General features: G+C 41.2%; 1 protein-coding gene across 1 annotated transcript; it reads left to right on the forward strand.

Moving 5' to 3' along the window:
• The first annotated feature begins 16,485 nt into the window (after nt 1-16,485).
• On the forward strand, nt 16,486-49,560 carry AMIGO2 (adhesion molecule with Ig like domain 2). Its single transcript, XM_048500877.1, has 2 exons — nt 16,486-16,852; nt 45,600-49,560. The coding sequence occupies exon 2, from the start codon at nt 45,670-45,672 to the stop codon at nt 47,233-47,235; it is 1,566 nt and encodes a 521-aa protein (XP_048356834.1). The 5' UTR covers nt 16,486-16,852; nt 45,600-45,669; the 3' UTR covers nt 47,236-49,560.
• The last annotated feature ends 22,529 nt before the right edge of the window (nt 49,561-72,089 follow it).

A 72,089-nucleotide genomic window follows, 5' to 3' on the forward strand; every position in this document is an offset into this window, starting at 1 on the left:
TCTGGGTTGTCAAGTCCTATCACAGCATTCTAATCACTACAGTATACTGACTCAACCTGACATACTTTCCACAAACCACACACAAACTCAAGACAATTGAAAGGCCTTTAGGCTTCACTACGCACTGAAGCCCCCACCACCGACAAAGACTAAAATGTGAAATAGGTATACTTCACAAGAAAAAACCCCACATTATTTTAAAATAAATGAATCATTTCAAATCATTTGGCATCTTCTTCTCCAGACAGCAAGAAGCCAATGCAGGCAGGCAGTAAACCAAGGGATGCAGGAGTCAAAGCACAGGCAGAAACTCAGAGGGAAGAGCAGAAGCTAAAGTCAAGCTTTGCACTGAACTCTCTTAAATCTTGAATAGAATAGTGTCTGCTGGAATCAGACCTCCTTTTCATGTTCTTTGACCATGCACAGAAACATTTTTTTAAGTTAGGTTTCAAAAACACCTGTGATTGGCCAGAAGAGCAGTGCTGTCCCTAACCTGAAATTGTATTGTCCACTCTAACTTCCTGCCCCACTTCCACCCTCCTCTCTCTATAGGCTGCTACAATCTACATTAGGACTGTGGCAACCTAGCAACAACGCAATGCAAAATGCATTACAGTTATTATTCAAACAGGAAAGTTTCAGAGAGCTTTCTTTTTTGTCTTTCAATATACCTCTCCCCACTCCTCCTGTTGTTCTGGAAACCAGCCAAAGGACAGGAAAAGGACAAGAGGAGTTTGCTACTTCCAGAGCAATTGAAGAGCTTTTAGCCAAATTACTAGCAGTTACTGGTCGTTTCCCCACTTACCATGACCACCCTTTGCTGCGCGCTACTCTCAGCGCGCGTCATTTCTGGTGCGCTCCCGGGCTTCCCTATGACCCCGTGCAGTCCTCAAAAGGCGCTGTTTTGAGGAGCGCCAGGAATGACGCACGCTGAGGGGGCAGGAGAGCGGCAGCATCAGGGTGGCTGCGTTGTCGCCACCCCTGTAGTGGGGAGTGCCGGGGGACCCCACGCTACTATGGTAGAGTAGTGCGCAGCAGACGGTAAGTGGGAAAATGACCACTGATCCAAATATGACTTGCTTGGGGAAGTCAAGGATCTCAGTGGTACAATGCCATAGAGTCCACCTTCCAAAGCATCCATTTTCTCCAGGTGCAGTGATCTCTGTCGTCTGGAGATGAGGTTTAGTTCCAGGGGATCCCCAGATCTCATGTAGAGGCTGGCATCTCTACTCATAAGTAAAAGGCAGTTCATGGTCGAATCCCCACTTGAAATTTGCACGCAGATCCAAACCTGTTTGTTGTGAAACTGTGTCCTCTTCATTGGAGTTTCTCCCTCCCCACTGCAGCCAGCACACAGCAGACACACCCGGTTGCAGAACTCTTAGCAATCCCCACTACCAGGCGAACTCGCTTCGTCGATCTCCCCTGATTTGTTGGCGTGCCTTGATGGGGCGGGACCTTTTCCCACTGCAGAAACGTACATTGTAGGGGTGTGATCAAAAAACCAGCGTGTAAAAGTTTAATGTTTAACTGTTTAACTATGCAAACAGTTAATCTTTACCTGTGCATCAAAGTTACACGTTTGACTTAATTTTTGCGTTCCCTTCTGCTGGCCGATTGCAAAAGTGAAAACGAAACCAAGGAAAGGCTACGCACACATCGCAGCGCTGATTGGTTGCCCGAATTCTGCATCACACTCCAGGGCGGGAAACAAGTCAGGATTTCAACCCTTATCCCTCCCCTCGGATCAGCTCTGAACTGTGTTAATGGGGTCTATGCCACTTGCAACCAGGTCCTGCCGGAACGCGACTTAATGGGGAGAACGAGCACCAGAAACGGAATCTGCCACACAAGCCATGGGGAGGTCGTCCCTCAAACCTGGTTAGTTTGTGTTCTGAAACCTGGCTAAGATGGTAGTAGGGATTTGACCCATGAAGCAGGCATGAAGTGGGTGTGGCTGAAAATATACAGATAAAGAGAAAAGGAAGGCAAACTGTCTGTCCAGCTGGATCAAAACTGATTCAGTACAGCCTAAAGTAAAGCATATACTATACTAATATGCTTATTAGATGACAGATGACTAATAAGACAAATAATAAATATAGGATTGTTTATTTATTTGAAAATATTATGTGCTGCTATTCCAGAGAACCTGCCAAAATCTGCCTAGAAAATAAAACATATGAGAATATAAAATAAAACATATGAGAATATGAGAACATGTGAGAATATAAAAGTTACAAAAACTCAGCATTCAACAATACAATAGAAAACATGGAGCAGTTTAAAATGGATCTTAAACATTACTCAGGCTAAAAAACAGGCAACAAAGTGATGTTTTTAAGATCAGCCCTTAATTAAAATATCTGACTTGGCATCTAGAAGAAAGTAGTGCAGGCCCCAGGTGAAGGGCCACCACTGAAAAAGCCAGTGGGTTGTATCGGTTATATATACCGTATATACTTGTCTATAAGTGACCCATGTATAAGCCGAGGCACCTATAATTTACCACCAAAACCTGGGGAAACTTATTGACTCGCATAAAAGCCGAGGGTGGAAAATGCAGCAGCTGAGTTAGTTTAGTTTATTGGATTTGGATACTGCCCTCCCCCCCCCCCACACACACACACACACAAGGGCTCAAGGCATGGCTTGGGCTCCTCTCTTGCACGGAGGTTGCTGGGATGGCTGGGGAAGAGGGGAAGAGGGGAGATCCAGCTGGGCAGCCTCCGTGACTTGCGTATAAGCCGAGGGGGGCATTTTTCAGCCCGGAAAATGGGCTGAAAAACTCGGCTTATGCGCGAGTATATACGGTACATAGATTAAGCCAGAAACCTCTGTGGTTTAAGATCTGTGCAAATGTAATGCTGCCTGGTCTAGCATAAGTGACACAAACTATGTCCTATTCTGTACTTCTGTAACTTTCTTTGGCTGCTCTGCCCCTGCCAAGTTAAAAATAAAAGCATGTCAACTAAACAGGCATATAGAAAAAGCAGCACATGGGAAAGACCCACATTGATTTTCAAGATTACATAACTGTGCTTCCTTCTGACACAGACTTCCTTTCATTGATGCAAAATACTGCAGGAAGGGACCCATGTGATCCAGATCACTGGAACAGCAGCAGATACAAAACAAATTTAAGAAGGTGCACACAATAGGTGTTGTGCTACAGAATGTTAATTCAGTCCATAGGAAGTCACAGACTACAAAGTGTTACCAATACCAATTAAGTATTTTATTAAAAGGTATTACTGCATAATATGCAACTAAAACAAATTGCCAACTTCAAACTGAGTAAGACACACCACATTTGAATACATGCGAAAAATGTATGTGGAATATATACTTTGGAATACATAAGTATGAACAGATAAAACATGAGTTTGCAGCATAACATGAGTTTACAGCATTCTAAACCAATTCCTAGTACAGGATACATGCACAAACTGCTATGTTACCTGAAATGATGGGAGTCTATCCCTTTTAGGTTGGGAAATTATCAACAGCAGACTTTTGGCTTAGGGGGGTGGGGGGCTGAGAAAGTTCATACTCTTTGTTGCCCGTGTATACAGAAGGCTGCTTTTTAAAGAAATCCACAGGAGAGTGAGGTAAAGTTTTACAATTTTAGTAAGGGAAAAATAATAAAGATACAAGCACACAATAATCAAAGCAGCAGAACACACACAGTCCTAGGATGTTTCAAGAGTTGAGGGGATAGGTTGGGAATAGCAGAGGAGTTGGAGAATATAGGCTATAGTCATCGGATCTTGGAGCGGAATGGCCCGATGAACAGAGCTGAGCAACCTGTGCGAGCTCTGGCAGGAGAAGAAACAACCAATTGGGGACAATATCTACAGACAGAGAGATGCCCAGATTTATTGAACACTGAGTGTTGGGCAAGGGGGTTTCTTACAAAGAGAGAGGGGCCCTCAGGGTTATGCAGAGCAACCCTTAACTGCCAAAAACAAAAGGGAAGCTTGCATTTCCAGGGAAAGAGAAGGGAGAATTGATCAGCATGAGTAGTGATGTTCAAGTTGATGGGTAAAGTACTTGAAATTAATGTTTGGTGTTTAGCACCAATAGGCTAAATCAGGGAGTGCCCACAGCTGTCTCAATCAAAGTGGGAAATGCAAAGAAGGTGGTCTTCAAAGAGAAATTTAGTCTGTCAGGAGGCATTCTTGTTTACAACCAGAAAGAGACCTAGGAACAAAGAAGCCACCTGATTGGCTGAGGCAACTCTGCTCTCTGGTTGGGTAAAATACCTTATGAAACTGAGTGGGAGGAGGATTGTCCCTGATTGTTTACTTCAGCATTCAGGAAACTGAAAAGCCCCATACCCATAGCATCTTCTCAGTAACTCAAAGCAATATGGTGGTGCAATTTCTCCTCATTTTGTTCATCAGAGTTGCAGGTGTTTGTCAGGTTTGTGTTTGTCAGTATTTATGCTTGGTCAGTATTTATGCTTGGTCAGCAAGTGTACTCTTGTATAGCATGATTGTGCATGCTAATGATAGGGAATTCTGTTCACACTAATATGTGGAACCTTGTCCTGCATAACCAGATTCTCATGGCATTTCAACAGTTGTGTATTTTAATGCAGTTGACCAACTTAATATTGAAATATGCATTCCAGTTTCTGGACTCCTTGAGCATAATCCATAAATTTTCCTAAAGCTATTAGAACATTCCCTTAAATTAGGATCAAAATTTTCCAAAAGCCATTAGAGCAATCCCCTAAATTAGGATCAAAAGTCATAATTTCTGATGGAAAACTACACAGATTCAGAGTCTGAAATCCATTTTGTTCAAACATGGTGACTGTTAACTAGGCCAATTCAAGGTGAAGGCACCAATTCAACACAATATGTTGCCAGTGTGTCCTGTCCTAATTACTGTGAACACACTAGGTTATATTTAACCTCCTGAAGCAGTTACTGAGGCATCAGGGTGGTTAACTGGGTTGCCAAAGGACCTTTTTCAGAACTTTCATTTATGGTCTCTAGCATCTTTGTATTCAATAACAGCTGCTGTTCTCAATGTCCAGGAATTAGCTTGTCAGACAAAAACAAGTCTAGTGGGATATAGCAGGATCATTACCGCGGCTTAGTTCTGAGCCTCTTATAAGAAGTTCATTCAATGTAGAAGTGTGCTCCAAAAACTGTTCATCAGTAAAGGCACAGAGAGGTTGTGAAGGTAATAAAATCAGCTTTGCAATAAACATTCTACTTTCATGTGCACAAGAATAAAACCAATCAAACTTTTCATATCACCCCAAGCCACTTGCTCACTGAATTTCTTCTGCAGTGCTTTACCCCAAGTCATTGAAACTATCTACTCTCTCAGAGCCAGTTTAGTGTATACATTTCAACCCCATTTATAGCAGCCCAATGTCCATTACATCCAGAAGGTCAACTACTACACTAACTACACTAAACTAAAATGCGTTAATATCCTGCCAAAGCTTAATGAAAACACCAAAAATATTAACACCACCAGCCTCCAAAGCAAAGCCCCAAACAATGCCAACCCCCACTTAACTTCTTGGGGCAATGGCCCTCAACCTGTTGCAGTTTGTGAGGCCGATGTTCCTGCCCAAGGCCGCCACTGTGTTCTCAGTCTTGCAGGGAGCCACCGCCGCCACCATGTTCGTATTGGAAATGCCCACTTCCCCTCATGTATGTTTTGAGTGGGAAACACTCAAACGTTTCTTTGGGCAGGTGAGCTTTCTAACCGTCTTTGGGGTTCTCGGATGTTCACCAATGTCCTCTGGGTTCTTCTCTCACCAGCCTTCGTCCTCACCTCAGGCTCCCAGCCATGGCCACAGTCAAACGCCATCAAACGCTGTTGAGGCATTGCTGCCACCGACCCCCATCCCAATCTGCAGGTCCAGGGGCTCCTGCATCAGTCCCCTCTCCAAACCACTCAGGTTTCTCAGTTCGCCGTTTGGAGCCGACTGCAACTGGAGCAGGGACCGACCAACACCACTCTCCGTGCAAGTGGGATGATTGATTGCCATTCTAATTCTGCCAAGATACACTGCGAGTGCCAAGATACATTGCGATGTAATATGAGGGTAGTGGAAAGTAGCAATAAGTTCCTCCTCTGCCCCCACAAGTTCTAAGTCCTAGAGTTTTCTAGTTGTCAGAGACCCAAACCACTACGTCTGCTCCGGGTGCCATCTTTGCTGCACCGAGGCCAATCATAGGACCAATACTCTTCTAGATCAGGTAATCACCTTTATTCCCCCCAATTCCCTCACTTTTCCAAACCTATTCTCTAAACACTATCTGTAGTCCTAGATCTGTGTGAATTCTCTGTGTGCTTGGACCATTAGTATGTTTGAATTTTTATTATTTTACTTTTTCTAATAAAATTTTTAAATTTTTACTCCCTTCTCCTGCAGATTATTTGTGAAAGCCAATCTCTGTAGACATTTGCACTAAGACTTCAAGCTGATGCATCTTCTCATTATGCTAGGTCTGCCCATCACTAATTTCCCACTATAATAGGGGTAGACCCCACCATTTTGGGTAACAGTTTTGTGGTAGAGTCTGAGGAGAGCTGGGTTTGGGGATGGGAGAGGCATCAGCTGAATGTAATGCCATAGAGGTGGGCAGTATTGGAATTCAAGAATATTGGCCCCTCAAGAATCAGTTAGAGTCTATCTTGGATAATTTAGCAGAGTGCACAAGGCATTTAGTGTGTGCAGCAGAGCAGCAGTGGCATAGTGGTTAACAGCAGGTGCATTCTAATCTGGAGGAACCAGATTTGATTCCCCACTCTGCCGCTTGAGTTGTGGAGGCTTATCTGGGGAATTCAGGGGAATTCAGATTAACCTGTGCACTCCAACACATGGCAGCTGGGTGACCTTGGACTAGTCACAGCTTTTCGGAGCTCTCTCAGCCTCACCCACCTCACAGGGTGTTTGTTGTGAGAGGGAAAGGGAAAGGAGATTGTAAACCCCTTTGAGTCTCCTACAGGAGAAAAAGTGGGGATATAAATCCAAAACTCTTCTTCTAATCTCCTTATGTGAAAAATAACTCATACCCTTTGTCTATTCAAACAAATATTCTATGGTTATTGTAGAAGTTCTATTTCTTGATAGGGTAAATATAGTTTCCTCATCTAACTAACTATGATGGAGGGAGATACAAAACCTGCAACCTGCCCTTATGGTTTTAAAATGGAGAAGTGTGCATGAGAGGGGAAGCGTGAAAAGAAACAGGAAGGAAAGAAGTATCCCTGAGAGCATCAGTCTACACATCAAAGGGATAGTATCAGAGCAGTTGAGAAAGGATGTCCAGTTCCTTGATTCTTCTATCCCTCTGCCTCTCTACTCAAGTCTGAAGTCTAAGGTTAAGAGATAGCACACAGTCCTTCACTTCCAACTGTTTGGGCTAAGAGAGCTCTCAGCAGACTTTGACATGCCCAAGGTCACCTGGCAAGTTTACAAACACTTTCCCTTCTCCCCACAACAGACACCTTGTGAGGTTGGTGAGACTGAGAGAGTTCTGAGAGAACTGTAACTAGCCCAAGGTCACCCAGCAGGCTTCATGTGTAGGAATGGTGTACAAACCTGGTTTACCAGATTAGAGTCCACTGCTCATGTGGAAAGAAATCAAATCTGGTTCTCCAGATTAATGTCTTCCACTCTTAGTCAGTACATCACACTGGCCAGTCACTTACTTTCAGCCTAACCTAACTCACAGAGTAGTTGTGTGGATAAAAAGGTGGAGAGGAGAATAATATAAGCTGCTTTGGTCCCTGTTGTGGATAAAGGTGGTGTATAAAAGGAAGTAAATAAATAATAAATATACCTGAAGATGGGAGGAAGATAAAAGTTAGGCTAATGTTCCTAATGTTTAGGAGGAATCTCTTTTCCTTCACCTTGAACCCGTTACTCCTGGTCCTAGTCTCTGGATCAGCAGAAAACAAGCTTGCTCCCTCACCAACATGACATCCCTTCAAATATCTAAACATGGCTATCATGTCACCTCTTAACCTCCTTTTCACCAAACAAAACATACCCAGTTCCCAAAGTGTCTACTTGTAGGGCATGGACTCCAGACCTTTTACCATTTTGGTTGCCCTCTTCTGGACCCATTCCAGCTTTAAATATCCTTCTTGAATTGGGTTCCCCCTAACTGTACACCATAACTGTACACAATATTCCAGGTGAGGTCTAACCAATGCATAATAGAGAGGTACAATTACATGCCTCGATCTAGACACTATACTCCTATTGATATAGCCCAAAATTGCATTGGCTTTCTTGGCATACATTGAAAATGTTTGGGGGAAGAATAAGGACTAATAAAAGGAAACATTTTTTTCACGCAATGTGTGATTGGTGTTTGGAATATGCTGCCACAGGAGGTGGTGATGGCCACCACCTGGATAGCTTTAAAAAGGGCTTGGACAGTTTTATGGAGAAGTCAACCTATGGCTACCAATCTTGATCCTCCTTGATCTCAGATTGCAAATGCTTTAGCAGACCAGGTGCTCAGGAGCAGCAGCAGCAGAAGGCCACTGCTTTCACATCCTGCATGTGAGATCCCAAAGGCACCTGGTGGACCACTGCGAGTAGCAAAGAGCTGGACTAGATAGACTCTGGTCTGATCCAGCTGGCTTGTTACTATGTTCCTATGTTCAGATCGCTATCACATGTAATGTTGTCAGGCCAGGTGTCACCCATCCTATATCTGTGCATTTCATTTTTTTCTGCCGAAGCATAGTATCTTGCATTTATCTCTGCTGAAATTCATTTTGTTTGTTTTAGCCCAGCTCTCTAATCATTTTGAAGCCTGCCCCTGTTCTCCGGAGTATATCTAGATCTCCTATTGTGGTGTCATCTGCAAATCTGATTAGCATGCCCCCTGGTTCTAGTATTGTGAGAAAGAGAGAAAAATTTCTCTCTGCCAACATTTTCTACCCCATGCATAATTTTATAGACTTCAATCATATCCCCCCTCAGACGTCTCCTCTCCAAACTAAAGAGTTCTAAACGCTTCAGCCTCTCTTCATAAGGAAGGTGCTCCAATCCCTCAATCATCCTCGTTGCCCTTCTCTGCACTTTTTCTATCTCTTCAATATCCTTTTTGAGACGTGGCAACCAGAACTGAACACAATACTCCAAGTGCGGTCGCACCACTGCTTTCTATAAGGGCATAACAATCTTTGCAGTTTTATTATCAATTCCTTTCCTAATTATCCCCAGCATAGAGTTTGCCTTTTCCACAGCTGCCATGCACTGAGTTGACATTCCCATGGAACTATCAACTAAGACACCCAAATCCCTTTCCTGGTCTGTGACTGATAGCACTGACCCCTGAAACGTGCATGGGAAGTTTGGATTTTTTGCCCCTATGTGCATCAAACTCAGTGCTGGAGAAGGTGTTTGCATTACACAGAGACTGTGCAAAAATTAACAACAAATTTTTCTAGGTGTGGTTTATTCAAATTGTCAACTTGGTAGGGGACAAGGTTTCTAGTATTACTATCTGGCGACTGAAGCAATAGCTAATTCAGCATTCCTTCTTTTTCTCCTTAAAAAATGATAATAGCTACCATGAGGTTGTCCATATTTGCAACAAAATATTTTAAGTAGAAATTCCATCAGAAAAAGCAAACACTTTGTAGAGTGTCAGTAAGAGAAACATAACACATGCGATCTTTTTATTTAACCGTAATTGTCTAAAAATATCAATGCACTGTAAATGTTACTTTTAAAAAACCTCAAGAGCCTTTCTTAGACTTGACATTCACCCTCATGTGATGCTTCCTGCTATGCAACTGTCATTAAAGAAGATTGAGAAGTTGTCAACCACAAGCTGACAGTAGTTTTAAGAACTAATTAGTGACTGTCATTGTCAGACTTTGTAGTCCAGGAGCCAAAGAGTTACTTCAAGCATAAAAGTGACAACTTTTTTTAAAAAAAATTGCTTTTAATAGTACTTTTCAATGCTATACTCCATACTGCTTTTGAAAGTCACCTTGGTATTAAAAGTAGTTTGCAATGTGACTTGTGGATTTGCTGTGGAAGAGTTAAAAGACTGATTGCTCTTTGGACGTGCTGAAGGAGTTCAGTGACTTTTTATATCTTGACCATTGTGTTTTGCTTCTTTGGTCTACAAGGATCTGGCTGTACAATTCATTTTGTGCTTTCTTCATTTTTCTTCTGTATAAAAGCTTCTATGCATGTTTTTTATTGCTTGAGATGAAATTAGAAGAAAGGAAAATCCAGTATAGGAAGTATTATCTAAGACAGTCCAGTAGTGAAACACCTCCTACATTTAATCTCTGGCAACTCCAGTTAGGTTCTAGTTGATGCGAAAGACCCCTATCTGAAACCATGGGGAGCCACTGCCAGTCAGCATTGACAATGCTGGCTTTAAAAGACCAGTGATCTTGTTCAGTATAAGGAACATAATGCAAATTAAGGACAGTGATTCATTTGACAGTCAATTATATTTACCATTACAGTTAGTTCAAAATAGTAATCTTTTCCTTTACACACACATATGCATCATCTGTGCTTTGATACCCCTTCTGTGTCATTTGATACCCCTATATATTCTATTAAACTGACAATCATAAGGTCAACTAGTGGCAGTGAATTAGTTCCAAAATTTGTTTAACTTGTAAAAGTCAATTGTGTAAAGTGTGAGAATTCATTCTCTGGTTCAAAGAATTTGCATTTAGGAAACCAGACCCCAAAACTAGCTGCTCTAATTATGTACACATTTTTTTAAAATTAATGCCTAAATCAAAAATAAAAGAATTCCTTGCACATGCCAGTAGCTAGACCAAAGGGAAATGCGCAAGCGGAGAGCCTGATATGTGGGCATCTGAGAGCTCCCCAGCTCCACTGCTGCAAAAGCTGGAAGTCCCAGCTGCAGCATGGCTGCAATGGTGGCCAAAACAGACACTAGGGAGGATGAGTAGCCAAGTAACCATGATTTGCCTTAGGAAAGAAATCTTGATCCATAGTCGTTTCCCTACAAAAGCTTACTAGCCAAGAGTTATTCTAGAAATAGTGTGCCAAATTAGCTATAAATTCAGTGCCTCTACTTTGTGTTGAAGTGTTTGCTGTTTGATCTCCTCATCTTGAATATAATTAGCTGGAATTGCCCAACTGTTTTCAATGGCAAGTTTCTAAAATCAGCCTATGCAACCAGTAAAAGAGCAAAGAACACATTGCAAATATTACTGTGAATTATTGAAGGTGAAAATGAAACATTTAAACCAGCTATAGCTAAGCTTCAGTCTGATGATATGTTACTATTTTGAGCTACATTCTCACAAAATAATAGCTTTGCAAGGCAATGAAAGTTCATGGCAATTAATTTTAAATATATCTTTGTATCATTTGATGGATTCTTTTGTTCTGATCAAAGTCCAAGTTTTTAAAAACTTCATTCCTGTTGATTTTCATCATTTAATTAATTGAAGGTAATTCTTTCCTAAATTAAGACCAAGTATCTTTTGTACCTGCCTATTTTATCTCTGTATTTATTCATGCCCTCTAGGCTTTGACTTTACCAAAGCAAGCTTGGGAGGAAAGAATCTGTACTATGACGTTAGATCATCGATTTCTACAATATTTCCTGGATTAGAACCTACCCTATCAGTGCCAGGGATTTAGGAAGCTTGAAAGCTTGTTTGGAGTTGAGGATTATTGCTACACACTGAGGCAAATTTATCCTTGCAGTAATTCATATTATTTCACTGGCTTTACCATAGGAATCGTATTGTCTCAAACAATTTATTTCAATGCGCTCTTGGGGCTTAGTTTGTCTGCAGTATTTCAGTCACAGCTTGTTTCAACATATTGCCTGAACTCCAAGAGCCTTTGCTCCTTTTTAAGTAACACAAGTGAGGCCAAAGATTACTGTATTGTGTTTAGCACAAGTTGTAAATACACTGTGTATAGCACATTGCATAAGAACCAGTACAAGCAAATGTCTTACCAAAATATCAAGTTTTGTATGGGAGGTGGGTGGGTGGTGCCACAATTTGAGACAGGAGAAAGGATCTGCACTTTCAATGCTTATGTCTGATGATAAATCTTCATTTTCAGACTGTTCTCTTTCTACTGAAATAGACAGTGGTTCTCAGTGGGACAGAAGATTCTCTGCAAGCTCTCAGAGAGTCAGTGTGGAATAGACTGGTGGACTAGGCTCTGGGGATGTGGGTTCAAAACCCCACATTGTTATGTTTCTGGGTAACCTTGGGCCAATCATACTTCCTCAACCTAACACCCTTTCCAGGATTGTTAAAGACAAAAATGGGGTATGCATGTCACCCTGAACTCCTCAGAAGACTAGCAGAATAAAAATGTACTATATAAGCATCTTGGTTGGGACAAAACACCAAGCATCAACATATTAGTGTGACATGTTTGACATTGTCTAGTGCAGGGGTCTGCAACCCGTGGCTCCGGAGCTGCATGCAGCTCTTTCAGCTTTATACTGTGGCTCCGCGTGGCCTGGAGGTCAGAGGGTAGCATGGACATGTCCCTCCAGAGCAGCCACCAACCCCCCTTTGCCATCCCCACACTGTCATCCCCCCTCTGCCCGGCGCCTCTGCCTCCCAGTACTGGAAGGAAAAGTGAGCGGAGGGCCCAAACCGGAGGCAGCTCCGTATGGAGCCACCTCTCCGACTCGGTAGATCTTCAGGGCTGTGGAAAATGGGTCCCAGTGGCTCTTTGGGTGGTAAAGGTTGCCAATCCCTGGTCTAGTGCCATTAATTATCAGTATGGGTATTCAGAAAGCTATCTTCTATATTCCATATACTTTATTGAATTTTGTAACAAATAATTCCAAATTTTCTGCCAAGAAAGGCTAAACTTGGCAACCTGGATAATTAATTAATTTATTTATGGGGAGAAAGGAGGTTTGTAGACCACTGAAGCTTTCTTTTGCCTCCTGCTAGAAATCCAAAACATAAGCACATATAAAAGACATAAAGTTACATTACATTAAGTTATACCTTTGATCTATCAAGGTCAGCATTGTCTACTGGCAGCTCTTGGGTTTTTCATATCACCTTTTCAGTGGGCAATGTGCTAGGACTTGAACCAACAATCTTCGGCATCCAAAGCAGATGCTCTACCACCAAGCCGCACCTTTCCCCACAAAGTTTCTGAAACCATTATCCATATGTTTTCAAACTATAAAACCTACACAATATGTAGGGATAGAATATTACTTTTTAAAAAAAGAAATTGGGATCTGTAGAGGCCAACTCATGGGGGCTGCAGATCAGGTTGCAGGGCCCAATTGGTCTCCCACCTTCTTCAGTGTCTCTAATTACCATCTGATCATTTTTGTATTGTTGATACCAGGAATTAAGTATAAAAACACTGAAATGTTTGCCAGCTTTACATTGAAGATTTATGAAATGTGAATGTTTGCATACTTCTACCAAAGCAGGAAGAGTCTGTATTTCTTTTTGTTGTTGGGTTCATTAGGGATACGGCTTAAAAAATTAGGCCACATCACCACTTAATTCTAAGGAATATGGGAAAGCCCCTATTTGTACAGAAGGCACAGCTGAAGTGAATAATTGGGGGGAAATCAACATGGAAGACAAACAGCCCACAAGACAGATGGTAACAAAAATACAGTAGCAGCAGCACTGAAGTTTCCTGCATAACTGAGAAGGAAACCTTCCTGGCTTGGCTTCTTTCTAGGAAGTCTCTGGCATGAATGGAAGGTCCCAGCTGTCCCTTATTTGAAAGGCTTGTAGCTTCTTGTAGAACAATCACAGTCCTGGAAACATAACATGTAGACTTTGTTTTCATTCACGTACAATTTGTGGAAAGAATGAAAAAAAAAGTTTAATACAGTACTGCAATTCTCTACCTTCTTATTAGAGATAAGTCCCAGTAGTGAGATGTACTTTTTGGTAAACATGCATAGGATCAGAATGCACAGAGGGAAAACAGAAATTGATTTGAGTCAGGCTGTAAAACATGAAATAATAATATAGTGCTTCTGAGCCTGGGCTAAGTACTTCTCCATTCATCATCTAAGTGCTTCTCCATTCATCATCAACACTACCAAAATTCACACAAGAAGAATTAGGCAGCAGGGTTTTCTTTTCTTTTCTTAAACCATTAAGAAATTCTAGATTGTGGTCTTGATAGCGCAGAAGCTTATAGGTTTCTTTCCTCCCAACAATAGTACAGCAACTGTTATGAAGAGTTGTTGCTCTGATTGATGCACAAACATGCACTGGAACCACCAGCCTTGAACTAAGAAGTCATCAAGGGAAGATCTCACTACCAGCGCCATTCAAAAGGAAGCTTGATGATGATGCATTGAAAAAAACTGGTGATGCATTGAAGAAAACTGAAGAAAACTGGCAGACTAATAAAATATGTATACTATGAAATCTCATGCTTAAGTAAACATTCCTCAGGGTATGGTTGCCATTAACAATTTCTTCGGGTGGATACAATTTGGGGTTTAATGGAAAGAAGATTCACATGTCCTTGCAGTTGTGTGGAGGAGTTGTGTGGAAGTGAGATTGGTGGCAATCCTCCCCCCCCCCCCCCGGTGTATAAAAATCTACTTTTGTACTTACCTTTCGGTGTATCAGCTGACGTATCATCCTTGATTCTTTTTTGCACAGTTTCTAATTTCTGTAATGCTAGTCCCATTGCTTTGCTTATTAGATTTCTCACACTATGTGATTCCATTGTTTAACATCACATAATCTTTGAGTCTCAGTGAGAAAGGCAGACTAATAAAATATGTATACTTGTGAAGTGTCATCAAGTTATGAGTACTACATAGGGTTTTCAAAGCTAGAAAATAATGAGAATGGTTTGCCATTGCCTTCTTCTCCATAGTGACCCTATTAGTCCTTGGTGGTCTCCCATCAAAATACTAACTGAAGCCAACCTTCCATAGCTTCCAAGATTTGATGAGACCAGACTAGTCTGGGTCATCTAGATCAGGATAAATAAATTTGTGTGCCTAATGGCACACAAATACAATAGCAGTCTTTGTGCATTTTTTTACACACATATAAAATGGAACTTGCCTATGAATTGCTCTTTCTCCTGGTCATTTGTAATGCAAGTGAACATTCTATTTAGTATAGGTTTTGCATTCATGTTACAAACTTGCTTGAAACAAGAACTTGCTGTAAACCCTTATGAGAGAAATTCTCTTTGGCTGACTTCACCTTAGGTTTCTTTGGGGTTTCTCCCTTCTTGCATAGTGATCACTAGCATTCAGAGATTCATCTGCTTTAACATTACCAAAATTTCTGGAATTTATTTTAATAGATATCCTTCATATTAAAGGACTGTGCTTCCTGTGTAACAACATGGAAAAAAGAACCCTTAGTGCACAATGGAAAAATTAGGGGATATGATAACTAATAGTAACACTTTGAATGTAAACAGAATAAATTACAAAATTTGCATACACTATCAGGAAATAAAATTTCTAAATATACAGCATAATTCCATGCATGTTGATTGAGAAGTTAATCCCATTGAGTTCAACAGAACATATGTTTGGCTGTTGTGGGTTTTCCAGGCTGTGTGGTTTTAGCTCCTAGCATTTTCCCTGCACCTGTGGGTGGTACCTCCAGAGGTATGGCACAGTAAAATGTGTTTCTTTCCATAGCACAGTGTAAAGAGATTTGTATAATTGGGTGTCTATTTTGTCATGTGGGAGGGAGTTGAGGTGCAAAAGGAACTAAAATCACCAGGCAATGGTAACACAGCCCTGAAAACTAACAACAGCCAGTTGCTTCCGGCTGTGAAAGCTTTCCACAGGACACAGAATATAAATTTTTGGGTCAAACATCCCAATGAAATCTGTGTCATTTGATGAATGTCCCTTATATAAATCCCTTGACACAGGATAGCAGATATTCTAGCTGCAAAAGAATCTTTCAGCTCCTTAAAATTTCATATTACCAAAGCTCCGAAGTACCCCTTACTACCTGATCCAATACCCGTTCATGCCAGTGCATCCAACTAAAGTGTGCAGAAGCTTATCAATTTCCAGTCCAATCCTGCATGTTGTTCAGAAGAAAATCTGGAGTGGAGTCAGTGGAAGTTACGCCTAAAACCTGCGTGCATAAAATTGCAACCTAAATTTTGATATTTTGATAATCAGTATTCTACGAGTCCCCAACTTCCTTGTGAGAACTTAAAATGTCATTTTGCGGGCAAAATCAGAGATGGACCCTTCTCCGGATTCTTTCCGAGCAACTTTTATCTGGTCCCCCTTCCCGCGGAAACGACCCCTGAATCTTCATTTGTCCTCGCGCTTCTTTTCTCCCCGCACGTGCAAAAACCCCTGCAGTAGAGGCGGGCTAAATACACGACCCTCTTCTTGAAAAGCCAGGCTCGATGTTGCGGCAGCTGAAGTACCATCGCCATTTGGAGGGAGGGGCGGGAGAGACCGGAATAAGAAAACGCTGTCGCTAACCAGCCCCAATTCATCCCAGCCCCATCAGTCGCCGTCAGACTGCCCGAACCGATTGAAGCGCGGTTCGGTCTTCTGGTTCCCTTCCAATCTAAACAGCTTCCGATCTAGGCTCGGTCCCTGCTTGTCGTTGTGAGCCAATCCGGCTTCCAGGGGTGGGAGGAGGCGGAGGAGCAGATGCCCGGAGAGCGTCGAGTGCGCGCCCAGTAAGCTGATCTGCTGCTACCGCTGCTGCTGGCAGTCGAGCTCCCGCAAACTTCCAGCGCAGCCAGGGCACGGGAGCATGCCCGGCGGCGAGACGAGGCAGAGGCTCCAACTCCACGCATCTGCTCAGGCACCAGATCTTCCCCTTCTCCTGCCATGAACCACTGGCCGCAGCACCTTCCACATCAGAGGTGAGCTTTCGAGAAAGAGCGATCGGTTGCGGGGAGGAGAGAGCGGATCGCCCAAAGCGGTCTTGCCCCTTGTAGTAAAACTGCACATTCTGCTTTATGGTAGAATTTGCAATCTCGTTAGGAGGTCTGGAAGTATGTTGAGATCCTCAGCATGAGGTGAACCCCCACCCTACGCATACACAGACATACATACTAGCGGAACCCCCTATCTATGCGAATGAGATTGTATTCCAGGAGAAGGGAAGTGAGGTGTTCGGAAAGGAGCGCGCAGGTATCATTGTAGCAAATTCCGGAGTTTAAGAACGTTTACGATTTTAAGAAATGTTGATCAAGATGTAGTCCCTAACACCTGGTAGCCCCCTAGAACGCCTCTGAGAACGTCAAGACGCCGCAATTCGACAGGATCTAATTGTTTTTGAAACTTTGACCATCCAAGCTTTCTGGCAACAATGATAGCCTCTGGTACCAAATCTTTTCTGAGAAGGGATAATAAGGAAAGTGCAGGTGTAAAAATGAAAGGGCAAAGTGGTAAGGAAAGGAACCAGAGGAGCAAAAATCCAACGGAGAGTATTATACCAGAAAAAAAATATATACCTACCATGGGCAAAAAAATATGTCCATGGGCTCAGTTCAGACATTATACAAAACTGTAGTTTAATTAAACTGAATGAAGTTTAATTTATCTGAATGCAGGCCACTCCACTCACTGTGGTTAGGTCAGGCATATCAAACCAAGATCTGATGATGGTTTATTAAGAGGTTCAAGAAGACTATTAACTTCCCCTTTCCCCACTCATGTAGGGCTTAACAGTGACCTGGGATTCCTCACTCTATGTAAGTTCCAACATTTGGCATCTCCCTCCATTTACAGAGATCAGTTAATTCTGCTGTGACTCTGTAATGGCCTGTTGCATCTCCTTATCTTCCATAAGATTTTATATTAATCCTGCTTTTTTCCTGTCTAATAACAGCTCAACCAGTCTGAGTGAACTGAGTACTCTTTTGATGTGATCTTACTGTAAACCAACCTTCTTTTTGTAATATCTCTTCTAGCTTTCTCTTGTGAATATAAAAGCATCCATCTAATGAATGTACATTTCAGTGCATCTGATAAAGTGAGTCCTGACTCATGAAAACTTATACTGAAATAAATTCTGTTGGTCTTTAAAGTCCACTGAACTCGTGTTTTATTTTATAAACCAGAATAAGTGCTAATTATGGTTCTGCATACCTGAAGGTGAGCATCCTGGGTTAACCATGCCTTGTTCTTTGCTGTTGCCCTACCAGGCAACAGAGGTAAGAAAATGATATTTGCATTTGTCAAGGCAAGCTAGGATTTGAATGGTTGTCTGTGAGTTGAATCTTGGGTTCAGAAACTAAACATACCCAAAATATACTATGGTTTAATGTTCCATCTTAATTGAAATGTCAGTGTGATTTTCTTAAGCTGCACTAGTAAAGGCAAAAAAGTGGGCTTGAAATTCAAGTGAAAATAAATCTTGAAAGAAAACAGCATGAATCAGATAGAATTCTAGATACTTAGGAAGTGGTTCATTGGCTATAGAGCTTTACTACAGGAAGTGAAATGCCAGAAACACATGCAGACATGGTATCTTCCCTTGGGAGCTGGTAAAATACTACTTGGAAACTGAGATGAAGTTTAGATAGTTGTAGCTTGCACAGAGGATGTAGTAGAATGATACCACTGACCTAGGGCAAACTACAGACACATTGTCAGCAATTTATGAGAGTAAATGTCACAATTGGAACATGCTGTATGTAGTTATGTTCCTTTTGTTCACGTAGAATACGTATGTTGTCTTTAGCGGGAAAATATCATGGTATATAAGTAGAATAAACTTACAGTGAAAAAGGTGCAAATATTTTATGCATATCTCCAGAGCACTCTCTGTGCAAATAAATCAAAATTATTCTGAAAGATGATATAGTAAATACAAAGTTCTGTGAAATCTCTGAAACATGCAGTTGATTTTCCACTTTTTTGGTAGTATGTGTGAAAACACAAATAAAAATAAAAAATACTCTTGTACTTAATGCAAACATTTTTTTTCAGTTCATGGAATTAATTAATTAATAGTCCAGTCCATCTGCTTCGATATGCTAATATTTTTGTAGCCTAGAGCTTTAATCACAGATTAGAATTTGTCCCTTAGTTAATTGATAGGGCTGATACTTAAGGGCATATCTCATGGATTTATCCACTTTCTCCTCCCTGTGCCACATTTAATAGACAAGAACCATAAAGATAGCTTTTCTTCTGCTTAGCAAATAAGCCTTTTTCTCCTTGGTAAAAGCAGCTGAAACAAACAGTGTTCAGTAGCAATACGTTACTTGTATTGAGGATTTTGCACACCATTTTGATAAGCACTCTGTATTCCTCATCCCTGAATGATGGGGGTGGGGAAAACACTAAAGATGCCATTTCTTTCTAACAAAGAGTGGCAGCTGATTGATTATTAAATTGTAAGTTATCTGACACTTGAGTAACTGTAGCATTCTTTATAGATGTTCATGATATGCAACTATCTTTAAATGCAACAGTTTAATTAATTAAACAATTAGATGACTGATCAATGCATAAATTTGTTATTGGTTGACTAACCCAACAGTAGATAGATATTACAATTCCAGAACTATGAAATATATATGTATCTCAAATTTGCATCAATTTGCTATGTGTCTTGGCAACCAGACACCTGGGATGTTTCCATCTCAGATCATCACCTCAAAATTCAGTCTCTATATCAAGTGTAAATTGATGTTGGCATCTTGAGAATTGCCAAGGTTATTTTTCTCTCTATTAACGTGCATAGGTTCTAACTGCATGGTTCTTCTCTTGTACCTACCTAAAGAAACTGGGATTTGTTACATCTGTGCTGCTCAGTTGAACATATTTACTGGTCTAGAGCCGTGATGTTAGTTGCCTGTGCAAACAAATCCACAGGCACCTTTGCTGATAAGGGCTATAGGTTACATTAAGTCAGATCATCAGCTGACTGAGTAGCAGAAGTTCTCTCTGATTTCAGACACAACAAGGACTACAGGAGATTTTTCAGTGGAAGGGGCAGAATACTGGGACTTCTGCATATAAAATATGAACTAGTCTAAAAACCAAGCCATCTCCCTACGTAAAGATTCAGTTCCTCATTCAGTTCCTTGAAGAGGTATTTCATGTCACATTCTGTAACATTACTCAGTGGAGGCAATGGTACAGTTGAAGTTTCCAGTACATGCAGATACCTACTTCATGAATTTGTTGCAATTTCTAGGATGGCTTTTGAAATACCTTTGAAAGTTCTCAGGGATTGGACAGTGATATATAAATAACATTCTCCTAATTCTTCCTTTCCCAAAATAGGTGTACTGATGGTTATCATCCCTTAGTTCCTCTACAACCAGCTCTATATTCTACAAAATATTTCAAATAGAACGAAACAAGAAGTTCAGAATAAAACAGGATGTTGAAAATGTTCATGTAAAATTGAACTGAAAAGAAATTATTCTGAGCATAGAATATACATTTTGTAGTGCTGAGATTCCTAAGAAAAGGTCACAGTTCAGCCACAATTAAACAGCTAGTCAGTTTGATATAGTGTGTCTGACTAGGATCTGAGAGACCCAGGTTTGAGTCCTGCCTTTGCTGGAGAAACCTGTTGTGGGACCTTGGACTCTCAGTCTATTGCATAGGGTTGACATGAAGGTAAAATGGAAGAGAGAAGAACCATGTTATAAGCTGCTTTTGGGTCCCAGTTGCAGCAAACGGCAGGGTAGAAATGAAATAAGAGAAGTTTGGTTAAAAATCTCATGAATTTGAAATAAGAGGTTTGAGTGTGCTTAATTTTCCCATTGAAAACAAGTTTGGCTGGTTCATGCATAGGTTTAATAATCAGAATACTTCATTAGCTGATCCTGTCTTCAAAATCTACTGTGTATTGGTATCCTTGGCAAAAGATGATCTCAACAGAACAAAGTATTGTAATTATATGCAGGTTCATTGTCTGTGAGACTTCAATTATTTCAGCCTTAAACTGTGTTTTTGTAATAGCAGATAAACAGCAGTATGGTTTCCTTTGGCTTTGTTAAAAGTGGTGGGTCCATGGTTGGGTTATTTCCTGTAGATTTGTGAAATCTGCTAATTTTTTGAGAGGGGAGGTGATCCCATCAACGGCTTTTTACAGTTTATCTCATCTGTTGTTGCTTTTTAAATTTTCTCACAGTGTCACACAGTGCCATTCCAGCCTCTGCATGTTTTCTTGTTTGGTTTTTAGTATATTTAAAACATTTTCATTCATCATGATTAGCTATTGATAAATCTTTCAACCTTTGTTTTATAATGAACATGCAGAAGTGCATGAAATAGTTCCATAAAATAATTATGCTTTATCCCTAAAATTAGGTGAAATTTACTTTATGAACTGCTTACGGTCAATTCCATACAGCAAATGTACAGTGGGTTGCAGTCGTGATTAAGAACCCCTTCCCTTGTTTTCCCATTCACATGTGTTTTGTGCAGGCAGTGATTGGAGGCCATGGAAGCAATCTGGGTTTCTTTTGCACCTTTGCATGGAGATACTTCTCTATTTTTAAATTTTTGGCAAAATATGCGTAGCTTCGCAGGCATGCAGAAATGAACCTCTCAGCCATGCCAATTGTCGATACTACCAGCTGCAACTGTGTAGCTATGCAGATGCAAGCCACAAGATTTTTTTGAAAGGAAAAAGGGCCTCCCTGCAACAGCTGGGAAATAGCAGGTGGATTCTCCCTGACAGTGGATAATGTGGTGGGAAAGGAGGGAAATAAAGCACCTCCTGTCAGGTTGTTCCCATGGGAGTGGCTCCAACCCGGATTTTTTCAAAAGGATTGCTGGTTAAGCGATTTTTGAAAAACCTGAGTTGGGAGAAATAAAACAGGGCAGGCTCATTTTGGGAGTGGGGCCTGTGCAAAGTCCCCCCCCCCAATAGATTGTATGCCACCCTACACCAGGGCTCATTCCGCACATGCAGAATAATGCACTTTCAAACTGCTTTCAGTGCTCTTTGAAGCTGTGCGGAATGGCAAAATCCACTTGCAAACAGTTGTGAAAGTGGTTTGAAAACGCATTATTTTGCGTGTGTGGAAGGGGCCCAGGTTTTTTTGGCCCCTGCAGAATCGACCTAAGATTACTGAAAGCCATTCTTTTGGAACACACCAATTTAAAGTTAATTAAAGTTTACCTTCAGTTCCAAGTACATACTGCTAACTATCCATGTGTAATTGCATAAAATGGTTTAAACAAATTTTGTGTTTATCCAAATACATATTCATGTAAACTTGGTGGGAGACTGGCCAACCAACCCATTTTACTTTTACTTAATTTTAATTATTATGACAAATCTAGCACAAACTTTGGTGTGGGTGTATGAAGAAATTGTTTTTACCTATTGAACTGATGCTGTGAATTGAAGTGTGGTAACTTAGCAAATTTTGTTAAATGATGATATCTGAGAATCGTAATCAACAGCTAACTCTGATTGGCCTGGCAGTTGCTGGGCATTAGAAATGTCTTAAGAACAGAATGACTTGGGCCAGAGTTAGGCAACATTTTGGACCCTTTCTTAAAAATTGTAAGCTGCCTCAAGCAAGGCCGCAGAGAGGCAACATATCAATACCTCCCAAGAAATATAGCAACAATAACATATCTAATTGTAAAGATGTTGGAATACAGGCAGACAAAAAAAAGGTATAGAAGGACAATGGTGTACTTGGCAACCTACCCTGGGACTAAGCTAACAGTGGGACTAAGACCCAACTGTGCTGATAGTGCCACAAGGTCTTATAGAAAATATGAAATGCAGTGATGGGCATAAGCCATGCCCAGTGCCTTCTTCCATGTTTCCTGCAACAGCACTGCTTCTGGCATCTAACTGTCCCTATGTACTGAGCAAAATGTTCTTTGGGGTGTTGTGTGGTTTCTGGGATGTACAGTGGCATAGCGCCCATAGGGTGGGTGGGGGCACGATGCCCCAAGTGTGCGCTGGAGCAGGGGCGTGGCCAGGGCATTCCGGGGGATTCCAGGATGGGGCGGGTGGCACTGTGGCAGGGGCACAGAGTGCGCCCCCCAGGCACAATTCCCCCTCGCTCCACCCCTGGAACTATATGGCCGTGTATAAAGTAGCATTTTCTCCTGACATTTCGTCTGCATCTGTGGCTGGCATCTTCAGGAGATCTGATGGTAGTAAAGCAAGTGGAGTATATATACCTATGGAATGTCCAGGGTGGGAGAAAGAACCATTGGCCTATTAACAATGTAAGCAAGCTTGATTTGCATGTGTTGGGTGGGATCCACCCATTTAGATGTGAGTAACCATGAAGATAGCATGATCAGTGAGGGCATCTGCATTGTAGTTGTCTGGCTTTTTGATCCCTTTGATTGCTTACTGCCTGGAGACATCCTTTGTCTGTTCATTGGTAAATGTCTTGATTCTAGTGTTTTTCAGTACTAGTAGCCAAATTTTGTTCATTTTCATTGTTTCTTCCTTTCTGTTGAAATTGTCCATGTGCTTGTGGATTTCAATTACTTCTGTATGTAGTCTGACATAGTGGTTGTCAGAGTGGTCCAGAATTTCTGTGTTTTCAAATAATATTCTGTGCCCAGCTTGGTTTGTCACGTATTCTGCTATTGCTGATTTTGTCCGGCTGAATTAGTCTGCAGTGCTTTTCATGTTCTTTGATTCGTGTCATGTTCTTTGATTCGTGTCTGCAGGCGAAACGTCAGGAGAAAATGCTACTAGAGCACGGCCATACAACCTGGAAACCATACAACACCCCAGTGATTCCGGCCGTGAAAGCCTTCGACAATAAAATGTTCTTTGCTACTGATGCTGGGAGTTGCCTACTCTTATCTATAACTTGGTAATAAAAATTACCAGTATAATTCTGTTCACTGATAAATCCATGAAACTATCCTTGACAAAAATATGGTTGTTTCTAAATTTCCATTTGCCATGGAACGGATTTGCCAATGTAATAGTTTTACAATGCATACAGATACTACCAGTGCCTGGAGCAAAAATATGTAGCATTTTGGGTGGGGTGGGAAAAGGCAGGCCTTAGCCAAAATCATATGCTTAATCAAAGGTCAGTATTATTGATACAGCTCAAAATGAGGAGCCCCAGATAACTGTCCCCTCCTTTCAACCTACCCCCATAGCCACAGCAGGGAGAGTTCCAGCCAATCCCAGTAGTAGTGACATATTAACTAGTTTAGGGAACAGACCCCTTGTATGACAGTGTGCGGTATGGGGCTATATTACTATATAGGGAAGAGTATTTTAGTAACAGAAAGGCACTTAGTGCAAACACATGAATTAGTTAATAACAAATGCAAAAAGGGCAGATCACTGATACTTGGGTTTTTTTTCCTTCAGAATCCTTACAAATTAATGTCTCTGGTTTCTGGATGTAGACATTCACCAGGAATTCACACACTACTAGGAAAAGACATTCCACATAACTAACTGTATGTCAATTCATCTTTAATCCACAGCCATGCCCAATGAGGAAGCCGAAGCCGCGGCGGAGGTCCCACCATCTTGCTGTTGAGCCCCCAACTCTTGGGACCCAGACCTTCGGACGATGGGGGAAGGGTCCACTGTTGGCCTGATTCCCAGCCCTGCCATGTACCACCCAGTCTGGGGCCTGGATACCCCCCCCCCCGACTGAATGCCCGGGGTGCCACTCCCTGTTTTCCCCCTCACTAAAGACCGCACTGTTTGAATGCATTTCTTTTGCACCATATACTGACCAAGCCACCACCAACGAAAGAGGAAGGGAGGGAAGTGCCCTCCATTACCAATAAGCTACCCTAGCACTCTTCAAGCCCTAAGGATCCCAAAACAGCAAGCACTGGTTTAGCTTGCTCCAGGCATCGAAGAAGGCTGGAGCAACCACGTGCTTCCTAATATATAGGGAGCATGCTCCACCCCTTGTGCTTGTGCATCACAAGCAATCAGGCTGGGTACGGCTCGGCCGCTGAGCTGGCCCAGGGCACGCATGCTCACCCCTTCGGAACTCACCATGTGCCCTGCCCCCTGTCGCAATTACGGCCCAGTTGATTCTAGTGCCGTTATTTATCTAGTGTTATTTCAGTTCCTAATATTTAAATGCATTCAGCCTCTCCCACACGGTTATAATTTTCTCCTGTTGTTAAATTGTTTCTGTGGTGGTTTCTAATACTGTAGGTTGTGTTTGCATAAGAGATTGATTTTATGTGATAAGATCATGCTTTTTCTGCCATGCTAAAAACTGATTGGTCCCATTCTTAATTTGCAGACAAACATAATTTTTAACAGGTTGTGATCGAATGACATGGGTCTATTTGAAAGTGATCATCTTTGCTGCTGTGTTCACTCCCTTTTTTACTATTGTTGGTATGCTTTTATCACTGGTGGTGGAAGAATATACATTTTCAATCATGCCAGGCTGAGCTGTGGTGCATTCATCTTAGTTTGGCCTCCAACTCATGTATTGGTCAGGCCCCTTCTGCACAAGCAGAATAATGCACTTTCAATCCATGTTCAATGCACTTTGAAGCTGGATTTTACTGTGCAGAATAGCGGAATAGCAAAATCCACTTTCAAACAATTGTGAAAGTGGATTGGATGTGCATTATTCTGCATGTATGGAAGGAGCCTCAGTTGGACCTGACAGTAAAAGACCCATGGACAGATTTCCCCATTTTCCTCTTCTCCTTTTTTTTTTTTAAAGCTAGCTGCTAGTAGAAGACTGGGCGAATTCAGGAGGGAAACTTGGATTGGAGCAATGGTGCTTGAGGGATTTAACTCATACGTAATAATATTCTGCAATATAAGCACACATTTGTTACATGGTCCTCATGGTGAAGTGTATGTGCTTATACATAACGAATATAATTCCATTCTTATTTAGTCTAAAAGTGATTGAGAGATTCAAGTTGTATCTGTAAACTACCAAATTGCTTCTATTGTATATTAGTGATTTGTTTTCTCTATAAATACCATGTCACCATGATTCTGTTCCTTGTAATGTTGAGGTAGCATTGCTTCCCAGATACTTTGTGATAGATATTTCTAGTTTTACTAGCATGAATTTACATTTGCAAACAATTACATTTGGTTCATTGCCACTGTTGCAATTTGTGGACAGATGCAAAAATGTATTTCTTTCCCTCCCACGGAGACCAAATTCTTTTGATTTAAGGAGATTGTAAACAATACCTTTATCCACACAACTGTATGAAGCTTGACCTGAATGAATTTACAGAAATTATCATTTCAAGGATATGCAGATTTTGGAGCATGCCAGACCTTTATCTCTTATCGACAGCATGTCAGTGCTATTTAATATTACCGTATATACTCGTGTATAAGCAGAGTTTTTCAGCCCTGTTTAAAGGCTGAGAAAAGCCCCGTTGGCTTATACTCGAGTCACCATTTTTTATTAATCACAAGGAGGCTGGGGGCAGGGCTGGGACAACCTCCCTGCCCGGGAAGCCACTTGTTGCTGCCCTCCTCCTGGAAGGGTGAAGGGGAAACCCCGAGGCACCCTGGCTGGGTGCCTGGCTGGGCTTCGTCAAACCCCGGCAGGCAGAGGGAGCTCCTTATTTGGGCAGTGACTCCCCCTGATGTCACTCCCCAAATAAGGAGCTCCCTCTGCCTCTCGGCTTCCCACCCTCGGCTTATACCCAAGTCAATAAGTTTTCCCAGATTTGGACAGTAAAATTAGGTGCCTTGGCTTATACACGGGTCAGCTTATACACGAGTATGTATGGTACCAATCATATTCTCCAGAATGTATACTATTTCCAATGAAGTTCTGGTTGTCTGCTTTATGTTCTTAATATTTTAGGTTATTTGACCTGATCCTGCAATAACTCATCCCTGCTGTCTAGGAATTTGTGTTGTCTGATAATGGACTGACATTCTGTGGAAACCCTCTGTCATGAAATGAAAAAACAAAGAGACATGAAAAGGTTTCCCGCTCAAAAATCCAGTGAGTTAGAAGGCAGGATATAAAATTTTACAGTAAAAATGTTAAATGTACCGGATTAATACAATCTGATATATAATGTTCAAACTATCAAGAAATGAGAAACTTGAGGAAGGCAATGTGGAACAGGCACAGATGCTTACATATTGTGTACCATCTTTTAGATTGCCAGAAGGGATGGAGGAGGTACAGTGTCTCCTTTCTTAGTGACCCCTTCATCTTTGTTGGTATTCCTGAGGTTTTTGCCTGCAGCCTGAATATCTACATTGGTGTGTGGCAGCTCTCTACTATGAGCCACCACCGCCCTTTAGCCCTTTAAGGAGCTTCCCCCTCCCCAATTCTCTTGAGTCATGTTGTCTAATTAAAGCATGCTTTGGTAGAAAAAGAAAAAAAGGTGGTCTAGGTGCATGGGGATCCCAGCAAAATAACTCTTTGTGTGCTATTGCACAGGAATGACAGGAAAAAGAAATAAACAGTGATGTGTAGAAGAAGATCAGGAGGAAAGGAGGAACAATTTGGATTTATACCCTCATTTCTCTCCTGTAAGGAGACTCAAAGGGGCTTACAAATTCCTTTTCCTTCCTCTCCCCACAACCGATATCTTGTGAGGTAGGTAGGGTTGATAGAGTTGCTGTGGCAGGGGCATGTTTTCATATCCCTATCTGGAAACAGCTCTGGTGTTTTATGAATTTGTTCAAATATTTATACCTTATCTTCTTCAAAAAAACATCAGCATAATGGATTTACTTACAATCTTGTCCTTGTCTATCCAGCATTATCTCAAAGAGGCCATATTAATGTAAATCTTTCAACACAGGTCTGTTAAGCAGAGCTGTTTTGGCATTATTGCAAGTAGGAGTATCAGTAGACCTAAAAAACCAGAACCATTTTGAGATAGTGGGAATTTCCCTAGAGTAGGTGGTCTTCTTTGTAAATCAAAGCTAAAATAATTAAAACATGATTCAGACATGCCATTATATCTGATAATCATGTGACTTTAGGATAGAAATTACCCAATGCATTTATTCTCAAACTTTCTCAAAACTCTTCTACTGTACCTTTGGGGACCTGGCATGGTAAGATGCCAGTTAACAAGTTCGGGAGGCAGCAGATGGAAACTATACTTTACACCTCCTGCACTACTGGTGTCTGGAAGCAAGCCAAATCCACGGGATATAAATGAGGATGGCAAAAGAAAGGGAAGATGGAGGGAATGAGACAGCTCTTCCCTTCCTTCTCTTTAACCCACTACTGGAAGGAAGGACCTCCACTCAGGAGATTGAGACTTGTAACCAGTGGTGGGATTCAGCAGGTTCACACCACTTTGGCTGAACCGGTTGTTAAAATAGTGCTTGTATACAACCAGTTGTTAAATTATTTGAATCCTACCACTGCTTGTGACCTACCTGTGAGAGAATAAACCTTTGGGCGTTTGCAGTTATTAAACTGTAAAATAGTGCTCTTCGCATTTTGCAGAACAAAGCCTGTATTTTATATTCTTTATGTAAGATTTAATTACAACTGGAACTGTCTCTCTTCCTTGGTCATTAGCAGAGAATATATTTATGATTTAAAGAAAAATAAATTCTTCATGTGAAAAAATGCATGAGTGTAGGATTATAGTTAAACCACCATTCAGATGGAAAAAGGTTGCAAGTGGCAGGTTATCCCTGTACAAATACTTGATACTCACTACTTCATTTGCACACCAAGAAAAATATTCTGGGAATATGGCCAGATTTTTATTTCTAGTTTCTCATGTTCTATGCCTTCAAATGTGCACAGTAATGCCAAGAGCAATTTGACTTTTTATCTTTCAGAGTAGTGGCAGGCAAATGTTTGTTTTGTACAAACAAAATGTTATTGCTCTACAATATATAGCAGTGACACTGGTAATCTCTGGAGAGATCGTGGGAGATAATAGCATGCAAACTGTGCTTCATGCAATAGTGACATGAAAGTTTGATGTATTGAAGACAAACCATTGTGGACATGCAAACTGCTTGAAATATTTTTCTTAGTTAGCAGATATTGTCACACGACTTCCCAGTCTTGATATCCAGTCTTGAGTTCAGTACACACCTATACATGGATTGCCATGGACATAAGGGAAATGTGGAATATATTCTTAGATAGTTAACTTAAAAACCATATAGGAGGAAGATTCTTTTCCATTTATTGTTGAAGGCTTTCACGGCCGGAATCACTGGGGTGCTGTGTGGTTTCCGGGCTGTATGGCTGTGTTCTAGCAGCATTCTCTCCTGACGTTTCGCCTGCATCTGTGGCTGGCATCTTCAGAGGATCTGATAGTAGGAAAGGAAAGCAAGTGGAGTATATATACCTGTAAAGGTCAATAAGTGAGGGCATCTGAATAGTAGTGGCCTGACAAGTGAGTAGCAATGGAGATAGCAAGGTCAATAGGTGAGGCATCTGAATAGAAGTAGTCTGGCCTTTGTTCCCTTTGATTGTCTATAGTCATCCTGTGTCTGTGTGGAGCTGATTAGTCACTGTCTTGACTCTAGTGTTTTTCAAAACTGGCAGTGTCTTGACTCTAGTGTTTTTCAAAACATTTTCAAGGTTTCTTCCTTTCTGTTGAAATTGTCCAGGTGCTTATGGATTTCAATGGCTTCTCTGTGTAGTCTGACGTAGTAGTTGTCAGAATGGTCCAGAATTTCTGTGTTTTCAAATAATATTCTGTGTCCAGGTTGGTTTGTTATGTGTTCTGCTATTCCTGATTTTTCTGGCTGAAATAGTCTGCAGTGCCTTTCGTATTCTTTGATTCGTGTCTGAGCGCTGCGTTTGGTGGTTCCTATGCAGACTTGTCCACAGCTACATGGTATGCGGTAGACTCCTGCAGTTGCTAGAGGATTCCTCTTATCCTTTGCTGAACATAGCATTTGTTGACTTTTCTTAGTGGGTCTGTAGATTGTTTGTAGGTTATACTTCTTCATCAGTTTTCCTATGCGGTCAGTGGTTCCCTTGATGTATGGTAAGAACACTTTCCCTGTAGATGGCTCTTTATCTTTGTTCATGTGGCTTGTTCTTGTTCTTGGTCTTTTCCATTTGATTCCTGTTTTTAATTCAGGTTCAACTTTCTTTGTTACCTGCTATTGATCATGTTTATGGATTACATTTTTAAAAATTCTGGGAATTTTTAAAACAATATATAAACAATTAAAACACTCAGTTCTAAAAGGAATATGTAAACATGAGTAAAATTTATTCTGAATAGTTTATTTCAGTAAGTAATGCATTACTGTAAATACAAGACATATAATACTAATAGCAAAATTATACAAGTATACATGCAAAAAACAACCATTTTATATGCTGACTATTCTAATGAATGACTTCTTGTCCACTACAGATTTCTGAATAGCATTAATCTAACCAAATGACTATGAGAAATTGCTGTAATTTTACTTGTAGTGTTCTGAATAATCTGAACCCAGTTTCTAAACACAGGTCTAGTTCCTGATGGTCTTATTTTTTTCCAAAAAGAATTGTTGCTGCAATTAATATATTAAACTGAAAAAAACTATTTTTCCTTAGCCAGCCTCTAATATTTGTACTAAGCTAGATCTGGTGTTAGCATTAACATATTCTCTATTAGCTGTTACCTTGTATTATCTCAGAAAATGCCTGATTATCATGCATTTCCATCAGTTATGCATGAAATCATCATGAACTGATTGACATTGCTAGCTCCAGCTTCTTTTTATTCTGTACATGCTTCAATCTTACCAAAATGTGTAATCATTTTATATTTATGAATTACTTTATCTATTAAAGACAAGACATGGCAGAATAGGTCAGAGCTGTAGGGTTGCTTCATATTCATAGCTGCTGGCCTCTCAGTTTTATGATTAGGCATCTGGGCTATTTTGAGCTGTGGAAAAGGCTAATATGTGCAGAGGATCTTTTTTAAAAAACCAACGAACATTTATTTGGCCTGGAAGTCTCAAGGGTATTTGGAGTAGGACTGGCAGACTTGTTTTGTTATGGGAGTCTTCTTGTAAATTTTTTGTGCAGGCTGTGATCACAAAGGGTTCCATTGGCTTGCAGAAAATACACAGCTACAGGGGAGCAAAAAGGTTAAGATCATGGGCTTGGTGACCCTTTGTACTTTTTCATGTAATAAAAAATAACAATCACTTCATATCTGAACATTAAGCCAAGCAGCGAGTGTTTTGTGATTTAGAACACCCCCATTGAATAGAACTAGAAAAATGTCCATATTGAGAAACATGCTTCAGCTCAAGAATCTGTAAAAAATAAGAAGATATGCTTTGCCTTCCATGACATTTAGTTGAAGAAACAAAAATCCAGAGGCGTATGGCCCATGTCCCTGGGTGCATGCCATGTCACCCATGACCCTGGGTGCATGCCACTGAGCCTTGCCTACCTGCAGGGAGGCAGTGGGCAGGGGCTCAGTGGTGGGCAGTTGCAACACCTGCCTGGACTGCCTGCCATCACTGAGGCCCACCTCCAGCCTTCGGGCAGGCCGGCTTTTGCCCTACCCAGGTTCTTCTGGTCTGCATGGAGACTCGGGGACAGGGCTCAGCCTGCATGGAAGCTGGGGGGGGGGGTCAGGGCTCGGCAATGGGCAGCACCCTGAGCCCCACCCACTGGCCTTTGTGCAGGCTGGCTTTTGCCTTCCCCAGACCCAGTTGGCTTGCACAGAGGCCGGGTTTGGGGCTCAGACTCTGTGCAGGCCGGGGGGTGGGGTGCTCGGTACCCCCAAGCCATGTCCCTTAGCTTGGGGGGCATTGGGAGGCGCCTGAAGAAGGGGTTGTCTCCAATCACCATTTCCCCCTGATACGCCTCTGCATAAATCACTCTCTGACACGCCTCTGCTTTATCACTGTCTGACATAAATACATAATGGTTTACGTAATCTTTTTTCGCTCATGGCCTTGCTCTAGAATTGTGTCTTTCTCTAGTGTAGTGTGTCTTTCTCTAGTGCAGTAGGGCGGACTTTACTCCAGGATGTTGGACTGCATATTTCATCAGCCCCTCCCATCTGAATCTTCTCGGAATTCAGTAGTCTGGCAGGGGCTGATGGGAATTGTAGTCCATAACATCTGGAGTGCCAAAGGTTTGCCACCACAGCTCTAGTGGAACCATGGAGAAATAAGAGGGTGATTCTGAGGGTGATTAGTGTGTTCAAAATTTCATTGTGGAATTTTGTTTTTCTCTTAAATCCTCTGGTTGTGAACACAATTACCTTGCAAATATATCAGCCTGATAAATTTTTTAGGAAATCTGTTGCTGTGAATTGTATATTGTTTTCTCTCTGGTATTATTCCAACTTTCGATTTTATATTTACTTTTTCATTATTGCATATACATCGCCATACATGCAGTGATTGATAGCAGCTCTCCAAGGTCTTTGGCAGCGATCTTTCCAGCCTCAATGTCTGAGATCCTTTACCAGGAGCTGTCAAACATTCCAACCATGGTTTTATAAGTGCAGAGAATATGTTCTATTATTGAACTCATTTGTTGCCCTTCTTTATTATACTCAGGAACTACATTTGTGATGGTTTAAGATGACATACATTGTTAAAATTCTTTTTATCCCCATAGGGCTTTCAAGAATAAAGCCATTCAAAGGAAAACTATACAGTTTTAAACAGTTACAACTAGTGCAGGGAAATTATTAGATAATGCTACATGATATATACCAATTCACCAACTGAATTATAGAAATCAAATAAATATCCTGGTGCTAATAATGTTCATTTCTTATGCAACTACTATTTGTGAATGAGCAGATTCCAGTTATTGTTCCCCTGTGCCCCTAAAAGCAGTTAAGAACTGAGAACAAAGTAGGTAATGAACAGATAAGAGGGTTTATTCTTATGTAGATTAGACAAACATAAGAGATTTTAGCTTCTCCTTCAGCACAAGTTGCAGAACAGTTGGTTTTCTACAAATCTATATGTATAAATATTTCAGCAAAACGTGAGTTTGTTCCTGATGGTCTACCACAGGAACTGCTGGCCCAACTCCTCTGAAAATTCCCAGCCACTGTAGTCAGCCAGGTGAGTGTGTTTTAAGCCTCTCCACTTTAAGCCTCAAAACCTGTGATGCTCCCTGCTGGCCAGTCCGCCAGAGAATGCTCCGCCCACTACCCTGCTGACCCACCGAAACCTCCTGCTGCCTCTCTCAACACACCAGAAGAAGCCTCGCTGCTGGGTTCCAACAGCTGATGTGTCCACTGCACCTGGCACGCAGACCACCCCCACCCAATCTCCCCCTCCTCTCAACATCACCTACTGCGCATGCCCACACCTGTCCTCAGACCATTGCTGCCACACCACCATCTACCACAGCAGACTCTTCCACCCGCTGAGCTCAACATTGTTCCCTACAAGGCACATACGGGGCTCCCTCACCCCACCAAACCAACTTCCTTTGCAACACATACACACGTTTGCATGTGAGACGTCAAGTGGGGTTCCCCCCCTCACATGCAGGTAACTTTCATTCTCTGCACCTCACCCACTACTACCACACAACACACTTACTCTCATACACATCCAGCTCATCCGCACACACCTCACTCTGCCCTCCCTCACATCCAACCACCACTTAACCACTTCTGCACAAACCACCACTTATGCACAAATCAGAACCCAACTTTTCCTATTCATCCAGTTGACTCAGACCAAGCTTCACTCTGAAGAATACTTTCATTTCCACGATGCAGCTGTACAAGGCGGCAATACAACTCCTGTTGGAAGACTAACAATTCTGCCACCTTCAATTACTGGCCTCTGTAATTGATTTGCTGCCACTATTCCTTTCCCATTTCACCACAATAAGCCACAGCAACGTGTGGCCGGGTACCGCTAGTTAATAATTAAGAACAAGATAAATTTGTAATAGTTTTCAAGAAGCCCTGGTTTTTCAAAAAAAATACTTTCATATTATTAATGACAGTTTATTCTCAAAATATGGCCAATTCAGGGTTTGGTTAACACTGCACCTTTTTTTCATAGGCTTTTTGCTTCCTTGTTTTTCTTCTTAGGATAAATCCCAGTTGTCTTGGTCCCCTTCCCCTGCTCCCCTTCAACATGTCTGCTGTGAATACAACATGTGTGAATCAGAGGCTTAGTTCTCCATGAAATAGTAAATCTCTGTCTGAAATACTTCAGATAAGTGTGGAAAATCTTATAACTGAATTAATTTTTCAAAAATGTCCACAGAGAAAGCTAGCTTTTCAGGTAGAATATACATTGGAATCCTTTTCACTGATGTTTTAGCTTTCTTTGTTGAGATGATATTTTTTTGCCCGGAGGAACATTCACACATGTGAGTTGTCAAGTTGGGTATTGTTGACATTGATATGTTGTCTGGTAGGAAGTAGGCTTAAAATAGTTGTTTTTTTTAAGGATCAGAAGGCTAAAGTGTGTAAAGTACTAACTGTACTGGTGAGCTCATAATGTGCAGAACTGAATCACAGTATTAATTGGAAACCAAAAAACAGGGGGAGTTGGGGGGAGAATTATCTTTCCTCACTGTGAGCATCACAAAAACTGGGAAAAGTATTGGAATTGAGATGGAAAGTGAACATCACAGATAATCAGCAGGCCAGCTGGAAAGGCTGATGCAACCTCACAGGCTGTTTATTGAAAAACATTGATTTTGGGAAAGCAAGAAGCAGAAGAGTTTGAATTTATATCCCCCCTTTCTCTCCTGTAGGACACTCGAAGGGGCTTACAATCTCCTTGCCCTTCCCCCCTCACAACAAACACCCTGCCAGTATGCATATTAAAATAGAGTCAGAATGCCAGTATGCATATTAAAATAGGGTCAGTCATGCCACTTTCGGGGCATGGGGGCAGAATACATAAAAGGCTGGTTATGAGAAAGAGCGAAGGCATCAGGGAAAAGTGAGATAAGGGGGTTGCCGGGAAAAGGTTGAGAGGAAATAGTTTTAGGGAAGGGGATAAGAGGAAGGCAAGGTATTTCCTCAGGATGTTTTTACAGGTTCGCTATCATTCAACTAGCCTAGAATATCTGGCACTGTGCAACTTGGCCAGCATTTTCTTAGAAAGGCTGCCGGGGGAGAAAAATAAAAATAAATTGGGTCAGATAAAATTAGGTTGGGAGGGAAATAGAGATGGGACAGGAAAAGGGGAGAGACAAAGGGAACTGCAAGTTAAGGGAAAGAGGAAAAAGTGGGGGGATGAGATATTCCCTTCACGTCCTTCAGGGTCTTCTGCTTGCCATACCATGCTAGGAAAAAATGAAATATGACCTAGGAGGAAAATTAGGCAATCTGAAAACAGAAATGTTAGGGAAGGATAGACATTCATGGGGAAGATAAAAAATAAAACCTATATCACTCCTTTAAATTTATGGCAAATTAAACACCAAAATATTATTTCAATTTTAATCTAACTAAAAATCCATCAGGATTTTAATAAGCAAATCTTTTTTTAAAGGTATCAAATAAACTAGGGTCTGTGTTGAGCTTGTGTATGTATTTCTCTCAGTGTGAGTGTGTTTATCTTCCTTAGTGCTTCATGTAATATAGAAGCCATTGTTAGAGAGATATGGAGCCTTTTTTATTAAGTCTAATTTTTTTGGTTGTATCACCTGCCATGTTTACTCAAAACCGTCATAAGAGGATTACTTTTTGTGCCATCATTCTCATATTTATTAAAGAGTTGGAAAATCTTTTAATACACACAATTCATAGAATCCCCCAACAAAGCACCAGCAACAAGTCATAATATTTCTGATTATGATACAATAAATATTAAAAATGAAAACTTGATGGGGTGGGAACATTTCAGCAGCAGATTTTGAAGATCATTGTGCATACATGCAGGAGAACATCATTTCCCCCTTCCCTGCTATTTTCTCCGTTCCTTCCATGGATGTCCCCTCAACCTTTTCCTTTTCTTATGTTTCCTTTTCCTACTCTGTCCTCACCCATCAATGAAAGTACTTTTATCTGCTCCCTGCCTATAGTTTGCCTTCTTTCCTTCTCCTGCCAACCTGTACTCAGGAAATCTATGAACCTATTGTGCAGTGCTGGCTGACAAATCAAGCCTAGTTGCATGATAGATAAACCACAAGAACTTACAGGGGGAGGGGCACCTCATTTTCCTCTCCCCACACTATTTCCATTTTTTCTGTTCCTGTAAACCTCCATACAGTCTTGCCTTTCTCTTCTTCCTTCTCTTCATACCACTTACCCACCAACCTACTTTTTTATCAACTCACCATTTCAGGTGCATTTATTACTTATTTATTTGACTATAATAGGAACCCAACAGGGTGGATCAAAATCAATGATTTTTTTAAAAAAAAATTAAATTTACATCAGATTTTTTTAACTTAAATCATTTTTTAAAATAAAATGCTTTTTATTTATTTATTTATTTATTTTTTCAATTTATTATACCGCCCCATCCCCGTAGGGCTCTGGGCGGTGTACAATACAATGCACATATACAAATAAGAATGCACGTATACAAGTAAATAGCTAAAACCATTAAAAGCAGCAGAAAATTAAGGGAAACAACTATGTAAAGATAATTTTATATTTAAGTTATGATCTAATCCAAATTAAATAATGACTAATTTTGAAATTAAGTAGCATGAAACTACATATTCATGTAAGGTTCAGATTTTTTGGTATATGAATTCCATTAATCCATTCATGATATCATGATCTTCCTGAGGTTTCTGTAAGGTTATTTTGGCCAGTTTTTCCATCTAGAAAATATTGTCACAGATACTTGGTTTTATTTGTAAGTCTCAAAACTTAATTTTGTTTGCCAAGATAACATGGCTCTTCTTCATGGTAAAAATGTTATTTATCAAGTTGTGTGTATAATCTGAGCAGAAAATCTATAATGGAAGCAGGCCATAAAACAGTCCCAGTTTGGGAATATTTTAGCAAGCAGCAAGTCGCGAAGAATTCTAGTAACTTACGTGGGAGCAAGTTTCCCAGTGAGTAGTATTCTCTCAATAGCCAAAACAGCTCTGGATAGTCCTTCCCTGACTTTTCCTGGCAGAAGTCAAAGTTTGAAGGCTAGTAATACTGTTGTGGCTGCCCAGCAATGCCCACAGAGGACATTTGTTTCTTAAAGTTACAGGTACGGATATTGGGGATGGGGGTGATTTAACACCTCAATTGTTTTAATTTCAAGGTTTTGCTTAGTTTTGTTTTGCAAGCCTGGGATGTTTTCCAGGTTTTTTGAAAGATCTGTCCTGGCAGCTGACATTCCTAGAAACTACAATATTAAGATAAGTATGTTATAAGCATTTCATAATGAACTAAATTTATATCATTGTTAGCAAATAGAAAGCTCTGTGATACTGTAGTCTGGGCCCCTTCCGCAAATGCAGAATAATGCACTTTCAATCCACTTTCACAATTGTTTGAAAGTGAATTTTGCTATTCCTCGCAGTAAAATCCAGCTTTAAAGTTCATTGAAAGTGGTCTGAAAGTGCATTATTCTGCACGTGTAGAAGGGGCTAGGTTGAGTTGGACCTACATCTGGTATAATTGGATTCAGGGCATCACATGAGCAAATTTATTGGACTAATCCATACATTTCTAGAAATTTGATCCTCAACAGATACTTCAAAGAAATTTGAACCAGGTTTTCATGCTAAATGGCATAAAGGTTCTGCTCATGTGATTTTCTCTCTCCTAATATTAGTGTAAGGGTTTGGTACCTCAGTCAATAACAAGACTCGAGAATGACTTCAGGAGCTTTATTAGAACTGTGTCTGACCCCTATGGCCAGGTAGCTGAGACTGAAGCCCCAGCTCCCTGGCCCCAGTATAAACCTTACGGTTACAGTCAGTTAACCAGATGAGGGATCCAGCAGGTTCTCACAGGTTCCTGAGAGTAGGTTACTAATTATTTGTGTGTGCCAAGAGGAGGTTACTAATTGGTGATTTTGCCACATGATTTTTGCCTTAGTGACGCCCCTCTTCTCAGCAGTAGCGCGCAGAACTTGAAGCAGTCTAGCAGGAGGTGCACCGGCGTGCTTGGCAGCTTGCGCCTGCGTGCATTCGTTTCCCGCCCAAGGACCGGCGCAGCAGCTGTGTTCTTGCCACTGCACCGCCCAGGAATGCCCCACCCCCGAAATGCCCTGCCACACTCCCATCGTGCTTAGCCCAGCCCCATTGGCATTACGCCACAGTTTGAATCCACCATGGGAACCTGTTACTAAAATCTTTGGATCCCACCACTGCAGTTAACCCCACCTTTGCATTCCCCCCCCCCCCCATATCAGCATGAGAAAGGACAGTAGAAGACAGTTGCAGTAGATACATTGTTTTGGGAATGGCTTGGCTTCTCCCCAGGAAGGGGCGATTAGGGAGAGTCGGTGGACTCCATTCGCTACATTACTGCAGTAACAAAAGGCAGGGCCTCTGGCCTTGGGCAATGCTAATATGAATCCAGCTGCAGCCAGACATGCCAGGGCATGTCTTGTGCATTTTGGCAGGCCCAGAATGGTGGGGCCTGACAATTAGGTAGAAGTTTAACAACAGGGTCTCCATTTGGGTATTTGATTGGATAGCCTAATTTATTTTGCCACATAAAGGAATGTATCAACAAGTGCTCAATTTTCTGATTTGTGATATGGAAATGGTAATGATCTTCCTCATTTGGGTAGTATTGATAGTAAGTCCAGTGACAATTATAAAGTTAGTTGAAGATTAAGTACATGGGAAACAACAAATAATTAACTTCCTTGCCATTTCAAAGAAGCACAAGCTTGGACTCACCTGGGGCCTCAATTTGCAGATCTGAGGGAACAGGAGAGTCAGTAAGGCTGTGTTTTAGATGGTCAGCAGTAAGGCTCCTCCCATGGCCAGGAGATTTCTGTGGCTGCATGGGTTCATTCAGTACCTTATCACCTGGCCTGGCCAATCAGGCACAGTCTGACATGGTTGGAGATGTACCACAGTAAAGGAGATTTCCCTCAGGTCTGTCAGCCCTGTATATCTTTGGGCAGCTGCACTATGGGGGCATTCTTCCTGGGGGCTTCATCCCACTCATCCATCTTGTTATCGCAGTGTAGGCCATTTCTGTACGACCAAGGCAGCGGCTCTCCACAGGCTTAAAGTAAGCCAGTGGAGTGTAAGGAACTGCTCACATGGATCCATGCAGGCAGTCCCGATTCTACTGCTGCCCACAGGGACGGCTCCGCATGGAGCCGCCTCTGCTGTGTGACAGGAACTTACCTTGCCTTCTGTGTGCAGCTCGGGACGGCTGCAAAGACACACCCACATTGCCCTCCGACCCCCAGAGGTTAGAAGGCAGCGTGGGCATGTCTTTGCAGCCGTCCTGAGCTGCACACAGAAGGCAAGGTAAGTTCCTGTCGCACAGCACAGGCGCCAAAAGCAGCCCTCATTATAATGCTCTATCTATGCTGCTATATTTATGATATTGTGTTTATGATGTTATGATCCTATGTTTATTGACCCTATGTTTATTGCTGTGTTTATTGATGGTTGTTGTACAATGTTATGATTTATGATGCTATATTATGATGTTATTGGTTGTTGTGGGTTTTCCGGGCTGTGTGGCCATAATCTGGTAGATCTTGTTCCTAACGTTTCACCTGCATCTGTGACTGGCATCTTCAGAGGTGTATCACAGAGGTAAGTCTGTTACACTGTGTAACAGACACATGCCAACAACTCTACAAGTCAGAAGCTCTTCCACCCCGGTTATATGGACTCCCAAAAATTCAAAAGAACTCCATCCCACTCAGACATATTGTCAGTGCGATTGGTTCCCCCACATATGAACTGGCAAAACTCTTGACTACACAGTTACAAAGCCACATTGGACACACAACACATTATGTTACAGACTCAGCCCACTTCATTGTAAAAATTAGCAATCTCTATCTCAACCCTAATGACAGACTTATCAGCTTTGATGTTGTCTCACTGTCCACCAAAGTTCCAGTGAAAGACATACTCACACTCATCGGCCACATTTTTCCAAATGACATCACAGCTTTGTTTCAACACTGCCTAACAACCAGCTACTTCCAATGGGACAATGATTACTATGAGCAGACAGATTACTATGAGCAGACATATGAGCAGACATGGGAAGTCCCCTCAGCCTGGTATTAACCAGTTTTTACATGGAATATTTCGAGAAACAAGCCCTCGAAACAGCACCCAGAAAACCCACAACTTGGTTCCAATTTGTGGATGACACAGGGGCGTACCTAGGCAAACTGTAGCCCGGGGACAAAATTTGAGTTTGGTGCCCCCCCCCCCATATGGGCAGCCACCCTCCCCCACCACGACCAAACAATGATTTTTTGCACCAGGTCATTTCTAAATCACCATCACATTATAACTAACATCACATGTAACCCATTAAGCCTCTATTAAAGGGACAGGATTTTTTTCTCCAAGAAGTTGGTCAACCTAGCCAAGTGCCCCTCCACTAGTTTTCTATCATGTCAGAGTTTTCTTCCACATAGGTGGCACACTAGATGCTTATGAAAAACCCATAAAGCATCACCTTTACATCTGCAAAAAAAGATTCCTTTATCTTCCAACCTTTCCAGTATTTTCTGATTGGCCCAAAATCCATGCCTGTCATTTTGTATTAGTGCCCACTCCCCTTTCTCATATCTCCAAATCTGCCAGGGGGGGGGGCAATGGGCCATCAGGGTGTACTCCAACCGATCTGATGCGGTCAGCTGGCCCATCTCTCCCCCCAGCCAACAACAACAAACCTTCCTATGCAGTGGCATAGTAGTTAAGAGCAAGTGCATTCAATCTGGAGGAACCAGGTTCGATTCCCCGCCTGCTGTGGAGGCTTATCTGGGGAATTCAAATTAGCCTGTGCACTCCTACACACACCAGCTGGGTGACCTTGGGCTAGCTCACAGCTCTTCTTAGCTCTCTCAGGTCCCACCCACCTCACAGAGTGTTTGTTGTGAGGGGGAAAGGGCAAGAAGATTGTAAGCCCCTTTGAGTCTCCTACAGGAGAGAAAGGGGGGGATATAAATCCAAACTCTTCTTCTTCTTCACTGGGTAACCTTGGGCAAGAGAAAATGCAGATGAGGAGAACCACAGTCAGCCTCTTTAGAGGAAGGACTGGATTACAAATGTGATAGGTAGAAAATATTCTGTGGGATTCATTGCCACAAGATGTTTAGATGGCTTTGCTATCTAGTCCAGGTGCTCAGGAGCAGCAGGAGCAGAAGGCCATTGCTTTCATATCCTGCATGTGAGCTCCCAAAGGCACCTGGTGGGCCATCTGCAGTGGCAGAGTGCTGGACTAGATGGACTCTGGTCTGATCTAGCAGGTTCGTTCTTATGTTTTTATGCTTATAAAAGGAAGTAAACATGAATGTGCAGCAACTGCTATTAGGCAGAATAATGGAGAAACAAACCCTCTATGTTCAGAAGAATTATTCTTCTGATTAAACACACACTTGGTATAAACAGAATAGTCATTGCTATAGCGTTCTGTGTCTGAGCTATCCAACAGTATCTGGCCACTGGAGGCAGAGGACTGAGCTCATCTGATCCAGCAAAAAAATTCTCACAGTCCTAACCAACAGAGGACTCCACAATTAACTGTACAGAATTAGTGTTTAAAAAGCCCAGGATGACAACTCAGTATTGTCTTTATGTGTAAAAGAGCACAGATAATAGCAGAAGGATGAGCACAGGGTGGGAAGAGAGTCATTTTTATTCCCAAATCAGATGAGTACAGGAGGTGGCACTTTTGTTGGAAGTGACGGGAGGGGAAAAATCTGTCTTTGGGAAAACAGAGCACCTGCTCATGTGTCTCTGTTTAACCCCCCCCCAAAAAAAAAATGGTTTCTTCTCTTCAGAATGACAGAGGATGTGCCCGCTGGCCCATCCCCCCCCCCCCCCCCCCACAGTCAGCAACAACAAACCTTCCTCCTTCAGCTGGAGCCACTGGCCCTTGGAAGCAGGAAGGCTTTGGGGGGGGGAGAAGTGATGGGCTGGCAGGTGCACTCTTCTTTCATTAACAGACATCACATCACTACCTTTACCAGGCAGACTCTGTTAACCGGGTGGTTTTCCAGTGCCTTCCTGATGCAGGTAAGTGAACATAAGGTGATAGCCTGAAAGAATGCACCTTAGATATTTATAAACCACCAAGACCTGTGTCTGTCTACTTATATAGCTTCACTAACACCAGTCAACTTGGAAGTGGATCCCACTGGACTGGTTGCCGGGATCTGAATGACTGTTGTCTGGGAGTAAAGGCTTAGCCCATTGCACCATTTGGCCTCTTGCACACATGGAGAATGATGCACTTTCAATCCACTTTCAGTGCACTTTGCAGCTGGATTTTACTGTGCAGAACATCACAATTCACTTGCAAACAATTGTGAAAGGGACTGAAAGTGCATTATTCTGCATGTGCAGAAGGGATCTTGGGATTTACTTCAGAGGAGTCTTGATTAGGCTCTCCCATAAGGTGCCCCTAGATGCCTGCTTTCTTTTACTATTTGACTTTGATGCAACAGACGAACAGGGTCCCTCCCCCCAAAACTGATTGTGAAAAGTTGGGAGCTGAGCCAGCGGGCCGCTGGCCTCTGGCTTTCAGATCCAAAGGAAGGGGCATTTTGTCCCCTGATGCGTCAAGCAATGCCAGGAAACATAACTTGGAAATTAGAAAAGTAAATCCATCAAAGCCAGTCCCTTTGGGGCACACAATTAGGCTGGGTGAGGTTCCCACAACAATAAGGCACTCTGATTTGAAATCAGCACCGTTGCTGAGTGACAATCTGCAGATGTGCTGGGGGTGGGGAGAGAGAGAGAGAGAGAAGGAGGCTGGGGAGGGATTCACTCATTTGGGCTTGGGAGGGGATTCACTTCCTCCCGACCTCCAACTCATGAGAAACCTGAGCCCACCTCTCCAAGGACTTTGCGCCCACCCCACCCCCTGGAGCTTGTCCTTTGTCTTTCTCCTCTCCTTCGGAGCCACTTGTGCCAACGGAGAAGCCTCGCTCTATGCCAGCAGCACTCTGACTGGTCATATTCTGCACATGCCCAGAGGCTCGTTCTTCTTTTATTAGAGGACCATTTCCAGGGCAGAGTCCTGGCACTGAAAGGGAGTTTGGGGCTTCTGCCTGCCTCTGCCTTTGCAACGCCTGGAGCCTTGTGCTCGGGATCCCAGCTGGGAAGGAGGGCACCCCAGCCAGGTGCTTCCCATCGATGCTTGAAGCCAGTTGCCTGGAGCAGAGAGTAACGCTTACACCTTTGGAATGAGCGTTTTCTCCTTGCTTGGAATGTATTGTCGGATTTCTAATCCTAAAACACCAGGCTGTATTTTGCACGCTTCCAGAGTCAGAATCAACAGGCTGTTGTGGGTTTCCTCGGCATTGGGGCATCTTCAGTCCACGGGCGTAAATGCAGGCGTAAAGGCTAGCAGCAAACTGGCAGACCAGGCAGGGCCAAACTGCCTGGAAAACCCACAACAGCCAAAAATAGTTGGCCTTTAATGCCCTGCCCTCCACCCCACAATACAATAATATTTCCTTTAAGCTCATCGGACCCAATCCAGCCAAAGTGGTTTCAATAAGAGGTCCCAAAATCCAACTTTTCTCAGCCTGTTGGGGCGGGCGGGGAGGGAGGGAGGGAGGGGGGAACAATGGAGGGACAAAAACAAACCTTTCTCAGGCTGTGACGAGGCAGCTGCTGCGAGGGCTTCCTCCTGGGCCTGCTCACCTTTCTTTCCCTTCTGTGCTGGTGGCCACTGGCCAGTCAGCAGCAGGGGAGGAGGTTTGTCTGTGCAACCACATCCTGACCCTGGCAGAAGGCAACGCACACTGGGTCAAAGGGAGGTGGAGCTTGCTAATGAACTGAGAGCTGGAACTGACCCAGTGAGCCACCGTACAGAGTGGGCGGGGCTAAGACAGCCCGAGCCGACTTCTGTGTACAGCAGCTTGCCAGCTCCATGATGATGGTGCAGTCTGTGTGTGTGGGGGCGTTTTGGCTCTGCGCCCCCACGTGACCCCCCCACGTGACCAAAATTGCCGCGCCCGGGGACAAGGGGTACTCCTTGTCCCCTAGGTAGGTCCGCCAGTGGGATGACACTTTTACAATATGAAGCCATGGTGAGGAAGAACTACTGAATTTTCTGGACCACCTTAACAGCATCCACTCAAACATCCAATTTACTGTGGAAACTGAATAAGAAGGAAAACTGCCTATTTTAGATGTCTTGGCCTTTCGCAAACCCAACCATCAATTGGGCCACACAGTATACCAAAAACCAACACACACAGACCGGTATCTACATAAAAACTCCAACCACCATCCATAGCAAAAAAGGGGTATAATCAAAACTTTGACAGATCGTGCAAAACCAATTTGGGAACCTCACCTCCTCCCTGATGAAATCAATCATCTAGACTGGGTTCTGCAGGGTAATGGCTACTCCACAACAGAAATCAAAAGAGCTTTAAGACCAAGAGAAACCCAGAGAACTGAGGAGATACAGCCCCCCATAGTAAAAATATTTCTACCACACCTCAAGGGAATCACAGATTAAATAGGGAAACTGATGAAAAAAAACATAACCTACAGATAATCTTCAAACCTACCAGAAAAATACAGCAGATGCTACACTCAGCAAAGGACAAGAGAGACCCCCTCACTTCTTCAGGAGTCTATCGCATACCCTGTAGCTATGGAAAGGTCTACGTTGGAACTATAAAACGCAGCATTCAGACACGTATTAAGGAGCACGAAAGACATTGTTGGCTTAACCATCCTGAAAAATCTGCAGTAGCAGAACATGCTCTAAACAAAACTGGACATAACATTCTATTTGAAAACACTAAAATTCTGGACAACTCGGTAGGTTACTATGTCAGACTACACAGGGAGACCATTGAAATCCATAAACACCAAGAAAACTTCAAAAAGAAGGAAGAGACTCTGGGAATTAACAAAACTTGGTTACCAGTAATTAAAAACACCAATCAAAGAATCAAAGGCCAAGGGCATGCTAGCTTCATGGACAATGGACTCCATCCAGACACAGGGTTTGCATTCACTAAGACTGCTGCTGCAGGGAATGTAAATGTGAATCACTCCCTGGACTGAAAAAACCCCACCTGCAATACAGTAGTATCAATCACACCTTTGCATAGCAAGTTCCACCCAAACACTTACTGATTGGTTCCCCACCCTGGGACATGGACAATATATACCTCACAAAACATTCTCTTCTCACTGGACACAGTAAGTAACAGACGTCCCTCTGTGATACACTTCTGAAGATGTCAGCCACATATGCAGGTGAAAGATTAGGAACAAGATCTACCAGACCACGGCCACACAGTCCGGAAAAACCACAACAACCAGTTGAATCCGGCCATGAAAACCTTCGACAATACATTATGATGTTATGTTTATTGACCCTATGTTGTTGATGTGTTTATTGATGGTGTTATTATGTTGTTGTGCACCACCCTGAGCCTTTCAGGGGGAGGACAGTATATAAATTAAATATATCATACCTCTAAACTAAAGTCACTGAAATGGTATTATAGTTCACAGCAGACGGGCTGTGTGAGAAGGCATTTCAAAAGTTGTGTAGCTGCATAGACATGTCTTCCCCCAATGCAGTTGAAATGCTTTCCAGTGAAAACCATGCTTTTGTGAGATATTGTGTGACCCTTAGATGGTAATTTTTTCTTTCTTTTAACAGTTATTGGTGCAAAGATAACTACATGTATACAGTCTGGCAAGGAGCTCTGGAAGACGGATAACACAGAGACATGTCTTCAGTGTGCCATACAATTTCAAGTCTAGGTAGAGTTCTTAAGGTAAACTGCAAGAAACTGGTATGTCTCTTGATCTTCACCATAACTGTATGTCATAGTGTCTCTGGAATGTGCCCTACATCTTGCATCTGTGCTAGTGACATTGTGAGCTGCACTGGCAAGAATCTTTCAAGGGTACCCTCTACACTCTTCAGACATATAAAAAGACTGGATCTCAGTCACAACAGAATTGGGGGATTGGATCACGACTGGATGCCTGTGCTATTAGAGAAACTGAACACCCTCGTTGTCAGTCATAATAGTATGAGCAGTATTTCTGCTGGAAGTTTTTCTTTAACTCCAAATGTCAAGTACTTAGACTTGTCCTCTAACAGCCTGAGATCACTGGGGAGCCCTGTCTTTCAGGAACTGAGGGTGCTAGAAGTTCTCCTGCTATACAATAACTATATTGCACAAGTTGATTCTGCAGCCTTTGGAGGAATATACAAATTGCAAAAGCTGTATCTGAGTTACAATTTTCTTACAAAGTTCCCAATAGAATTGTACATTGGGAAATATAAACTCTCAGAACTTGAACTGTTAGACATTTCTTATAATCGTATCCAGACAATACCCATTCACTATATAAATTTAGTGCCAGCCAGACATCTTAGTGGAATTTATCTCCATGGGAATCCGTTTTACTGTGACTGTACTCTTTACTCTCTGCTAAGCTTTTGGTATCTTCGACACTTCAGTTCCATGGAGGATTTCAAGACTGAGTACACTTGTGTGTTGCAGTCAGATTCCAGAGGTTCTAATACTCTGCCTTTACTTCATGACAATTATTTGAACTGCTCTGAAAGTACTATTAATGGCTCTTTTCATGTGTTTGGGTTTATTCATGAAGCTCAAGTTGGTGAGAGGCTGATTGTACACTGTGACACTAAAATCAATGATGCAGGCACATACTTCATTTGGATCAGCCCAGACAATCAGTTGCTGGAGCCAGACAAGGCAACCGAACATTTCAGGGTGTTTCACAATGGGAGTTTGGAAATAGAGGAGGCCCAGTATGAAGATGCTGGACTTTATTCCTGCATTGCAATAAACAAGAGAAGATTATTGAATGAAACTATTGAGGTGAGGATAAATGTCAGCAATTTCACAGTGGACAGGTCTCCCTCTCATGAAACGTTCAATACTGCTTTCACCACCCTTGCCGCCTGTGTCGCCAGTATTATCTTGGTACTTCTGTACCTCTACCTGACTCCATGCCCTTGTCAGTGTAAGACAAAGAGAAAGAAAAGGAAGTTGAACCAAAGTAATGCTCATCCATCCATACTGACCTCCAATCCTCCACATGAACTCCTAGTGGATGAAAAAAAAGCCAGCAGTGGAAAAAGAGTGGTGTTTCTTGAACCTGTGAAGGAACTGAAGCCTGAACAGAATGGCAAAGTAAGGATGTTCCCCAATGATAACATCATTGCAGAAAGTATCTTAAAGCCCCCTCGAACAAAGTCGGACTCAGATTCCATGAACTCTGTGTTCTCAGACACACCATTCATGCCATTCTCTTAGTATTTTGCCTGTGTTCATTTTGTACAGTTACCTTTCTCACCAGTTCCCCTTGCCTTCAGCCAACATTTTAAAGAGACTTTTAAAAAAAAAAAGTGTGAGAAATCACTGGAATAATTTTCTGGTTCTTTGGGTGATCAGTTGTGGGTGGGGGGAGGGCAAATATGCCATCATTATATAAGCCGTTGTTAAAACTGGGAGGAGTGCTTTGCTACATATTCTCCGGATCTCTGTTAAAAGAGGTCCAATTATGGTATACGCTGCTGTCCTTTTAATCTTCATGCTTAAAATAATTTAGGTACAGTCTAGTGGGTCATGCTTATATACTGCTCTTGTTCACTGAAGTGAGCTTATGTAGGAGAATTTCTCATCGGGTTATCCCCTTAGCTTGTTATTAAGCTGGTAGTGCTATATCAGGGAATAGAACTCAATCAGTAGGCCACTTAGGACTTAAAAAGATAGGGAGAGAAGTGGCCATTTATTAAGCTTTTGGGTACTGCCTTGAGATGCATGTAATAATACAAATGAAGTTATACAAGACATACTATTCCACAAGATTTTATATAAATTTTGACCTAGAGTTTGAATTTTTCCCTTTTGTATACTGCAGTTTTAATAGCCAATAACAGAATTTATGAAACTTTTATTGAATTTTAAACTTAGTCAGAAAACCACTCTGGGAGAAGTCCTCAGTAAGGCTACTTCAAAGTCAGTCTCTGGTTATTCAGTGGGGCTTATGTTTAGGAAAGTGTCCTTAGGATTGCAGCTTTTGTCCATTTTAACCACTGATGTTTGCATTCCCAAAGTGGGCAGAGCTTCTTTCCTAGTACAATAGCTAGAACAGGACAACATTAAATCTGCATGGTTTCTCTACCAGCACCAGATGAAGTTGTATTTACAGAACATAGCTCTGAGTTCTTAAAAAAACAGTCCTTTCTTTTTTGGAATGTGACCACTTGAGCCTACCTGCGTCTGCATTAAACATACTTAGGCGGTTTGCGGCCTGACAATGAAATACCGTGAGAAATACAAAATTAGTTTTTGTAAGCTGTGCAATCAAGATTTGTGCAATTAGGTATATATGACTTTTGTATAAAAGGTACTGCACTTTGAACACTTTTGCTGATGCAATGTGAGCCATAATGGAAACCATCAGCCTTGAATGGAACACAGCTGGGGGAGCCAGACCTTCTGAGTATCAGGAGTATCAGCCTGTGGATTTTGCCTTCTATAGCTGACATTGAGACCTGGTTGCATGCAGTTTGCTAAACTGCAGCCTTATGTGGAAGATTCAGAAAAATTTAGTTGATTTTTTTCATGTCTAATATGTCAATTTAATGGAACAAAATGAGTTGATGCATTTGCATTCCAGTTTCATATAGCAAATATAAATGTAATATTCATGCTCTGTATGGATCAGTTCTGAGAATGTTCCATCCCAATATGATATTTTAGGATTAGACCTTTGTGTGGCCTGCATTTTCTGTCATGTGTTTTAAGTGCTGTTTGCTTTACAAAACAAATTACCAAAAATACATTCTGTTGTAAAATGAAGCTTCTGGTATTTTGAGCATTGTTCATGCTACTTATGTTCTGATCAAATAGGTGAATATAGCTTCAGTGGCACACAAAACAGCTTCTGGCAACGTAATTTCAGGAATAAAAAAGGAAGATGAAGGAAACCAACCTTGCTGTGAAATCTAGCCTTGCTATGCTATGTCAGTTGCAATCTTGTTGTTCAGGTTGCTATGAAATAGTCATGTTGCATTCTGCTAGCTTAGCTGACTCCAGAGTTGTAACATACTTTTGGGTTGGCAGATGAATTGTTCCCAATCCAACTCTGTCCAAATCTGATCATAAAAGTTTGTTATTTGATGCCCTTCAGCCAACATCTGACAATGTTGGCAGCAGCTGCCATAGTTTCAGCAAGTTATGGCTGCTGCATGGGCTTGGCGCCCTGAATCAACTCCATGCTAACAGCTGTGTTCCACTGATGCAGCAGTCATTTGAACCAGGCCTTAGAACCTAGTTTGTGAGTCAAGCTCTTCATAAGATCAGGGCACCTAGCTTGTATACAAATACTGTATGTTCCTCTTAGGTAAGTCCCTATTTCATAGCTTCAGTTCTTCCTCTCCAATAAATGGGAATGATTGTGATCTACCTCAAGAGTAGATGAGTGAGATTAAGAACTGTTGTTACTATCTGTGAACTTATGCAGTAGTACAGCTTATAAATTAATACTAAGAGCATATAATTTTGTCACCTCAGTTGTTCAGTATTCAGTGTGATTCTCGTACAATTCATTTTAACAATAAACTGTTCTGAGAACATTTTGACTCACTTCAGTCTATCTATATATATATAAAAATGGAACCATGTGTTTGTTGCTTTGAGAATAACACCACACCTGCTAGCCTAAACGCTCTGAAAATTTCACAGACACTTACTCTTTCCCCCGACTGTGTTCTTACGTACCTCCTGTCAGACAACACACCTGAGCCAGGTAAAACATCTTTTTCCTGGTGCACCAGGCCATGAAGCTGCCTGTGTGCAACTGTCACCCTTCGAATATTTGTGCCCTTAGAATGTTCGCTCAGATGGCCAAATATGAGCAGTGAAAACAGTACATAGGCAATAACTCGAGTGGAAGTAAAACACATACACCCGTTGCCATGTGAGACGTCACGTGGGGTTCCCCCCTCACACACAGGTACCTTTCACTCTCTGTGCCTCACCCACTACTACCACACAACACACCTACTCTCATACACATTCAGCGGAGGAAGAGGGAAGAGACGGAGGGGAAGGCATGCAAGGGAAGAGAAGTGCGGGAGGGGACAGAGAGTGAGGGTGGCATGCAAGGGAGGGGAGGGAGTGGACCCAGCATCTGGATATGACCCACCCACCCTAGCAGAGGGAGACAGAAGGGCGGGAGGGGGAGGAGGAGGGGTGGCATGCAAGGGAAGAGAGGGTGGGAGAGGGAAGGGATGGAGGGGGAGGCATGCAAGGGAACAGAAGTTAGGGAGGGGAGAGAGTGAGGGGTGGCATGCAAGGGAGGGGAGGGAGGGGGCCCAGCATCTGGATATGACCCACTCACTCTAGCAAAGGGAAAAGGGAGGGAGGTAGGGGGAGGGGTGCCATGCAAGGGAACAGAAGTGAGGGAGGATGTGGTCACACACATCAATGACATCGCACAGTATCAGCCTGCACATTTCCATGAGCACGTACTGCTGGCCTCTGCAATTGATTTGCTGCTACTGTTCCTTTCCCATTTCACCACAATGAGCCACAGCAACGCGTGGCCGGGCCCCGCTAGTGATTTGTTAAATAATCAAAGGATTAATTCTAAGATGAAGGTAGCTAAAAGACCCTTGAGAATTGCTTCACTTCAGTTTGAACACAGAACACTAAGGACATCTAAATAAAATATTTGGTTCAATGCAAATATGTGCAAATGTAAAATGAATGCAGAACAGGACAGAGTGCCATTTTAGTCATCTTGCTGATGTGGTAATATTCAATATATTCAATAATTCTGAATATATAGATGTGAAATAGGAGCATGGTAGTTGTTTTTGAGAAGTGATTCTCTGCAATGATGCAGGCACTTACCCCCTACCTCATCTGTCACTCCTGCTCCAAATCACCTATCAAACAGCTTTTGTCACACTAGGTTCCCAATGTATTTAAGAGTTCATGCATTACAAAGTCCATGCACACACATACAAACACATACACAGAGAGAGTGTGCTATAAGGACTTTTATTAGCTGTTTTCTGGAAAAAAAAATCTGTTAGGACCTTAATTCCTAGACACATGAGCCTAATTTGAATTAGCACTACAATGTGTACAAACCAACTTCAGCTTCCATACTTTTATTTGTCCACTGGGGAAACTTACATATACTGATTGTTAATATATGTTTCCCCAGTGGATTTAAGTTTGGGAAAATGGCACTGGAGGAGGAATTTAGTTTTGCTTTTACTTATGCTGTGCTCCTGATCTGAATTGGATCCACATGGATCTGGGAAGTTTCCCATAAGAAGATCCCAGCATATTTATATAAGAAAGTCCTTGTCGGATCCACAGAAAAATTGTAATTGTTAATTGGATTGTTGCAGACCAGCAGTAGAAGCAGCTAGGAGGCCATTTGTAATGGAGCAGCAACTGACAGACAAAAGGGTTGAGCAGCCATTTCTCTGCTCAATATCTTCTCCTAAAGCTGTTTCTGTGGAGCAAGAGGAACTCCTTGCCACTGTGTGGATCCTAGTTTTGTTTACACAAATCATTCAGAGCCAATACTTTTTATAAAAAATATTTTATAAAAAATATTTTAGTTTATTGTGAGGCAGTCACTCCTCAACAAACAAAATGGCATTGCCTATAAAAGCATACGGTCAGCTGAAATAAAGTCCTTAGCATCAGCGATAAAGCTGACAATAAAACAAAAGCATTGGAAGAATCCATAATAGTAGCGTAGCATTTGCTTCCAAAAGAGCAAGCAAAAAGAAAATAAATTACAAGCATGCTAGCATGATGGCATCATCAAACATGATAAGCTGGAGGAAAAAGAGTTAAGAACATAAGAAGAACATAAGAACAGCCTGCTGGATCAGACCAGAGTCCATCTAGTCCAGCTCTCTGCTACTCGCAGTGGCCCACCAGGCCCCTGGAGTTGTTAGAACGAATATTAGACAACAATTATAGGAGGGATTTTGGGGTCAGATGACATGTACAGACCAATCACATTATTTTGCCAATTAGCAGCAACCGTTACTATGCTCTCATTATAGTTATCAAGTGAAGATGGTTTTAAAGGGCTGTTGAATGTGGTTGTTGGATCAACAGTTACAGCTGGGCCTCTTTGACCTTCAGCTAGCAAGCTTAATCAGCCACAGCTTGAGAAGGCTGGAAGAAGTCAGAAAACAACATTTTATTTTGAGACCCAAAACCCTTTCAAAAATGGCTGCTTTTGGGCTAAGTTAACCACTTTATTCACAGCTTCCCACAAGGTTCTTGTATATATGTATGCGAAGTGCTTTATCCATAGCCTTTGCTTTTACATTGAATATCATTCATTGACTGTATTAGTGCAAAATCATTTAAGTGTATATCGTTTCCCAGTTGCATTGCACATACCTGTTTGACGTCAATTATCAATATTTCCTATTCTTCAATGGCCCTTTCAAATCATTTACACAAGAAGTACAGCCTCCTATAGAACCGGCCTGTTCTTTCTTCTTCCTAGAGAAGGTACCAAATGGATGCTGTCAAAAGTGTGGTAGTTTGAATTGCTGATACCTGTTTAATGCTGTTTAAAGATGGCTATGAATTCTGAACAGTGTCGTACACTTACAGTAAGGAACTGATCATTATTTGACACCTCATAGTAACCTGGTCTTGAAATCCCAGCACAGTATATATTAAGAAACATCTAGGAGAAATTAAGAATCCTCACACTAAAGTAGCAAGTGGAATATTGAATGTATAAGCATAGCGATTTTAAATACTTCTGTTTCTAAGATATTATATTGAAAAAACTTCATTTTTTAAAATGGCACAAATTCTGTGGGTAGTTTATTTCTAGAGATGTATTTTTTCTATTTATTTTCCACATTAACTTTTTAAAAAATTCAGTGATGAGAAGTTTGCATGCAAGGGGGAATAATGTATGAAAGCAGGATTTGAGGTGCAAATTCTCTCCACTGTTCATAATAAAGACTGCTGCCAATAAGAGGACACTGCTTATATGCAGCACTTGGGCTCACTTGCTGCTTAGTTGGCCTAACTGTGCACCTCTGAAATGATGCCAAAATCTGACCATCAGTGTCTGTAAGGGAGGATGACTGAGTCCAGCCATCCTGTTCTTCCACTGGTAAGTACTTAGCAATGTCAGAGCTGACAAGTTCTGATCATCCTTCTGGTGAAGGAAAACAAGGTGGAACACTAAATAAATAAAAGCAAGCATATGGTCTTTTTTGCAATGTTTGTGGTTCTGACAATGTTATTTATCGTGATATAAAAACCTTATTTAGCAGAGAAATCACTAATCTTTTTAAAAGCATGCTGCTTCAAAGTGTACCTGTGATGTGGTAATCACTTAATATGTTTCTCTGTAAATTTAAATTAGGTTGACAAATTCATTCCTGAAATGAACAAACCACAGTAACCTAGCCTTTCAAGAAATTTTCTGCTACTTAAAGAGTTTATTGAAAAGAAGGATGAAATGATGTTGGATTTACTGTGTGCCATCTGTGCTTGGGGAAATTGGACTGTACAAGAAGGAAATGAGTTACTGTAAAGAAGGAACATTTTGTGATAGCAACAAGAAGAACGGGTGGTAACAAAACTGCTGGAGTCTGAGAATTCTTGGCCTATTTTTCATCAATTGGAATGCCTTTTGATTTTAAAAACCTCCATCACTTTATACAAGTTTGGGCAAACACCAGGGGATTTTGCAGAAGTCCCATTAAAACCCCTCACTGCTTCAGCCTATTTGGTGGATATTTTTATCATTACTTTGAACACAGCTTTCTAGGCATTTTTATGTAATACAAAAGGGGTGATGTGGTGGATCTTTTTAAATTAAGTGTTTAACAAATTCTAAGCAGAATGAAAATCACAGCTGGCGATTCCTGTAGACCGTTTTAAGCAACTAATGAGGAATCACAAATGCAGTCCCTTGAAATATATTTAAATAAGTGTATAATTTTGCTTATCAAAGCATGCAGCAGGATTGATTAGTTTTATTTATTAATAGAAGAGGCTAAATTTTAGTGCACATATGTTCCATGTATAATCAGTCCTCTGAATAAAATAGTTTATTAGCTCAGATCAGCTATAGCTTTGCATATATAGTAGCAGAAGTTAACTTGCACAGCAACAACTGGCTAGCAGCTGTGATATCATAATCCCTGCTCCCACCTATACCTTACCCACAAGAAAGGGAGAAGGACTGACAATTAACATTGGAATCATTAAGGAAGTTATCAGTTAGGTTACAAAAACAGGGAGAAATGAGAATTCTATGGAAACTTCTAGTCCTAAACTAGATGCTTTATATCAAAATAAAATACATACAGTCAATTATTATTACTAAATATATATTTTTTAATTTGTAGAAGTACTTAAGTTAACTGAAAATAAATTTTATCCAGTTTAAGTAATTTCATTACTTTTTGCTGAGTTAGAGAACTACAGTGTTTTGTTGGATTAGGGAACTACAGTGAATGAAAGAATTAAAATATTGTTATAATCGGGGTTTCGAAACCCATGGCAAACTGTTTATTTTCCTGTGGTTGAAGAATCAGAGAAAAACAAAAAAATTGGGTCAGCAGGAAACCCAGAAATTTAGTCCACTTGCCAAGGGGATTTGATGAATGGCATCATAAAATTCAATCAGGGAGAAACAGACATGTAAATAGACTCACTGACAAACATCAGAGCAGTCCCCATGTGGGGCAGGATTTCTAACTCTGGATGGAAGGAGGGAGGTTTTCACCTAAGGCAGCAGAAGGGTTAAAGGTGAACTTTTCCTTTGTTTTGGATTCACCCAGATGTCATGATCAAGGGAATGTGTTTGCTCCATATGAAGGTAATTAGCTCAGACGTATATTTTACTTTTATTTCCTTAGATCTGTATTCTGTTACTATGATGGCTATTTCCATTATGTGCTCTAGTTTAATCTTTAGTAATAAACTTCTTTCCTGTTTAAGAAAGCAACTGTGCCTGAATTCCCACCCACATGCCAAGGTCCCTCTTAAATGCTAAGCATTTGCACCCAAGGGGGAGTTAAGGTGATTGGAAGTTCTGCCCTTCATACTTGCTCAGAGGCAGTCTTATCAGTATTCTACAAGGCACTGGTTAATGAGAGGCCTTTTAAAAGTTCTGGTCATTCCATGGTGTCTCCTACATCTGGACAAATCAGGTACATCGCTAGAACATCTCTTACCCTTAGTTGATATCCCACCAGACTTTTTAAAAAATGATAGCACAGTGGAAGCCATTCAGAAATAAAATAGCTTTTCTTTCATGGCATTTAAGTGTATATGTATGGGATGTGGACAAATCAAAGGTATACGTTTTCAGTGGGACCAGACCCTGAATGCTCAGGCACTGAATCTGTGAACACTACGTGGGAGTGTCCTGTTTAATTTAGTGAGATAGCAGAAATATGGAAAACACATGGAAATTTGAAATACAACATGAAAGGACTGGTCAAATAAATATGAAGTGTGCACTTACTATTACAAGTACATACCTGCAGAGGGCTGCTGTCTGTGAACCAAATTATACTTTAGAATTCTGAATTTCCCAGACTTTCTGAAGTGCTACTAGTGAGTGAAAGGTCTGACCCAGGACTTAAGGTGTTACCTGTTCTGGATGGGATTGTACTCCCCTTGAAGGAACAGGTCTGTAGTCTGGGATGCTCTTGGGACCAGGCCTACTCCTGGGTAAGCAGGTGGCAGCTGTCGCCAGAAGTGCTTTTTTACAAGCTTCAGCTGTGGCCTTTGCTAGACAGAAAAGTTCTGGTCACTGCAGTGCTTTTCCTGGTTACATCCAGATCTGTAGGGTTGCCCTTGAGAAGACTTCAGAAACTTCAGTTGGTGTAGAATGCCACAGGTAGGATGTTGCGTGAAGTGTCATAAAGGGCTGTATCACTACGTTCTTGGCCCATGTACACTAGTTCCCAGCCTCTTTACAAGCACAATTCAAGGTGCTGGTTTTGACCTGTAAAACTCCTCATAGCTTGGGACCAACATACCTGAAGAATCACGTACTCTCTTATGAACCTACCCAGTTAAGGTCATCTTCCAAAGGTCTATTTTAGGGGGCAACATTGGAGAAGGCCTTCTTAGCAGCTCCCTCCACAGGGAGACTTGTCAGTCCTTTAATATTGCAGACTTCTGCCAGTGAGTAACAATTTTTTTTGTTCCACCAGGCATCTCTTATCCCTACTTCCTGTCCTATGGTTTAATTGTTGTTTTTATGCTTTCTGTAGTTTAGCTTTGGTTTTAGTGATGTGTTTTGTTTAGTTTTTTATGGTTTTAAATCATTATTAACATTTCAGCTCTTTGAGTGCAACGTCTAGAATAATCTCAATAAACATATCAACACCCGTTACACCCAGGCTGCATTCAAATTAATGTTTTCATTTTTCATTTTTCATATACTTCATTAATTTTTATAATCAGCTTGACATCTGCATTTAGTCACACTGTAATACTTCTTTCCATCAGTATTCAATAATTTTCAATAATCCATTCAAATAAAATATCCATTCCAAAATCAAAGCTTCATTCACAAGTATATACAATTTCATTCACAAAAATACACCTTCCATATAAGTATACAAAAACGTTTTGCACGTATAAGATGTTTTTCGCATATCTTCTTCAGTGTGATTGATCATCCATTCAGTTAAATCATGGAGGCTTCTGATGGGTACATCTGAAATTAAAGACACATATACATATATGTACATATATACACATAACCCCAGCACATTGTTTTTACATAAATAACTTTTAAAGTCCGCTACTTACTGGCTCTCTGCCCCAAGCTGCCTATTCCCATTTGCACCTTCCTATTTCTTTACTGACTGCATGTCCGCATTCCATTGAAATCAACCTAATTGAAATCACCTGTACAGCTGTCCTTCATCCTACAAATGGCATGAGAATTTCAAGTGCTTTGTTAAGCCCTATTCTATCAGTTTGGAATTTAAAGATATATCTGTTTTCCATCTGTAACAGTTTTTTCTCTACATTGCCTATGTCAATCCCATCATTCAAGTGATAAACTATACAGAAACATAAATCCGTATCACTATGTTGAAATGTTAAAAAATGTTCCACCAATGGGGCACCTATCTTGCCAGTCCGGATACAACTGCGATGTTCTGCTATTCGGGTTCTGATCTGGCGTAATGTCTTCCCGATGTATAGTTTAGGACAGGGACATAAGATCGCATAATCTTCTTGTTTCACATGACGTATAGGAGTTCAGCCGCCATCGTAGGTTTATTCCTGGGATATCAATTTGCGCTGTTGACAGCAAACACTGGCACTGTACACAATTCCCACACGGGAAATGCCCTAATTGTGCCAAAGGAGGTGGTCATTTGTCTAATAAGTCCGCCCTTGTTACTGTTTGTCGTAGATTTCTCGTGCGGCGTAAACCTATCAATGGTGGTAAATTACAGCCCGGTAGATCTCTTACCACATGCCAATTCTTAATTATGCTTTTCTTAATAGCATCCATCATGGTCGTATAATCTAATGACCACGTTAATCTAGAATCTTGGGTAGGCTGTCTCGGTCCTAATAATATGGTTTTTAAAACATGTTTTTATTATTCATGCTTTCAATTTGTTAGCCACCTTTGTGGCCTTGATGAAAGTCAAAGGGGTGGTTATGTTTTATCAGTAAATAAATAATGAATATTGAGGTCTACTCTGATTAGCACTAGTTCTTGTAGTTCAATCCAGAGGTCTTTCATATGACCTACTGCTTGGTTCTTTTTGGATGAAAATGCTGTGGGTTGAACAGAGGCTTGAAGAGACTTCTAAACTAAAAGCATTTGCTGATGATATGGTAGTGACACTGGAAAACCCTATAAGAGAAACTGAGCATTTAATGTTCAAACTAAGAGAATTTTGTTCCTTAGCAGGCTTTAAAATTAATATACAGCAAACAAAGATTTTAACTTTAAAAAATGAGCAAAAGAACTGGTGCGTAAAACAGGTTTTATGATTATTATTAAAGGTTAATAAAGATAAAGATTGGAAGAAAAGTGAAATATCTGGGAATGGTTTTCTCAGATAAGAATAGCAAGTTGCTTCAAAATAATTATGTCAAAACATGGAATGAAGTTAAAAAGGATCTTTCAAGGTGAAATAAACTGTTGTCACTTATGGGTAGAATTTCAGTGACTAAAATGAATGTTATTTTTATTTTTTAAAAAAATATTTAAATTTTTAAAAATTTAAAAATTTAAATATTTAAATTTAAAAAATTTAAAAAATTTAAATTAAAAATATTTAAATATTTAAAAATATTTTTATTTCAAACAGTTCCAATACTGGTAAATGATACTTTGTTCAAACTGTTGCAGAAGGGCATATCACGCTTTATATGGGAGGGGAAGAAGTCTCAAGTCAAACTCAAGTTACTAGAAGTCACAAAAGAAAGGGGGGATTAGGTCTATCTGATCTGAGACTATGGCCCTTTCCGCACGGGCCAATTACAGTGCCCTAGAGACAGCAAAAATGCCGTCCCTAGGGAGCTGTTCGCATGGGAGGCACAGCTGCTTCTCCCCAGCGGCGCGAAGCTCCCATTTTCCCACCTTGTTCCCTGAGCGAGGTTTTTGGAAAACGGTGGCTTCCAGCCGCTGCCGTGCGAAGGCGCCATCCCTCCCCCCTTTTCCGATTGACTTGCCTTCCCTGCGACCGTCCGACTCTGGAGCGGTCACGCAGGGCAGGGGGCATGTCCCCTGGCCTCGGCGACATGCCGGATGGTCGCAGGGAAGGTAGGTTGATCGGGTGACGGCGCTCCGTGGCATGTACGCCAACCCAACCCCCAGCGTGGCCGTGCGGAAGCGGCCTGAGAGTGATTCCACACAACATATTTAGAACGAGTTGCATTCGTTATAAATGAACATATTTTCCCTTCAAAAGGGAAAACAAGTTCATTTATAATGAGTGCAACTCGTTATATACATGCTGTGTGGAATCACTCTATATTTTGCATTTTGTTGTTTAGTTTGGCTGAAGGAATGGATCACATTAAGTAAGAATGTAGGAAGTAGTTGGCAACAGGGAGGAGGGGGAAGGGAAAGTGTGCAAAGGAGTGGGGGGTAAGACTAGGTGGGCAGACTGTGAGTGGAGGGAAGAGGTCCTCAGCAAACCTGAACCAACTGGCAAATCTGTCCTGCTCTGGCAGCAAAGAAAAATTAAAATTGTGCTATAGGTGTATTTGCTTGCTGCTGAGAGAGTGGAAAGTGAAAACAGAGCTAGAAAGAATACATCAGTACAAGAAAGCTTGTCATGGCAGACATTTACCTCCACCCAACAGCAAAAACCTTGTGCGTAATCAACCATTGATCAAGCAATGAGATTTAAATGTGCAAATTTTAACTGAATCATGGACCATTATCTATAAATAAGGATTCTGCTTTTTTGTTCCTAGAAGAGGGTATTTATGCTCCTGTTGCAATTAATATATGCTTTTGTGTTCTGCTTGTTTTCAGGCACAGAAGACTGGTTTGGTATACTATTTCACATGCTGTTATAACTTAAAATAAAATATTCATGATTCAATGAATCCTGTCTACCACCACCCATATGCTCTGCAGTGATAAGCTGAGTTCATTAGTAGGCTGAGTCATATATTATTCAATAGTTTTTTTTACAGCTTTTGTTAAATAAAAGTTGCTTTGCTTTTAATCTTCGCTAAAGCAAAGGTGCTATTTGGTGAAGAAATTAAGAACATCACAGGAGAGCTTTTATTCCATATTCAAATGCTTTTCTTTCTCTCTCTTACAACACACATACTGGACCTTCTCTGTCCAAAGGGGAAAAAAAACAAACTTTTCAGTTTGACATATTTCTAATCATTCATGAGAATAACAAGTAGTTCAGCTTGAGCAACCCCATATTACAGAACAAACTTTCTTTTCATCCCAGTCTCTTACACACCCAGAAGAGCAAGCTCAGGTTATACAGTAAATTTCACTGGTGTTTAGAATTCTTTCATTTCAGATAAATTGCATGAACTAACACTAACAGTCTATTTTCAAATGCCTTTCTTTTCAGTTGCTTACTCCTTTGTCAGTTTGAAGTCAATTATATAATTTTTTAAATTTTGGTTTTCATCAGTACTGGATGACAAACAGCTATTTTTAATACAGTTCAATACAACAGAAACATTGCTTGGTGATGTTGAAACAAGCATCACATAAATGAATATTTGGGGATGTATATTTTCACCATTGCTTTTTATACTTATGTTAGAAATCTTAAACAAACCTATTAGAAGTGATGACCAAATAAGAGGTTTGAATGTGGGTAAACAGTCCTGTAAACTGAGAGCCTTTGCAGATAACCTAGTAATAATATTAGAAGATCCAGTGCAAAATGTGGAAAATTTGTTAAATAAAATTCAAGCATTTGGTGATCTGGAAGGGTTTAAGTTAAACAAGAACAAAAATCCTAACCAAAAATATGTCCCAAGAATTACAAAACAAATTATCCCAGCTGTAGGGATTCATGATAGTTAAAAAAGTCAAAAATTTTGGGAGTGTGGTTGACTAATAAAAATTGTTTACTATTTCAAAATAACTATGGCCGTTTCCACACGGCCATCGAGGCACCTCCACGCCGGCAAGAATTCTGCCGGCGTGGAGGCGGAGGCCGTTCGCATGCAAGCATGCGGACGGCCTCTGGAGAGGCCGGCAGACGGCAGGTGGTCTCAAGATGGGAGTCGCTTCTCTTCCCCTTCCGTCTTCATTTATTTTAACGCCGTTCTTCGCGGGCCTCCTCAGCCCGCTTTCATTTCGCCCTCCTCCGGACTCCAGGGGTCGGAGGACAGCTTAAGGGAGGGACTTAGGAGACCAGCAGGACGGGCTGACACAAGAGGTAAATGGGAAAGGGTAGAAACAGTACGCCTTCCCGGCGGTGCTGTTCAAGCAGGCCGCCGGGAAGACGCTTTCGCTCAAAAACAACCCTTTAAAGGGTTAGCTTTTTAGGGCGGCCTGACGCCTCTGGGGAGTGGGGGAGCGAAGTCAGGTCGGGCGCTGCTGCGCTGCAGCAGCGCCGCCTGTGCGAACGTGGCGCCTGGGGGCGGCGCTTTCACTTGCCAGGCCGTCGTTTTTGGCCCATGCGGAAAGGGCCTATGTAAAAGTATATTATTATTATTATTATTATTATTATTATTATTATTATTATTATTATTATTATTATTATTATTTATTATATTTATTATATTTATAAACCGCCCTCCCCCGAAGGGCTCAGAATGAAGTAAAGAAAGATTTGTTGAGATGGAACAGAATGAACTTATCTTTGTTGGGGAGAGTATCTGTGATAAAGATGAATGTGCTTCCAAGAATGTTATTTCACTTCCAGGTGCTGCCAATAATTAATACCATAATATGTTTTACACAATGGTGAAAATATATCAGCAATTTTATTTAGCAAGGCAAGAAACCAAGAATAAAATATAAGAATTTACAAGATGCAAAATAGAGAGGAAGTTTAGCTCTGCCAAATCTAAAATTGTATTTTGATGTAACTGTATTGGCATGGATTAGAGAATGGTGATGTTGAACAATAATAGACTGTTGGGCCTGGAGGGGTTTGGTAGAAGATTTGGGTGGCATGGTTATTTGTGATTCAATAAAGCAAAGATTCATAAAGAATTTACAGATCACTATGTTAGAAGGAGTCTGTTCTGGGTATGGTTGAAATATAAAAGATTTATTAACTCCCTTATGGTTGTCCCCAATTGAAGCATTTTTAAGAAAAGTAAATATGCAGGAGAAATGGCTTACTTACAGATAACTTTTGTTGTATCAGAATGAGAAATGGGAGCTTAAACCATTGGATAAATTAAAGATATAGTTAAAAATTCATTTCATTATTATCAATTACTAGAAACATTCAAAGCAGAGAACAAAAATACAGGTTTTGCCACACAGATGACAGAATTTGAAAATAACCTAAGTATAAATGATTTTAAATTGATTACTAAAACGTACAAGATGTTATTAAAGTGGGATACTGAGAAGGGAGTAAAATCAGTGATGGTAAAATGGGATAAAAATGTGGGGAGAAGCATACAAATTGAACAATGGGAAAGATTATGGAAAAAAGATTTGAAATTTATAGTTTACTATAGCTTGAAAGAAAATTATTATAAGATGATGTATAGATGGTATTTAACACCAAAAATTGTCTAAAATGCATAAGAGAACATCAAATAAATGCTGGAAATGTCAACAACAGGATGACTCTTTTTTCATATGTGATAGATATGTAAACCAGAAAAATTGTTTTGGGATATGATTTTAAAAGAAATGCAAAAAAATTTGAAAATAACCATTGGGGAAAAATACTGAGGCCTTTCTGTTGGGGTTGATGGGGGAAAGTATTCCTGATCAATATAGAACACTTTTTATGGATATGACAACTGCAGCAAGGATTTTATATGTGTACAAATGGAGGGATAACAAAATTCTAACAAAACAAGACTGGATCTTGAAAATCACGGAGTATGCAGAGATGGCAAGGCTGACAGCAGTTATAAGAGACAAGAATATGAACAATTTTTCTGAAAGACTGTAAATCCTTATTGAAAACAATGGCAGGATTCAAGACTGAAATGAAAACAGTGTATTGGATTAAGACAACTTTATAAGAAGGACTAAAAGTGAAAAAAAATTAGATATTAATTATAAGCACCGAGTTAAATTTATGCTTAGTGAGGTAGCTGGAAGTCACCATATATATGTGTATGTGTTTATGTATGTGTTCTTTTCATTTAGTAGTAGTATTATAGCAGGGAGGGGGACTACATCGGGATCTTTTCTTTAACTTTCTATGTATGTGCCATTTAGATGTGTAAAATAAATAAAGATTCTCATTAAAAATGAGTATTTGGATGCTATGCCAACAGACCAATCCTGGGAGGGGGCTAGATGTGTGGAAGCCAGGCACTGCACAGTCTAACTGTGTTCACAGAGATTTTTGGCATCGCATAAGGCAAGAAACAAGACACCTCCCCCAATGGCTATGAAAAAACCCTATGCAGCCCAATACTGCATAGTTCAAGTCATCAAAAGGGTGTGTTTCCAGATGAAAGGACTCAGGAAGCTAACTACTGTCAGCTCTGCCCCCAGGAATGCCCCCAGTGATGCTGGTGTGGGCTCCTATGCTGGAGGAGTGCTGGTGCCACATCTGCATCAGCTCCCACATGACTCTTTGGTACTGGTGTAAGTGCCCTGCACCAGCATAAATTCCACCTACACTGGTGTTAGGTATCGTCTTCACTACCGCAGGGGTCATGCCACATCATGCCCTTTGCCCCTCCCCCAGGTTTGCACTCAAAATCTTTTTTTTAATGCAGTCACTTCTATCATTTGCCTTCTATTTGCATTTTATATATTTGGCATGTATATTTCTGTACTTTTTCAAGAAACATGGTTAAAGCATTTTATAAATAAATACCATGCATGTGTCATACAGGAAGACATGGAGCAGGAAATCAAAAAATCTTATATCATTCTTGCCCATGAGTTGAAAACCAGGTAATAAAAATGTTATTAAAGAATCAACATTAGAAGAACGTGAGGATTCTAATCTATGCCCGCTAGAATCTTTATCAGGTCATCTCTAATTTCTAATATAATATAATGCATATATTCACACAAAGCACAGCCAATAGCTGCTGGATTCTCCTTAGGAGACACTAACTGCAACAAAAATTCCACATATTTGGAGAGTGGTCTCTTCACAAAAGGAAATGAAAGCTCTTGAGAATGCTTTGAGTTCTTTAACAGAATCCAGTGACAAGTGTTCATGTTAAATGTTCTTCTCTAGACATGATGGCTTAATTCAAATATACTCATATGAACTGACGTTGCATTATAACTCATGTTCTGGGATCTGAACTTCAATTGTAAGCATGCAAATGTTCAGACTCAGTACCCTTTCTTAATGCAAAAATCCAAAATAAAAGGGCATCTTACTATGAACGGGGATGCAGCTGGAGGACGTGGTGGAGCTCTCACGCTGCATTTAAGTCAGACAGCTGTTAATGTAGCTCATTTATATTGCATTTGCTTTACAAAATGATCTGTCAGGCTCTTTGATGGAAGTTTAAATCTTATGAGGGAGAAGTGTAAACCATAAGCATCAGAATCTCAGAAATGAAACTTTTCATCAATTATACATGCATTATTATGCGTTCTCTTTTCAAAAACTCTCAATACAGAAGATTTGTTTAAAACATAGAAATAAGAAGCTTTGCTCTGACAGTGATTTTGCTGAAAGCTTCAGGTTAACTCTTTAATATTTGGAATATTATGGTTTTGTTCAAGCTTCTTTTCAAGCTGGTTGTAAATCAAACTCTGAAGACATGTCCACCTGGAAAAGAATTGGTTTTTTGTCTATTACATACTCAAGAGATATTTAGAGGACAAATAGCAGTATATCACCCAATCCTACAAGAGGGCGGCGGTGAACCAGCTGATGGAAGTAGTGTGGAGCCATGCTGGTGCATTCACCCCCTCTGTTGGGGTAAGAGGCACCCCTGCCGTCCCTCATTTCCATAGCAGCAGCAAGTCCGTCACCTCCATAGCAGCAAAGTGGGTGCATCTATGGAACTATGCTGGCATCCAATTGGATGAAAGTGCAGGGGGATGCCTGGGTATAGAATTGGTTACAGTTGGCTTCCCCAGAAGCTTTCATACTGCAAGTACCATGGCCGCACCTCAGTCTTACACCACTCAAAAGAGAGGGGGAAGTCCATTTATCTCCATGGAGGGCTTTCAGGCAGAAAGGGAGGTATTGTGTTTTTTTTATGCCTCCCCATGCCCCTCAAAAGCCCTCTGGTGGGAGGGCAGTGCAGTGCTATGGGCTTTGGATGGGGCTATATGTGATGGGATGTTCATATCCCTCCCAAGAGTGAAATTTCATTGGCTTAACATCCAGTGAATACTCATCCAACTAAAAATGTTACTCATGCCAATTTTAAATCAGGCAGGGATCACTTGAACAACTGTATGTCTTGGTCTACCAGGTATTCTGGTGGGCCTTGTTTGAAAAGATTTTGATCTAAGTGATTTCAGTAAACATAGGTTGGCTTCATCATGCCAAAAACTCTGGATAAACATGGTTATGAACTGTACCCATAGTTATCAGCTAAGAGTGGTTTTAGATGGCACAGCCATGGGGAGATGCATGCCCACATTGTGTTCCAATGTTTACATTTTCATTTGAATTTCCCTCAGAGGAGTTGTAAGTACAAATTATGCATCTCTTCTACATGAATTCATATTGGTGTGCAAAAAAAAGAAGTATTAGGTATTCATGAATTCACTACATCTGGTAACATTCAAAAGTTGCTGTTTGCACAGTACAAATCCATGTAGCCTGGAGTCTTAAAAGGTTGCATAGGTTGAATTCCCAACAATATTACATGACTGAGTCAGGGTCCAGGAAACCCAGTTTGAGACAAACATAGCTTGCATGTTCACCCAATAATTCTACCATGCACATCAAAATATCTTTCATATGTTTTTTCCCCACCAGACTAACTATAAACAGCTGTCATGAATGAGGAAATGATCTTCTGGTCTCCTTTTTGCCAATATTGACACAATTTCAGCTGTGGACATTTATAAACAGTCTATTTAGATATTTATATCTTGTATGTCCCCCAAACTGGAGCTCAAAGCAGTTTATAGCATCACTCTTCATTTTGCCATTTTATCCTCAGAACCCATACAAAGAGGGTGCCCTGAATCCACTGCTGGGAACACCATGGGACTGCGCCAGAAGATTTGCCCTCCCTGGAATACCTCCCATAGGATGTAGTGCTGAACGCCATGTCAGTATCCTTGCACCCCTGTTGACATAGCAGGAGTGATCCCAGGGCATGGCTAGGGGGGAAGCCAATGCTAGTCAGCTTCCACCCAAACATTGTCCATATTGCACCAGTGGCAGGAGCTTTGGACTTATACCAGTCCCGGGGAGGCTACAAACACACAAAAACCCCTACCCATTGCTGGAAAGTCCCCATTGGCACCACTTTTCCAATGGGGGCTTTCCAGCAATTGGTAGGGGGTTTTTTTGTGTGTTTGTAGCCTCAGCGGGACTGGTAGGTCTGACAGTTGTGGTGTCTCATCCAGGTACCCAGCTGTTTGGATGGACCTGTGAGATAGGTTGGATTGAGCTAATCTGACCCAAGTTCACCCAATAAGCTTCCAGGGCAGAGTGGGGATTTTAACCTGAGTCTTGCAGATCCCAGACACTATCCACTGTACAACTCTGGAAGATGACAGCAGCATACAGCAGGAGATTTGAGTAACTATTTCAGAAGGACAAGGTGTCTGACACTGTATGAATTCTTATATTAAGGATAAATGTCATTCAAAAATGTGGGGTTGCTATTTGCCCAGCAGAACAAACATAAAGGTTTTGAAGTAGCAGCCCCATGTTTGGCTAATGGGGCAAACTGATGCCCCAGAAGGTCATTTTAGACATGGAAATCTACAGATGTAAATAAATACTACAGTACTGTGTAAATAAATAGAATACACTAAACCACATCTTCGTCTGGTCCTGGATCCAGTAGGTTATTTTGCTCAGGACCATAGGTTCACATGCTGTAATCCATAATCTCAGGCTATAGTCTTTGAACCCAAGAAATTCACCCAAGAAATTTACACCACTGACCATGCCCAGTCTTAAGTATCTGCCACAAGATGGAAATGGCAGCTCAGTCCAGACCTTCAACAGCTAGCAGATATGTTCTCAAGATTTTCCTTTCTTGCTAGTGTCTCACATTTGGAATGAAAAGAAGTCACTTAATTTAAAATAACAACTATGAAAAATGCATTTGAAGTACTGTGTTTGAACCAAATTTAAGCTACTGAAATGATGGGTAACAGAAGCTCTGTTCATTCCAGACTGTTGGTACTCCTCTGGCTCCAATATAACTTTCCTCTCTATAAATATAACACATCTGCTGCAGAAGTGATTTTCATTCTCACAAGGCAAATAAGTCATCTAGAGTAATATTGCATCTTATGTATGGGTGTAAATCCTCAAAGGCAACTCTTCTGGTTTACATTACATAGAATTCATTTAGATGCAGCCTTATACCAACAATTTCATTTCTGATAGACTTATACTTTTTCTTTTCATTCTCTGCAACCCAATCAAATATATGTTAAGAAACCAAAAAGTTTTTTTTAAGATCAATGGGAGAGAGAAGGAAGATATAATATTGCTGAGTATTGGACAGAACTATTTAGGGTGTTGAAATCCTTCATATCACCTGCTTAGTGCTGCTGCTGTTGATCCCATCACAAACATTTATTTACTTCTTTTGTCCCCCCTGTTTTGTCCCAAACAGCTTACATCACTCCCATTTCTCCATTTAACGCTTGCAACAACCCTGTGTTACAGATTAGATCACCATTGTATGACTGGCAAACCTCTATGGAAGAATGGAAATTCAGAACTGGATCTTCCATATCCTAACATGACACTCTAACACGGGGGTGTCAAGCATTTGGCCCAGGGGCAGGATCCGGCTCCTTGTCGAGATGGCTTATCAGGCCTGGTGAGCCTGCCAACCTACTCAGGATTGGACAGTTAATATAGTTAATATAATTATCCATTCATCTTTTCCCCTTTAACCCACTTCAATATAATATGATCTCTTAAAAGACTGTTGAAAATTTACATCTATTATTTTGTCCATTTTCTTCACTTTCCACCATCATTCTTATTTTAAGGAATAGTATGCATAATACATTTTCCATAATACATTTTCCATCTTGAAATTCTTTTATTTGTTTCTTATTCACAGAATTAGTTAATTTTGCCATTGTCACATATTCTTAGTTTATTTTCCCTGTGCTCTGGGTTGGGATATTTTTATTTATTTATTTATATATTAGAGTTCAAACCGCCCATCCCCGAAGGGCTCTGGGCGGTGTACAGTAGGCCTGCAACAACAATACATAATAACATTAAACACAGCAGGCTTAAAATAACATTGTACACATAAAAACAAATGTAATTTAAAACAATTTACAAATTTATAACCATAAAACACAGCAGCAGCAATAATATATGGCGCCCGAACCCAAGGCCAGGAGGGGGCAGTTCTGATTAAATAGTATGTCAGGCGTGCCAATGATGGCACGCAACACAAGGGCATCCTAGAGGGGGAATCCGTGGCTGGCCTCACCAAAGGCCCAGTGGAACAGAACTGTTTCACAGGCCTGCGGAATTCACCAAGATCCCGCAGGGCCCGCACCTCTGATGGAAGAGTGTTCCACCAGGCAGGGGCCAGGGCCGTAAAAGCCCTGGCCCGGGTAGAGGCCAGCTGCATCATGGAGGGGCCGGGGGCCACCAGTAAATTTGTCTCTGCCGACCGCAGAGGTCTACCCGGGACATATGGGGTGAGACAGTCACGAAGGTATGAGGGTCCCAAGCCGCGAAGGGCCTTAAAGGTCAACACCAATACCTTAAAGGTGACCCGGAATTCCACTGGAAGCCAGCATTCCATTTTTGTTGCAAGCATTACTCTTATTACTGTTACCAAATACTGAAACAGTTCTTCTGAGATTTTTGGGATATTCTTTGGTAATATGCCTAAGAACATAGTACTAGCACCCATAGCAAACTTGCTTTTTAAGATTTTCGATATTTCTATGTGTGTCTTTCCTACATTTTTTAAACTTTCCTGCATGACTACTACATATGGTAGACTACTACCATGTAGAAAGAGCCATTCACTTCTTTGCATTTCCAGAATTTCCTTATATAATTCTTATCCAATTTCTGAATGTATTTGGGGTGATGTACCACTGGTAAAATCATCTTATACCAATTTTCTCTTAATGTTTGGCAAGCTGTAAATTTTATTCTTCAGAGATGAGATGTCGATTACAATAAGATTTGTGACTGAAGATGGAGACATAATTTGCATAAAAGAACATTTTCTAGGATTCTAGGCAGTTTATAAATCAACTGGACAAGAGCTTATGAAGCTTTTGTTGAGGATGCTGAAAGAAAATGATGCAGAGGATTCCCGTGGTCAAGGATATGATAGTGGAGCCAACATGAAAGGGCAAAAGAAAGGTATTCAGGCAAGACTACTTATATTGAACTGAAAAGCTTCATTCGTACCCTGTGGTTGTCACTTTCTCAGTTTGGTAGTTTCAGATGCAGCTTCATCATCAAAGGAATCTATTTCTCTTTTTGCTGAACTACAGCACATTTTTGTGCTATTTCTGTCACTGTTCAATGGTGAAAGATAATGTGCCAAACCTTAGTGTGAACCCATTGAGTGACACTTGCTGAGAAAGTTGCATAGACAGTGTGAGACCTATTCACTATCAAACAGAAGAGGTTTATGCTGCTCTGATGAAAGTGGTAGAGTTGCCTCAAGCAGATGCAGATGTTTGCCATGAAGCACAAAGGCTTGCAGACCAAATTACAGACTTTAAGTTCTTCTTATCAGTCATATGAAAGTTTTTAAAAGGAATAGAAGTTTTCCTTTCAATATTTTTTTTCATTTTTTGCAGGAATTAATTAATTATCCAGGATAGGATTGCATAAATTCAGATGAAAATAGTTTTAAAAATCAGATTTTCCAACTGTTCTGCCAGGTTATAAAGATGTGTAAATTAGTTATCATTTAGACATGGTAAATCAACAGTCACCCTCTCAGCTAACCCTCTGTAACTCACACTGACACCCTTGGAACCTTAGCCTAGTGTCTCCTGCAGCTTGGTGCCTGGGCAGCCGCCCAGCTCACCTATTCCTAAGGCTGGTGCTTGCTTAGGATAGTAGTCAAAAACTGATCATAAACATATTTACTTAGGATCATATTCTATTCATTTCATGCTTTCATCTAAATATATATATTTTAATTTTTTTATTGTATCATTTGAATATTCCATTTTATATTAATACTCTTCTTCATTCATTTTCAAACAATACATTTTCCCCTTATTCCCCTCCCCCTGTATTTTCTTCATAGTTTTATCAAACAAACAGCAGTAAGTTCATTCTTTGTAATCTCTTCTCCCATATCTCCTCATTGACTCCAGCTTCTTTCATCCAGTCCGCATATATTGTCCATATCTTCAAAATTTCGCCCTGTTTATCTTGCCACAGTTTATTCTTTGTTATTATATTGAAAATGTCCAGTGTCACTTGTTCCCGAATGTATTCCAACCATTTCTGGATTGTCCATTTTTTCTTTTCTTCCAGCCTAAAGCTATTGTTGCATGTGCTGCTTTGATCATTATTATATACATATAGCTATATTTTTATCTACCCTTCTATCCTCATCTAAATATATTGATCAAGGCTAAATCAAACTCTGTACCTTCCAGCACCTGAAATAATTTCAGATTAAAGCTGAGACCTCAGTCTTGCAAATCTTGTTCTTTACAGTCTTCAGTGGACCTAGGAATGTGATGGTCTCTTTTTGGCTTGATTTAAACATGACAGAGATCATGGGAAAACATTCCTATATGAATGCATTCCATGCAACCATTCATTCATTTAAATTATCTGACTACATACATTTTTCTGACCCATGTGGCAATATGAATGTTTAGTCAAATGTTATGTGGACTTGATCTTAATATCAAGCAGCACTGAGCCTGTTTATTTTTCTAGTTGGTAAAACTGGTAGAAGATTCCCCACAATGCTTAACAGTTACAAGATCTAATCTCCTGGACCTGGTAGATGGCCAGACCGAAAATGACAATTATAGTAAATGTAGAATAGCATGTAACAGATGGGGTGGAATATTTGCAATAGAGGTGGGATTCAACCGGTTCAGCCTGGTTTGGCTGTACCGTTTGTTAATCCTACCTCCATACCCCCGAACCATTTATTAATCCCACCCACTGCCTCTTCCCCAACCCTACAACAAAGTCCTGGCCTGTAGAGAAGTTCCCGTCCCAGCCGTCCTTCAGGCTGCCTCCTACCCTGGAGGGCAGGAGGAAGCCTGAAGGAAAGCCAGGGGCTTGCATGTGCACCACAGCAGCAGGCTGTCCAAGGAGCCAGCCTTCTTCAGCGGTGGCTGCCCGAGCCCCATCCTGGCTTTCCTTCAGGCCACCTCCTGTCCTGTAGGGCAGGAGGCAACCTAAAGGAAAGTCGGGGGCTCACGTGAGCGCTGCAGCAGCAGGCCAAGGAGCGGGCCTGCTGCCATAGTGGCTGCCCAAGCCCTGTTGCAGTCCTCCTTCTTCCATCCGGGTCCTCCTGAATGAAGACCGGGAGCTCAGGCAAGAGTTGTCACCACAGGCTGCCTGAGACTGCCGGCACCCTCTTCCGCCAATTAAGGTAAGTGGGGTGGCAGGGTGAGGGGCAGAGCAGAGGAGGTGGAAGGAGGATGCAAACCAGTTGTTATTTTTTTTATCCCACCACTGATTTGCAGCCATTTGTATGGACTGATGTACAATCATGTCATTACTGTGCCTAAGATAGTTAGATGGTTAGGAACATAGTTCCTTAGGAGGAAAAGGATTATACAATTAACTGCACATATTAGTTATAAAAAGTAAAAACAAGTATGGAGACTCATGCTCCCCAAAGTGCTCTAGGGCTTGATAATATTGAAGTTCTTGCCACAAAGGCCACAGAGACAGATGGCATACTGATATGCTTGCTTTAAGAGTTCCCTGCAGCTATGGAAGTATCAACATCTGAACAAGGTTTGCCTAATGTTTCAAGTAGTTATATTTTGACAGATGTTTTGTCTTTTTTCTCCTTAAGAGTCAGTCCAGCACACAGCAACAACAAATAGCTAGCGAAACATGACGAAAGTAAAACCTTCCAATACTATGGAACATACCCAGACCAACTAAAGAAGCAGCAGTAGCTGGGTCCATGAAGAGATACACTGAACATGTTTATTTGTTACTTGTTTATTAATAAGATTTGAGGAAGAAGACATAGTAGTGCTAACCAGGGGCCCGTGACAGAAAATTACATTTGTAAGAGCTTGTGGTTCAACTATATGATAGTAGAACTGAATAAATGGCTGGTACAGATTCTTCAGTGCAAAAGCATACAGCAAGAAAAGTTAAACCAGCAGTCAG

The sequence above is a fragment of the Sphaerodactylus townsendi genome, linkage group LG06, assembly GCF_021028975.2.
Source record: "Sphaerodactylus townsendi isolate TG3544 linkage group LG06, MPM_Stown_v2.3, whole genome shotgun sequence".
Taxonomy (NCBI): domain Eukaryota; kingdom Metazoa; phylum Chordata; class Lepidosauria; order Squamata; family Sphaerodactylidae; genus Sphaerodactylus; species Sphaerodactylus townsendi.

What these genes read in the sequence shown, in the direction of transcription:
- AMIGO2 (XM_048500877.1), top strand. Translation starts at nt 45,670, where the DNA reads ATGTCTTCAGTGTGCCATACAATTTCAAGTCTAGGTAGAGTTCTTAAG.